We start from the raw sequence: 72,089 nt of genomic DNA on the forward strand, positions 1-72,089 counted from the left end.
CGCCGCTCAGACCGAGAGTATTGTGCTCGCGGCGGAGCGCTTCCTTAAACACCTCGTCGTCGAAGTATGATGTCTTCCACATACGAGGACTAGGCCTCGCCCCTTCTTCCGTCCGCTGAATGCTGGTCGTATAGTCGATACTGTAGCGAACCGCCAGGTGGTCGCTGTGAGTGTAGCAATCATCTACCTTCCAGTTCGAACTACTCGTTTAGCCAGGGCTCCAGAACGTAACGTCGATAATCGACTCGGTCTCGTTCCGTACCTTTGGTACCGCCATTAGCCAAGTCCACATCCAACATGGCAAGTGATTCCAGCAGGACCTGCCCCCGTTGATTCGTGGATCGGCTTCCCCATTCCACGGCCCAAGCGTTGAAGTCCCCTGCTATCACCACCGGCCTACTCCTCATCAAGTTAGCCGTCAAACAATCTAGCATTCGACCGAACTGCTCGATCGACCATCGAGGAGGCGCATAGCAGCTGCAGAAGAAGACCCCGTTGATTTTGGCAATGACGAAGCCCTCGTGTGTCGAAGACACCAACTCTTGGACTGGGTATTTCCCCGTCGTCCATATCGCCGCCATTTTAGACCCATCGGTGACCCAATTACCGTTCCTGGCGGGTACCCGGTAAGGATCTGCTATGATGGCGATATCCGTCCCCCATTCAGCAACTGTCTGACACAGTAGTTGCTGGGCTGCATCACAGTGGTTCAGGTTTAGCTGCGTTACCTGCACTGTGATTTTGCAGCACGCTTAAACGCCGGGCACTTCGAACCCCCCATGGAGTGCTTGCTGTTCGCAGCTTTGCTGGAACAGATCAAACAGTTGGGAGGATTCGTGCAACATTGTGCCTTATGTCCCTCCAATCCGCAGCGTCGACAGAGCTTGCTTCTGTCAGGGCCTTTGCAGTCCCATTGCTTGTGCCCCGGTTCCAGGCACTTGAAGCAAACTTCTGGTTGCTCATATATGCCCACAGGGCATACCGACCAATTCACCCCCACCTTGACGCTCCCTAACTTGACTACCTTGAGGCGTCCGCTGCAGGTAGCCGAACCAATGCTACCTGTGTCCCTGCCGGACCTTTCCGTAGCCGAACGGCTGCGGTGGACGCCTCCACTTCGCACTGTCGCCGCAGTGCCGTGACGAGCTCTTCGACTTCGGTGATCTCGTCCAGGTCTTTAACCCTTAGATTCACCTCCGTCGTGAGTGCCCTCACCTTGACCGTCTCGCCTAGGACTTCCTCCGCTAACTTCTTGTAAGCGGCGCCCTTTGCGAGACGCCCCGCTTTAGCTCGAGGATCATCTCGCCCATCCGAGTACGTCTTATTCGACGTACGTCGGCGCCGAGTTCACCGAGCTTGACGTCACTCCTCATCGCCTTCAAGACGTCCGAGTACTTAGCCTCGTCCGTTTTGATGACTAGGGCATCGCCCCTGGAGCGATTGGCGCCTACCCTAGACTTCTTGCTACCCTCATTCGCCTGGGCCTTCTTTTCGGCCCTTGACGTCTTCGGTTTCCGCTTGTTCTTGACCAGGGTCCAGGAGGCGTCATCCCCCTATATTTCCCTGGATTGGGGCGGCTGAGAGCTCTCAGCCTGCCGTAACCCCTTACCACCGTCTTTCCTGGGTGGACGGACCTTTCCAGGTCCTTCCTCCCCGGGTTTTGGAGGTACCTGGCCGGGGTTCAGCTTCCCAGCCCCACTACCCTTGTTCGGGGTAGTAACCCTCCGCGTTTTGGGGCGGCCCCCAGGGAGCTCATCCCCTGGAGACTGTCTCCCCCGTTTTTGTGTCTGCTCCTTTGTAGCAGCCACCCCCGACGTGCCTGCGAATACTTGAGCCTCAGTCTTGGTAGACTTTGGCACCACCGTCTTCGCTGGCACGCCCTCGGTCGATTCGACCTTGCCCAAATCCGCGAATTCTTGGGCCTCAGTCTGGGTAGACCTCGACTCCATGGATTTCACGGGTTCGAACTTGGCCGTCCCGACCGCCGTTTCCAGCTTGGCGTCCAACATCGACTTTCGAAGTTTCTGCAAGCTCCTCTTGAGGTCCTTACTGATATTATGCTTCGATGACGCAAAGTCGATGATGGCGTCCAGCTGTTCCGTCGCCACCTCGAAGGCCGAGAGCCCATCGCGTTTGCGGTTCATCGCCTCCACAAGCCATGGGCCGTCAATAACCTCTACCGGCGTTTTTTTTTAGCCGAGATTAAGGTTAAGTGACCCACGCTGGCGCTGCGCACTGAGCTGCCGACTATTGCCTCTGGCCTCCTAGGCGGAGACCTGAACAACCCACCTCTTGCGAAGGGGTTGTCGCCTACACTACTACCACTAGTTGAAGAATTGTCTTGGTTTTCCATTTTGATCCCACGAGTTGCTCGGGAAAAGAGGTCCACCACGCCAGAGCCCAGCATGACGCGGTAAGGGACAATTACTGTGGGGGTTGCCCAGGTACCCCACAGGCTCCGTTAAAGGCCTAGCTTATTATTTCCCCCCCTGGCCATGCATCCCCTCGGCACGGGTCGCTTGACGCCTTGGGATTAGGGGTTAGGGACGATGGTCCCGGTCTAACTCGCAGTGGCCATGGGGAGGGGTCGTCAAGCCCTTGGACAAAGTCCCTGCTGCCCCCCACTTACTCACTCTCTCATATACTCACACGCTCACTTACTCACTCACTCATTTACTCACTCGATTACTCACTCACTCACTTAAGCAGTCACTCATTCTCTCATACGATTATATCTTCATTTTTTGGTTTATCGCGTTCGTTTACTCATTTATTATTACTCTAATGAACGATAATCTTCCCATCACTTGTTCGCTTACTCACTTACTTGCTCACTCACTAATTCATCCGCTCACTCACTTGCTCAGTCACTTACTTACTCACTCAATTACTAACTTACTCACTGACCCACGCACGTGGAAAATCTGCACCATCATCAACTAGCATTTTGATCGGATTCTACATACAGTCATATATTTATTATACGGTGTACTGGGATTGCTTTTTACGCAATTTGTTTCTGGTTGTTTTCGGAATTTGGAACAAATAAAGCTTTACGGTTATCACTCGAAAAAATCTACACAATATCATGAAAAAATTAGGTGAAATTGAAAAAGTCGTGGATTTTCAGGTGACCGAACAATTGATGAAAATCAACCGCGTAAAAAGCAAGCTCGGTGCAAATGAAGGTCATGTTATCCTGAAAACTGTTTTATATCACAATAACCCAAAAACAAAGTAATTTGAGTGGTTTCAACAAATAAAATAGTTTATTCCGGCTAGATTGGCAAAATACCCCTATGTGCGTCGGAAGAAGAATGCGCAACGTGTCGTCCGTAAACGAAGATCGAGAAAGCTCGTCGCGGTGGAAACTCGACTTCGCAAAGAAAGTTTGTCCGGATTCGGTGCCGGTGAAGCAAGAGTCAAGCGATACTTTTGCTAACAGGGATGATATGGATCGCCCCTTTATGATGATTGAATTCTCGCTTGCTCTCCTTTCGTGTAACAATTCCGCTCCTGGGATGGATAGAATCAAGTTTAATTTACTCAAAAACCTCCTAGACGTCGCGAAGAGGCGCTTATTGAGCTTGTTCAATCAGTTGGAGACAAGTGATGGTGATAGCCATCCAGAAGCCCGGAAAACCCGCGTCGGATTGTAACTCGTATCGTCTTCGGAAGCTGTTCTCTTCCGGCTAGACAAATGGGTTGAATCGAAGAGGTTGTTGTCAGATACACAATTTGGTTTCCGCAGGGGCAAGGGAACGAACGACTGTCTTGCGTTGCTTTCTTCAGAAATTCAGCTTATTTTCGCTAAAAAAGAGCAATTGGGCTCAGTGTTTTTGGACATTAAGGGGGCTTTTGCTCGTTAAGACAGCTTGCGGATGACTGCGTTGTTCGGTAGATACCAATCGTGCTAGCTTCTTAGACTCCTTCAGTTCCTCTGTAATTTTTGATCTGTCCATGAAGCAGGAGGTTCATGGAATACCAGACTTCCTGCGTGCGGAGCTCCATTATTTGCAAGCAAATACGGGCACGCCAGTGAGGAGAAAAGCTTTTTCACAGACGGGTCAACAATTGATGACTCCACTGGTTTCGGTGTTTTCAACGTTTTTCATAGCGCCTACTTTAAGATCAAAGAGCCTTGTTCCGTGTATACTGCTGAGCTAGCAGCTATACACTACTCACTCGAGCAAATCGCATCTCTACCTCCTGACCACTTTTTCATCTTCACCGACAGTCTAAGTTCCTTGAAGGCTTTTCGGTCAATGAAACCGGCTAAGCACAAAGCGTATCTTATGAATGGAATACGGAAAGCTTTGAGTGCTTTATCACAAAGGTCTTACAGAATCACCATGGCTTGGGTACCTTCTCCTTGCTCGATCCCGGGAAATGAGAAAGCGAACTCTCTGGCTAAGGTGGGCCATATGGAAGGTGATATTTACGATCGGCAAATCACCTTCGATGAATTTTTCTCATTAGTTCGTCAGCAAACCTTGATCAGCTGGCAACAAAAATGGACAGATGGGGAGATGGGTAGATGGCTGTATTCAATTCGTCAACAGGTGTCGAAGCGGCCATGGTTCAAAAAATTGAAATTGGGACGAGACTTCATTCGAACCATATATCGTATAATGTCCAATCACTACTCTTTAAATGCACATCTTTTTCGAGTGGGGCACTCAGAAGGCAATCTCTGTGTTTGCAGCGCAGATTATCAGGACATTTACCATGTCATGTGGGCGTGCGAGGAGCATCGTGGCCCCAGATCTGCGCTAACTGAACATCTTCGAGTCCGAGGAAAGCAGCCAAAGCCTATTAGGGAGGTGTTGGCGGGTCTTGATCTCTAATACATGTCCCTTGTCCACCAGTTTTTGAAAGTTGCTGATGTTAGATTATAATCGTCGTCCATCCATCCCTTTTGCTGTCGTAATCCCTTACGAATATCTTCCTCCTGTTGTCTTCCGTTAAACCCAATTCGTATGTCTTCCTCCCGTTGCTGTCTCCCAAAAAATTGTTTGTCTCGTTACAGATGTGAAACATTGCCAAGGATTTCAACTGCCTGAACATCAGCATTGTAAATAATTAAGCACCCTAAATTCCCTTCCTTTCCTATTGTATAATTGTATTCCCTAACCTCGACCAAACCGCGAGTCTTTCGGTTACCCAAAACTAACATTATCGTATAAGAATCATGAAAAACTGTATTAAAAAACGAGCAATGGTTAATGTTTGAAACATAACCGCGAGAAGACGTAGGACTTGTATAAACGTATGCTATGTAGAATTATTAGCAATTTGTTTATTCAAAACTTTTGGAAATAAAACTAATTATTAAATACATAATCAGAATTGCTTTGTTTCTAACTATTCAGCCCTAATTTACTCTAGCAAATGTAGGGCATTTATAGATTTCTTAGTTTAAAGTTTAAAAATTCTATTATTAAAATTTTCAGGCTTGGGAAAAATGTGCTTTTTAATGGGAACTGTCCCGTTTTCCATCTCATTGAACATATATTCATCTTATCGCCAAACAAAGAAATACAGCACCAATTTCGTTGCTTCGTTTTTGCTGGGGAATCAGAACTGTTATAGTACAACCCTGTTTGAATGTACGTGTAGTTTAGTACCAACCACAACTTAACATATGGTCAGTCATATGTCATGACTCGTTCTTATCCCAGGATGATGTGGATTATGAAATCAATAACTTTCACTGGATGAACAGACCAATCTCTGGGCTAATTTTATTCTTCTTCATCCACCACCGCTGCCATCGCAGCCTCAGCCATCATCGGCCATTAGCCGTGAAATCCGAGCGATGCGATGGGCGATTGCATCGATCGCAACCATCGCAACCGACACCACTGCATCCGACCATCATCAAGCGAAGATTGACAAATAAATTCGTCCTCTTTTTTCATGCATACTTGCAGACCCACCGGCAGCTCTCCCGCTGGGGACTTCATGCTGTGTACGTAAGCATGCAAACGAACGAGAAAAATATGCGCAAACAAAAAGCTCGTCCGTACGCGCTGCTGTCACAAACTGTAATGTAATGACTAGCACACGGAAGGCACAGCTGCTTTTATACACAAAGAAAATTTTCCGGTGGATCCGAAGGCACGTGGCAATGCATTCTGATGTCCGTGTTAGGAATGCACGAGATTGATTATATATGAAATTATTATTGGCATTGACAAGAATTGAAATTTTCAATAGCTTATCGTTAAAAATCTTAAGTTTCAACGAAGTTGGCGAATTGCTGGAGTGTGTCCGAGTAGATTGATATATGAATCTTAAAAATCCATCGAAAGATAAAGGCGCTAGTAACGTTCGAAATTTTCCCTCTCAGCGTTACGCTCTCGATTTCCAAAAATCTAAATGACACCCAGTATAGTAAAGAAAGACGTAAGTCCTACATCAAAAAACATGATTCCGGCTCCGTAACGCTTTACGTCAAATGAGCCTTCCAAATAAATGATAGTTAAAAAAAGAAAAAGAACAAGTTGTCAGTCGTCATCAGGCAGCCAGACATGGCGACGGCACGAGGAGTAGTTCCTGCGAAGATGATTTTGGCAAGGAATATGCAGCTGTGGAGCAAAGACCTAAGTGTTTGTGACGAATAAGACGATGGACTCGAAGCTGTACAAGAAGGAATGTCTCAAAAACCGCGGTCTACCTTCCATAAAGTCCATAAAGGTCCCGTGAAGTTTTGGCCAGATTTGGCGAGTTGCCACTACAGCCGGGAAGTCATCCAGGGGTAAGGCGGTAATTACGAAGATTTCATCGAAAAAAAACCTCAATCCACGCAACTGCCCACAGCTCCAGCCCATCGAGACATTTTGGGCGGTAATGAAGCGGAAGCTCAAGAAAAGTGGAAGAACAGCTCGGGACGCGACTCAGATGACCAACATGTGGAACAAATGTGCCATGGAAGTTGACTCCGGAGGTGTGCAACTTTAAATGAGACGAATAAAGAAGAAGGTGCGAATTTTCACTAGAAACAAGAAGAAATGATTTGTATCAATATTTTTTCCTTTAAGTACAGTTAATTACCCTTGTTTTTAATGTATTAACCTTATTTGTACGTCAATCCGTTACCGAGATACAGTTGATTTTATTATTCCGGATTCTAAATGGACATAGCTTTAGTATTGTAGCCATTTTCGTGTGCCTTGTCACTGTAAAGCAATTGAAGAAATTTTCGGGTACTTATTCAGAAGGACGTATGTGATTTTGTAAACAAAGATTCAAACGTCGATTTGTCCAATCTGATGGCACTCCCACGCAAACCAACACCATCAACAGGTAGCCGAAGGCTTCCCCTACCTGTCTGTGGTGATGGTTTGCGTGGTAGTGCTATCAGATTGGACAAATCGACGTTTGAATCTTTGTTTACAAAATCACATACGTCCCTTTGAATAAGTACCCGAGAATTGGGCAAACATACCGGCTACAAAGACTTACTATGGCCTTATCTCTTCTTTATTGGGCATGTGTCGAATCTGTGTTTCAATATTTTTGATTTTAATTTGTCTAGGTATACTAGGGTAACCGTACCATTAGTGGAGGTACCACCAATAGTGGAGATAGTGGGGTTTTAATGAGATTTTTCATAATTATACACTTTACGATGGTTTCAGTTGATGCGTCGTGCTTTAAATATCCTGTCAAATACAATTTATCCTAAGATTCAGCTTGGAAAACTATTGAAAACAACGATTTTCCTTAATAAAATTGACTCCCTTGCACCTATAGTGGTGCAACTGCACCAATAGTGGCGAGTCTCATAAGAAATTAATGGATAGCATCACTATGAGAACCAAAATTAATTTTTACCGCCACTAAAGGAACAGTGTACTATAAGTTATACAAGCGATATTTGGAAGTTGTTGATGTTAAATGACACCAATTTTATTTTTGTAAACAAATTTATTAGTTTATCTATTGGTTAAAGTATCAAAACATTAAATGTCCCATAATTATGAATTTAAAAAAAATCTTCTTTTCTTGACCTACTAATACCTCCACTACCTCGTTACCCCATCAAGAAAAATATTTTCCGTTTACTGTTCCGTTTACGATATTTTTAGATATAAGGTAATTCTGACATGAGAAATGTATTATTTTGTTGGTAGAGAAGATGAGGAGCTTTTGCGCTCTCTGGAGTAAAAGTTTAATAAATTAAAGAGCTTCATTTTAAAACTTTAATTATTATATTATTATTTATTTAATTATTTAATTCAAAAAAAGAACTTTCCCTGCTCCTGAATAAATAAATAAATTTGTTTCACAACAGTACCAGGATGGAATAGCCGACTTCCGTGTGGACGAAAGAATGAACTTTTAGTTCATACTCCGCGTACTTTCTTTCTTGAGCCCGATCTCTTGAATGTTCCAGGGAATCGACTGGATCGATAACAATAACTCTTCTCTGGGAAATCTGGAAATGGTGGCCTACATCCACGCACTAAGTAGACACGCAGTCGGAGTATCGTCGACTTCGAAACGATGATTGTTGTCAAAGAAGATGGCCTTCCAGATGAAAGGAGATGAAACAAATATAAACTATTTAAGTGCAATTAGGCAATTTACGCAATCAAACAATGCTTAACCTGTCGTACTTTACATATCGTTCCACATAACTAATTCACGTCGCTAAAACCCACGTCTCAATCTCGATTAGGATATAAACTTGGTTCAAAAGAAAAGTGCATCAATTCGACTACTACACTTCCGCCAGTGCATAATGTCAGTTCTATTTGAACCCAGTTTCGTTATCAACTTCTTGATGAGCTACTTCTCGGTTGCGACGCGGCTCAATTATGTCACTATCTTCAACTGCTGGAGCTCGACAGGTTAATGGCATTTCAATTGAGGCTATTACATAGAGCTCTGATATGTATCAAGATGTTAAGGAACTGAACGGAATATTCATATTGTTTGGGTCTGTATGTTGCAGATAATCAATACTTGATTGCCAATTTGTCCAGTGTGGCGAAATTCGTCCAATTTGTTGATCTGAATGATGGGACGTTGGATGTGGTGCATGTAGCAAATCAGATTTACAGGAGGCAGCCAACGAATCTGGGTGTTTTCTTGGAATATGGATGTCCAATGAGTAAACCACTGATGGTTGAGGTAGTATTCTATTAATTGTTCTTAATCTTTTTTTAAATTAATTTATAAACTTTTTTTGGAAAAGTGCGCTGATAGACGATGTTTTACATCGTCGACATCTTGGATAATGCTTGATAGACATATTAATGGTTCAGTGCTACTAGAAATGGAAGATCTGAATATATTTGTGGATGCTGAAATCAAAATACTCTCGAAGGAAATCGATGATAGTTTAAGCCTGTACGACATATTCAACAACGGACGACCTCACGGAGGTAACCTCCAGATATCGTTTGATCGGAAAATTCTTGTTGGTACGGAAGGACATGTTGCCTTTGAGGATAGTATGCTTGGTAATAATACGAAGTACCAGAGACGCGGCAATCTGTCCGATATTACTTTAAAGATTGCAATAGAATCGCAGTTGTTTCCATCTACGAGTAGCATTGTTGGACAAATTGTAGAGTTCTTTGAATCGTACAAACAGCCTGAAATGGATGTCGCTGCCCGTATAGGGTACATGTTGATCAGGGCACTCGAAGCTAATCTAAACTTCCGGTACTGGATTTGTTCTTAGTATTCACTTTTCAAACTCTTGTGATTTTTTCAGACTTGAGTTCGATAACTTTGGTCAAAATCAGGGAAATGAATCAGTGAAAAGCAATTTTGAGACTGTTAGAGATAAACAAATGGATGTATTTGTTTCCGGAGTGATGAGCCTTGATGCGAATGAATTGACGTGCCTGCAGAACTTCATGGCTTATAAGTATAGACACCCTTCAAATTGTTACCACATATGAGTGTTGCATGAGAACTTATTGGCGCTCAACCCTATATCTTCCATTCTAGGGTTGAGCATGATTCGCTATTATTATTTTATCGTCGCTTTATGTTTCATGTTTATAATAGTGAGGCTCATTCTTTTGCAGATCCACCTTCATTTTCCGAACACCAGTGAGCAAAAGCCTCACGAATAATGTTTTCACGCAGCCATTTGCCATGGAAACGTGGATCACAGTTGCGTTGACCATCGTGCTGGGAGCCATTGCCGTGAAGATCAACTTCGTGGTAGAGGAACAGCTGGAGCGGGATGGCGAGTACCACGAGCATTATTCTTTGTTTACCATGTGTACGGAATCGTTGGCCAACTTTTGCCAGGAAGGATATGAATTCATCAATCGGAGCTCACCGGGTCGCCTGTCACAGATGATGCTTTTCGTTTGTTCGATTGTGGTGTTCAACTATTACAGTTCTGGCTTTTTCTCCATTCTGATGCAGGGACCACAGATGTCCAATATTAGGACCTTGACACAGCTGGCTGATAGTCAAATGATAATTGGTGTTGATGGCACCGTGGAGGCGGAGGATTTCTTCATGGTAAGTTCTTATTAATTTTTTCTACTTGGTAATGTTACAAGTTATTACAACTCCAGAGATCGAATCACTCTGACGTGCACAACTTAATGGAGAAGAAACCTCTCGCTGAAAATTTGCATATGAGTCCTATTCAAGGCATAGAAAAGGTCCGAGCTGCAACCCATGCTTACCACTGTGATAGAATGGTTGCCTACAATACCATTCGCAATTCGTATGATTTTAGCGAAATGTGTGACCTTAACGAGATTGAAGTGATGCCCCCACAGTGGGTAGGATTTCTAATTAGGAAAGACTCTCCCTTCCGCAAGTTGTTTAACATCAGGTTAGGATGAAACCACAAAATCCAATTACTAATTGATGGTCAGCAATTCTACTTTTACAGACTAGCCCGGCTACGTGAAGTGGGAGTTTTCAATCGGTTTGCCGAGTTGTGGATTACCAAGAAACCCGAGTGTCTAGTTACAAGTGTGGTCTCTAGCGTCACTCTAGAGGGAGCGTCTCCCATATTTTTGCTGCTGATGGCTGGCACCGTTGCTGCATTCTTCGCATTCGCTTTGGAGCGTGGGCTTTTCCACGCTATCGGACGTCGTCTGGGGTCGAGTGTTTCAACGGTGTGAATAAGCGCAGATGTACTGACCGATAGTTGTGAACAATATACAGATTTAACCTTTAAGGACCCAAATATTTGTATTAGTCATAAATCGATACAGGCATACCATAGTACGTACCCAAGATAATACGTACCCTCGATAATACCTACTCTTGATTGTACGTACATTTTACCTTGATAGTACGTACACCAACAAAAAAAATTCGTTCAATTTTCTGTATGATTTTAGTTAAAAATTGAATATGCTTTGATCATGGCACATGTGTGGGGCCCTTCATATGCTGCATAATAATTTCACATCTGATTTAAACACAATCGTGAGCTTATAACGAATAAAGTAACACATATTATATTATTATTTCAAACAGTTCAAGGAACACCTGAAACAGCTGATTACATATTCGAAGGGCGATGACAAATTGACGCATCGAGCGATGCGGAGCGCGTCCAAGCACTCATAAAGCAGAATATCAGTAAGAGGAATTCTCTTGTCTTGGAAGCGTTCGCACACGCACATGCGTGAGTATGTATCGGCATAAGAGTATTATTAATTTTTTTTTTTAACTCAGAACGGCTACGCAGTCTTTAAGGATTAAAACAAGATTTATATTTGTCCAACGTTTCGACACGGGGTTGGTGTCTTCATCAGGGGAAAAATATTATAAACATTAGACAAGGAACAAACATAATATTTTTCCCCTGATGAAGACACCAACCCCGTGTCGAAACGACGGACAAATATAAATCTTGTTTTAATCCTTAAAGACTGCGTAGCCGTTTTGAGTTAAAATAACAATAAACAGTCGATCATTCGAAAGAGTATTATTAACAATGATTGAATGATTTTCTATAAAGGAATTAGTTCCAGTTCTAGAACCCTTTCCCATGTATTAATTCAACTGATGTACCGGAGAATATTTCCCGGAGGAGTAAATTAACTCCATCATGGGAATTAGATTCATAAAATGGAATTTGCGACAACATCTGTTACTGTTTAATTCAGTTTACAAAAGTTTATCTCCTTTTATCCACTTGCCAGTGACAATTTTTTTTTCTTGAAAAACAAATTAGCAGCATTACTTAAATGAGGATAAATTTATTTGCTTGAAAATTTGCTCTGAGAAGTTTTACTGAGATTTTCGACGACGTTTATCTGGAGTAGTGGTTTCTCCCAAGGGCTGTACCTGGGACAACTTGGAAGTTTGGTCGAAAATTCCATACAGAATTTCCCTTGATATTCTATCTAGACCTGTGCACCGATTGAAGTTTTATCGACGGTGAAGCATGATAGATCATTTTCAGCCAGTGGCGGTGGCTTGGTGTCACGCCGCTGGTGATTCGCGGCGGCGTGGATCAATTTCGTGTATGTATTACTAATTTTCTTAAATTTATCCGGATGTTCCTCCAGGAATTCCTCCGAAAGTTTCTCCAGGAATATCTCCAAATGTTTCTCCGAGAATTCCTCTAGAAGTTTCTTCAGGAATTCCTCCGGAAGATCCTCTTGAAATTTCATTTTCTCGGTAATTTCATCAGCAATTCACTTAGGAATTCTCTTCGAAATTTCCACATCTCTTTCCAAGAACTTCCACCAGAAAACCATTTTGAAATTCCCATGTAAACTCCTCCTGACATTCTCTCTAAAGCTACTCCAGGCATTCCACCAAAATCTTTTCATTCATTATTTCGAGATCTTTCCAGAAATACCGTTTGAATTTCTTCAGAAAATCACGTGGAAGCCCTTGATAGCCACCATCACGCCCTGGGAATTATTCCGAAAATTCATCCAAAAATTCCCTCGGAAAATTGTTCCCGGATTTTTGTCTTCGGAAATTCTCCCGGAAATTTCTTGCAATATTCGTTTGCAAATTCATCTGGCAAATTCTCCAGAAATTCTTACGAAAATTTCGTCAAAACTTGAAATTCCTCTGGAATTCTCCCGGAAGATCCTGCAGCATTTCTCAAGAATTCTGCGGGTACTTTCCTTAAAATGTGGTCATCCAAAGTGACCTTCAGGATTTTCCGTAATTTTTTTTCCAGGAATTCGCAGCAATATCATAAAACAATAATCTCGGATATTATTTTAGACACTCTCCTACTTTTTCCTCCAAAAATTCCTCCAAGTATTCTCTAAAAAAATCCGCCGGAAATTACTTCAAGAACTCCTTCAGAAATCTCTTTAAAAGTTCCCCCGAAAAGTTCTTCAAGAACTATCCGGGAGTTCGTTTCAGGGTTCAGCTATTCTGCAGAAAATTCCTCTAAGAACTGCTCCGGGAAGCTCTATTTTGTGGAAGAATTTCCGAAGGAATTTTCGTAAGAGTATCCGAAAGGATTCCCTGAAGAATTTCCTAAATTAATTATTGAAGACATTCACGATGAAATTCCTGGTTTGAGTCTCAGGAGGATTTCTTGGAACAGCGGTTCTCAATCTGGAGTACATCTTGGGGGATACCCTGGGGGTACCTTTGGTAGCCGCAGGGGGTACCTCGGAAAAAATGCGTAATGTCCAATCAAGACATATTGAAAATGTTTTGATAATTATGTATTTTGTATATCAAAACTTTGTCTTGTACCTAATATGCATAGCGATCAGTAAATCAAAGCCAACTGAATCCTGACCTCCACAACCAACAACTACAACACCAAATTGTTGAAGAATATTAGCATTAGCATTAGCATTAGCATTGAGCAATTCGCACAAATTCGTAGGTGGTACACGCCAAGACTATTGTATGAGAGTGGCATCATTGTCATCCGTTACCACAGATATTGATTTGGGACTAACCCTATCTCTTAGATGGAAGCAATGCACTCTCCAATAGTCGAGATCTGTCCTGGCCACGTCTTTGCGAATGCTGAGGAATGGGAAGGATGGTTAGTTGAACACCTACTTAAGAAAGATGCAGAGAACTCTACGACTCTACGACCTCTCATAGGTGCCACGGATGGTTTTGGGATTATGTGGAAGGTTATAACAGTAGGAATCGTTTTGATAGGATGTGAAACACAGATAGAACTAAGATAGAAATTCAAAGTAGGAAAGGGACGAGCCTGGAATTGAACCCACAACCTCCTGCTTATAAGGCAGAAGTGATAGCCACTAGATCACCGAGCTCGTCTTAACACCAAATTGTTGAAGAATATGTTAAGAAAATGCTTCTTAACTAAAATCTAGAATTTGAAGGTTCGGAAGCCTTCGTTTGAGAGACATGAAGGTTTTATTTCGAAAAGCTCCGTTGTTTCGTTGCAAGAAGATTAGAAGCATATTTCTACGCTTCTCAGAAGCGTTCTTCCAAGCTGCTCGAAGGTCGCTTTTCAAAGGTTCCTTTCAAAAGGCTGTGAACCCGACCAGTTAGTCATAACAAAATTTTATCACAATTATATCAATATGTGTTACAAATAACAAAACTTGCAATAATTTTATTATAACTTTTCTGTCAAAGATGGAGGAAAGAAAACTTCATGATCGTCATAACATGATTATAACATAATGTGTTATGTTTATTTTTACCGAAAACAAAAATTGCCTACATTTTTGGTAGACAGGAATTGGAAAAAAACGAAGGTACCACCTTCAGTATAACTTGAACCTAAGCACATTCAAGTTTGAACCAGTTGGACAAAGGTAATTGCCTACATTATGGATATTCATAATCTTTTCAATAACATAATTTGTTATAGTATAAGCTATTTTCACTACTTTTTATGTAAAATATTGAGTTATATTTTTGTTCAATTGATAACATATTTAGTAATATTTTTGTTAAAACTAGAAGAGATTTTGTTACAATTTTTGTTATTTTAACTACTAATGGTACATGATTTATAACAACCGCTGTTATAAAAAACTGCTATAACAGAATAACAAGCTCTGATATAAATCTGTTACTATCTACTGGTCGGGAAGGCTTCTTTTAGGGGCTCGTGAGCCTACTTCTTAGAGCCTCCATTCAAGAGACCCGGAAACCTTTTTTTCAAGAGGCCATTAAGCCTCCTTCAAGAGGCCAGGAATCCTCCTTTCAAGAGGCCAGGAAGCATCCTTTCAAGAAACCAGGAAGCCTCCTTCCAAGCGGCCAGGAAGCCTCCTTTCAAGAGGTCAGAAAGCCTCCTTTCAAGAGGCCAGGAAGCCTCCTTTCAAGAGACCCGGAAGCCTTTTTTCAAGTGTCCCGAAAGCTTGCTTTAAAAATGCCCGAAAACCTCGTTTTAATGGGCCCGGACGCCTCCTTTAAAGAGGCCTGGAAGCCTTCTTTCAAGAGGCCCGAAAGCTTTCTTTCAAGATACCCGGAAGCCTCGCATTAAGGAGTTCGAACGCCTCCTATCAAGAGGTCTGAAAGCCTCCTATTAAGAAACTTGGAAGCCTCCTTCCAAGAGGCCCGGAAGAAGCCTTCTTTCAAGATTTTCGGATTGGCAATTTTCGGATTGGAAATTGTCTCGACTTCCCTGGGCATAAAAGTATCATCGTGCTAGTCTCATGATATACGAATGCAAAAATGGTAACCTGGCTTAGAAACCTCGCAGTTAATAACTGTGGAAGTGCTTAATGAACACTAAGCTGCGAGGCGGTTCTGTCCCAGTGTTGGGATGTAACGCCAATAATAAGAATAAGAAGATAAAAAAAATTACAATCTTTAATTATGTTTTTATTTATCAAACCAAAAAGCTTCTAGGGAAGAGTGGTCGTGATTGTTTTTCTATGTTGCAGCCCTTACCGTCATTCTCTGTGAGTTTTGATTTTCAGATTTGGCGGATGAAAGTTTCAATCTCAATTTGTTTTTTAACTGGAGAATCGTAGTGTGTCTCAAGTCAAACATGCGGCATCTGAGGATATGGTACCTTTTCGAAACAAGGGCCTTTGGAAGATGACATCAGCCAATTTGATAGCCGTAAACAATGAATGGTACGAAAAAGTGTGACTAAACTAAAAAGGCAGTGCAGTACGTGTGATCAAAATACTCACGCCCGGTACAGATGGGCATACTAAGTAAGTTGTAAGGTACCCCGGGGCAAGTGAAAATACGGGGTAAGTGGGTACTATGGCTGCCGATTAATCGGTGAACGTTTTTAATGGTAACAATGTTCTAGAAAGATGAAGCAGAACTATCAACGAATTCACCTGACACAAAAATATTTGAAATCAAAACCATTTGCGGCACCATACTAATGGTATTGCTTAATCATGACTTTAAACTACCGCGAAAAGCTATTACCTTTATTTTAATTCAATTGATTTCCAACAAAATATTCGTTTCTAAATTCATCATTGATGTAGAAAGTGAATATTTTGAGCAATTAAATAATTGTGTGACATTGTAAATTATTTAAAAGTTTGATTTAAGCCAAAATCTGCAATTATCACTTGCCTTTAAGTTATAACATACATGGGGCAAGTGGGACATATTTGAACAACATTTCCGATAGAGCCATTTTACCTGTTTTTAGATTGTTGTCTAGTAAAAAATAACATCGACACTCATATATCATATGGACTGAATCAAATGCAGTTGATATCGTTGGTTTCGATGTTAAGAAGTAATATACAGTTGATTTACCAAATACGAATTTTATTTTCTGAAACTTATCTCCCGCATGGAAAAGAGCAATGGTTTTAACTATGCGAAAATTTCCGTTTACAGTGCATCAGATTATAAATAGACTATTTATTCTACAATAGATCAAAAGGTTTTTCTTCTGTTTTGTTATTTTCTAACTTCGTATCAGATTTACAGTTTTTCAGATAAATGAAGTACTCAACACATGAATTGGCCATTTCGTTCTAAATTTACAACACTGCGCATCGCCTGAATAAAAACTTTCCTTTTGAAGTTCTAATTTGTTTAATAATTTGTGTTCTGTATATATACAGAGAAGAGAGAAACATTCATTCGGAAAGTGAACAAAGATTTGCTTATCCTTCCCATCTAACACATTTGGTAAGAAAGGAAGCTAATGGAAAGCCAGGCAACAGCTGCAATTAAACAGTAAACCGGCTGTTGTCTTGTTTTTATATCTGCTAATTGTAATCCCTTTCTTGTTGCAAAAACAAAAGTCTAACAAGCAATAAACCTCCATCCTTGATCTGCAATACTACGACTCAGAAATGACATGAACATTATATCTACATTCTTCAAATTAGTTTCGTTCGGCCATATAGAGCAGAATAGGTCCCACTTGCCCCGTTTTAAGGGGTAAGTGGGTCCACAGGTAAATTTATATCTGTCACTACCAATATTTTTTGTAACTGAATAAATGGCTTACAACACGTCTACACTTCAACAACGGACGCATATAATGTTGTATCCGTGGTTAATGTCCTGAAATACCCTGTTTTCTAAGTATGCGTTAACAATTTTGCTAAACTAACGTTTTTTTAGGTCCCACTTGCCCCGGGGTACCTTACATCAATATTTGTGGGAAAGAAAGAGAAGCCAGCTCAGTGAAAGGTCGTTTATTTACTTGCCTTCTTCTCCATTTATGTGGAAACCCAACAAATCAAGGTGAAATGTGAAAAAAATCTGTACTTTAGGTAAATCATAGATGTTTCTGAAATTCTGGTTTGTGTTTGCACGAACACTGATAAAATTGTAGGCAACATGTCTAATGATAGACAATATTTCCTAGCTCCGGTCACTTATGATGACTTAGACGGAAGTGAATCTAAAGAAGGATATAGTGATGAAGATCCGGTTGTGGATTCATGTTCCACAAAAGAAACACTTGCCCGGTTTGTATAAACAGTGTTAGTCATGCGGCCGAATCGGACACTTTGCGGTAACATTTCGTGGAAACGCCAGGTCGTTCGGGATCAACAGCGGGCGAGAGATCTGATTGGACAAAAGAATCAAAGGATGAATTATTCACATACTCTATAGCCGTATTTTAGTTAATAGTTGCGATCAGTCCAATTCGGTGGAAATCTTCCTCAAGATGCCAGAAGTAAGAGTAAAATTCAGCGTGGACAACAATGTCGGTCGAGGAATTATGATAAAACTAGCGAAAGAAACCCAGCTTTGCCCGGGTGTTGCAAATGTCTCAATGAACTATTTGCAGCACCGCACTCTAGATCAACTTCCGTGCGTTTGTTTTGTTTTCCTCAACTGCTGACTCAAAATTGTATTTTAATAATTTTTGTACATTTCCTCGTTGAATTCACCAACTTTTTGTATATACAAACCTTGCGGGTCCCAAAGACCCGTAATGCTGGGTAGACACCTTTACGTGGTGTGTTACGGGGTAAGATCTACCACGGTCACATTGCCAGCTACAGGCAAATCCTGACCCAACGAAAACCTTCCCCAATTTCCAATTCTGTAGTGCTTATGAAATTGTCGATAAGTCATTAAGTAAATACTACACTAATCCTTCCTTCCAATATCCTAGATGCTTCCCGACCGCAAATAGTAATACTCATATCCCTGTAATGTTTTTCTTTGATTGGAATCAAGGATTAAACCTTCCTTGATTTCTGATAGCAGTCTGGAAAAGCATTTCAAATATAACATGAGTATAATAAAAGTGACCAATCTTCTAATGTTGTGCTAGTACTTCTTTTATTTTCAGAATTGTCATCACATCTGTCACCGAGGAAAGAAGCTTACGTTACCGTCTACTAATGATGATATCCTTCTTTTCTAATTTATAGTGATCGTAGTTATTCTGAACACGACGTCAACCATCATTTGCCGAATGGAGCATTTCATAACTTTTAAATAGCTTCGCTCCCAACGAAAAATTCATTAATATTATATTTCATTACTATGTATACTAACAGGAAGCGTTTGGTACGGGAGGTCCACGCTTTCTTCCTTTCCCCTCGATTTCATGGTATGGATCGACTTTAAGGTTTTACAAATACTAAAGTCGCTCAGTATCTAGAAATCATCTCTGCGGTACATACTGCGTAGTTGGCCTGGCCGTATGAAGAGAAAAATTACGGAATTTAGAAAACCGTTATTTTCCAGGATGCTTTCAAGTATTGGCTGCGCAAGTATAAGATTAGAGATTAGATTAGAGATTAGATACAAACCTTGCGGGTCCCAACACGAATCGAATAGGGAAAAAATCTTGCAAATCGGTTAACATCGGTTAAAATCGGTTAACGGTATATATAAACTGAATAAGAAGGCATGTACATTGGTCATGAGTGCCAAGAGAGTTCGAAGTGTGCCATGACGTAGAACGAACGCGAAAAAAATTACGCAACGGAAAAAAGCTGTCAAGCACAACATTACTTTTTGAAAGTTGAGTTCGAAATAAATAGTGTGTAGTACCGGAAGATTACTACGGAATTTTGGAACTTGTGGAAGTGGTTGGATGTTGGAATTCGGAAGTTTGTGTTGCACAAGAGGGTGGGAAGTGAGAATATTGGAATTTGTGGTAGGGGGTGAGAGTTGGTGGTCCAAAGAAAGAGTTGCGACGGGGATGGGAAGTGTCCAGCTTGGAATTTGTGAAGGGGCGGGAGTTTTTGGAGGGCGTTCAGAAGAAAGAAGGATTGTGAACTGGATGAATGTGCTGAGTTGACGGTAAAAAGAAAGAGCAGTGGAAGGGAAAAGGTTCGAGAAATGGAAGGGTTACTGGGGGTGGCAGTAAAAGGGTTAGTGGACTGACCGAGCGCTTAAGATAGCGTGGAAAATAAAGGATATCGTAAGAGTCAGCTGATGAAGGTGAAGTGAAAAGATTTTAGGTTTTTTTTTTAAATTGAGGAAGAGACTAAGGAATCTGGTGATTATTAATCGAACAAACGAAAACAAATATACGGATCGTGTAAATGGTATAGAGGAAGAAAGAAATAAATAAGCTACAAAAGCATGAGTTGTGGGGTTGATGCAATACATCGAATGGAAATGCAAATAAATCGAATTGAATTAACCCTTTATAAGGCAGTGGCAACTATATTGCCACCGACAAATTATATGTTTTTCTATTTATGAACAAGAGCTCTACTTATTATTTCCCAGGGATCGAAGTATGCTGCGTTGGTGACAACACGCAATAATTTTTGCTCCCGTCATTTTTTTTCTTTGAACAATTTACCTACTGAAACTGAATTTTAAGCAACTTACAATTAAGCGACACCGGAAGTGAAAGTGTTTTCTTTCTGTGAGCAAAGTGTATTCTGGTTTGTGCAGTGAGATCTAATACTAGTGTGATGGAGCGATGAAGAAGGAATAACGGAAGCATGAAAGCAGCAGCGCCTCCTGCTCGTCGGATACCTTGCTTCAAATTAGGTAATCAGGTAATCGTCGGAACAAAGACGAGGACACTCGACACAGGGACGTCGATAAAATGACGAAACGGAATGGAGATTTGGTGAGGTTTTTCCGATATAATAATTGCTGATATTCGCGTACCTGAAAGTTGTAAATGCACTCCCACATATATTTATCAATAGAATAGTCGTAGAAACATGATTCATATTCAAATGGACACAGCTTGAAAGCTGAACAAATATCTGTCTTTGTGTATGTATGATGTGCTACTTTCGATGAGGGAAATATTAGAAAATATTTTTACGAGTTTTTTAGTGGAATGTTTTCACTTGTCATAAGACGAGTTAACTCTGTGCCCTTTAGTTTCACCACTTGATTGTACTCGATTGTATTGTACTTGACTCGATTCAGTCACTGTCTAGTACGAGCCACTGAAGATGTCCTGGTTGTTGGAATTTTATGACAAGGAAGAAAAAAAAATTCTAGTTTAATATTATTACTTTAATTTACCAATAATGAAAACAGTTTGGATTCGATATTTTTTAGATTTGTGAGTTGTGTTGAAAAGGATGTGTGAATGGATTTGGATTAGATCGTAATTGAATTTGGTTTGAAAGTTTTCATCGATTTTAGATTTCCTTGACATAAATACTAAAAAAACTGAATTTGACATTAGCACATGCGGGGAGGGGTTTTCCATATATGATTCTTCTCTTCTCGTTTCAGAGAGCGAGCAATGGCGCTTAAACCTAGGCTTATTAGCCAGGCAAGGATGTTATCGATCATTTAGTAATCTGCCTTCGATCATTTAGTAGTTTGTCAATAACTCATTCCAGAGGCTAAATTTCAAAATGTGTTGTATGGTGGAGTGCGAAGGTTTTTCATAACTCTCCTGAACAGGTCGATGTTCGAATTCCACTGCTAAAGGAGTTACGGTCCTAGTTGCTATACTTATACTAAAATGATAACAAAATATGCAATCATTTAGTCTAAGTTACTGCTACTAGCGCTATAGCTCCGTTATTAGTGAAATTCAAACAACGAACTGTTAGGCAGAGTTGTAGATAAACCTTCGCACTAAAAGTCCACCATACAACACATTTTGGAATTTAGCCTCTGGAATAAGTTATTGAAAAACTACTAAATGATCGAAGGCAGATTCCTAAATGATCGATAACATCCTTGTAGCCAGGGCAAGTCTAATACCTTGTCCCATCCCAGGAAGTTAAACATCTAGGAAAACGGAGTGACATAAATTTCTTAGCATGGTCACTCCCAACGTTTGAAAAAACTCATATCATTTGCTTATGATGATATTCCAAAACTAAATTCCCTACCAACCATCCAACTCCTTGACATCTATGAGGGCGTCGGTGAGTCGCTGGCCTCTCACTAAGTAGATGTCATATCATCATTTCCTTCCCTTCCCTAGTAACGGAGAAGATGGGCGTGGCCGGCAATGGTAGTTTTCATGCTTTATCATTTTGGACCTCCAATTGGGTTACTATTAATTCCCAAATAGTAATCCATAAGCAGTTGGGGTAAGAAAGTTAAAGAATATACATGACAGCTATCAGTATGCAATCTACGAAATACTCCGTTACAACGCAACGCAACGCAACGCAACGCAATCAAACCAAAAAGCTTCTAGGCATTATACACAACTCTGAATTGAGTCCTATTTCGAACCGAGAGAGAAAGTTATTGTCCAAAAAGTTCTGATTCTCCCAGTATGACGGAGACGATGGCATTGCTCTAGCTAAAGCACTCGATGCTTTTTACTTGGCCATATACATGAAAATCAGTAACTAATGATGAACAACCCGAAAGTTTTAGATACATTTCATTACAAAAATCGCAAAATTGCGTGAAGCCAGAATACTGGTTTGGAATGGTTTCTGAAGATTTTTTTTAATTTGATAGGGCTCGAAAAAAATTTCTTCTAAAAATTTTGTCTCTGTGGGTTTTTTTTATGTCTACGGGTATTTAATGGCTACGCCACTGTACCTGCGAGGTTTCTAAGCCAAGATACTATTTTTTGCATTCGTTTAACACGAGATTAACACGTTGAAACTTTCATAAAAGCCGAAAAATTTGTTTCGATAAATCTCCTAGACTGGGCCTGAAGTTGAACCCAGCCTCCTTCAGCATAGTCTTGCTTGGCAGCCACGCACCTTCCCGCACGGCGAAGGAATTGCCCTTTATACCGGGCAGATACATTCATTTAAAGAAGACGTTACCCTTTCGACTTATACCGGGAAGACGCGTTCATTTAAAGAAGGCATTATCAACTCTTTTTGCCTTATACCGGGCAGACGCATTCTTTTTAATACAGTTCTACATAAGAACCTTACAGAAACTGTATAATAAATGGGCATCTACAATTTCGGAAGATTTTAATACAATTGTTGATTTGATACAAGATTTTGAACAATAATTGTCAGATTTGTTTTTTGGGTGTAATTTGAATTATTCGGGGAAAACTTTTGTGCGGGCTTAAATAATTAAATTATGTCGGGTTCGGGTCGAGTACGGGTTTAAGAATGCAAAAATTCTCGAGTACGGGTCGGGTTCGGGTTTGCATTAAATCTAAAAAAAGCCCGTATTTCAAATTGAATTGAATTGAATTGAACGATAATTATTCTAACTGAATTCTGCCAAGTGGCATTCCGCGGAACGATTTCCGGTGAAAAGGTACATTCCGCGAAATGTCTTTCGGAAAAAAGGTGCATTCCGCGAAATGTGTTTCTGAGAGTTGTTACATTCCGCGGAATGTCGTACCGCGAAAAAAAATTCCGCGAAATGTTTTTCGGCGAAATAGTATACAATCTATAAAAATACTTCAGTACGGGTATTTTCCCAGTACTACCGGTACTGTACTTCTCAGTACCGTAGTACCGGTACTACTAAAAAGGGGTCGGTACATACTACTACTACTAAATAGGGGTCGACCAAATTATCCTTTCGGCCAAATGACCCTTTTGGCCAAATGACCCATTGAACTCAACTGCCGGTACCTCGGTCCAAGCCAGAGCCAAGCCCTGGTACATCGTTTCCGGCATGGAAACTATCTGCCGAACCTCGGTCCCGGTAGGAGACCAAGTCAAGCTCTGTAAGACAACCTTGGCTCCGACCGCCCTGGGTCAAATTCGAACCCCACACGAAACGGACATCAACAGACCCCTCGCACGGTGGATACCCGCCTAACCGCAAGGTAGCCCCTGTTTTTCCGCGTTTAGTGTCGTTGTCCTCAAATAGGCCTATAGCCGGTCCTGAGAAGTAAATCCCGTAGTGAGCTAGTTTGGGACGTGCTGACGTCCACTCCACAGACGTAAGGATGTCAAAGGAGTTGGTAACAATTTTAAAAATTTATTAAAATTTGTCTGGCAATAAATGTTAATTCTGTTTGTAAAATTTTATGAAAAAATATAATACTGAGTTAATATTGCACTATTTCAACATTTATTCAAGCATTTTTCATCCTGGTCACAAATCGGCATAAAATTCCCTCGTTTTATATCGTATTCCCCAAGCTTGTTGACCATGAATTTTTACCTTTGGGGGTGGATGGCGAAACGATTGGTCAAATTATCCATCTCGATGCCCTTCTTACGGAACCATGTGTCCATAACTCGAATTTCAATATTACTTTCAATTTACGAAACATCGGAAATAACAAATTTAATAACAATAACAAATAACAATTATCTGGAAGAATTCCCGGAGGAAGGTTTAGTGGAATTCCATGTGAATTTCGGATGGAATTCAGAAAAAATATCTGAAAAGCCCTCCTAAGCTGTGCGGTAAGATGCGCGGCTACAAAGCAAGACCATGCTGAGAGAGGCTGGGTTCGATTCCCGGTGCCGGTCTAGGCAATTTTCGGGTTGGAAATTGTCTCGACTTCCCTGGGCATAAAAGTATAATCGTGTAAGCCCCATGATATACGAATGCAGAAATGGTAATTTGGCTTAGAAACCTCGCAGTTAATAACTGTGGAAGTGCTTAATGGCCACTGCGAGGCGGCAATGTTCCAGTGGGGGATGTGATGCCAATGAAGAAGAAGATCTGAAGAGCCCTCGTGGTAATTTCTGTACACTAAATCCACACATATTCATTGGCAAAAATCTAAAAAAAATTACAAATAAATTTTATGTATGCGTTAATAATCACCCGCTATAGGAGATTCCACTTAAGGGTTATTAGTTAATAAGGGTTATGCGTGTTTCCACATATATGCTATGCGAATTTTCACATAGAAGTTATGTGGGAAATGCTATAGTCAAAAATTATGTGTGCCACACATAATGAATATGATTGGATTTTTGTTAGCGTAGAATTTGCGAAGTAACTTATCAAGTGTTCTTGGAGTAGCTTTTGAAGGAACTCCAGAAAGAATTTCAGATGAAATTCTATGAGTAATTATTTAAGAAATTACAGGACTTCTCGGAGGTTTCCTGAACAGACATCCTGAATCATTCATATAGGAACTTCCGGGGGAATTTCTGAAGAATTCTGAGGGCACTTTCGGAGAAATTCCTGGAGGAACTTCCGAATGAATTCCTGGAGAAAATTCCCGAAGAACTTCTTGAAGAATCCCTGGAGGAACTTCCCGAGGAATTCCTGGAGGAACTTGCGGAGGAACTTCCGGAGGAATTCTTGGAGGAACTTCCAGAGGAATTCCTGGAGGATCTTACGGAGGAATTCCTGGAGGAACTTCCGGAGGTATTCCTGGAGGAACTTCCGGAGGAATTCCTATAGGAAGCTCCGGAGGAATTTCTGAAGGAACTTCCGGAGGAATTCCTGGAGGAACTTCTGGAGGAGCTTCTGGAGGAACTTCTGGGGGAATACCTGAATGAACTGCCGGAGGAATTCCTGGCGGAATTTTCGGAGGAATTCTTGGAGGAACTTTCGGAGGAATTCCTGGAGTAGCTTCCTGGAGGTATTACCGGAAGTACTCATGGAGGAACAGGTTTTGCAGTATGCCAATTTCATGAATCAGCCATCTTGGATTTTTGAATGGGGCAGCCACCGAGTTTGTTTATGTTTTACATTAAAAATGAATTTTTCACCTCCGCGCCAATCTCTCCCATTTACTGTCGAAGTGAGTGAACCCTGGGCTCTACATTCCAACAAGAACTAGGCCTGCTTTTCAATTTAGTGTTCTATTAGCATTTCCACAGTTATTAAGGACAAGCCTCCCGGAATTTAAAACCAAATTCACTTGTGTTTTCGAAGGCACACCACTCAATACGGAAGTAACGTACAACTGTCATTTTTGTTATATCACGCATGCTGCGACGCAGAAAAATTGGAATAACAGTAAGTACACAGTGAGCACATGAAAACGCGAATAGATTTAAACTTGGATTTCGGGGGCCCGTCCTTAATTGCAAGCTTCTCTATGTCAGTCAATTGCATCAATATCTATTTTGTGTGGACGCTATGTCCAAGTAGCTAAGAATGCTTTCCACCTGAAAACATCATGGGCCGGGCTGAGAACCGAATTCGCCATCCCCGATTGGCAATATTACGCGTACGCCTTTGCTCGCAAGGCTTAATCAAAAAGAGAAAGTGTACATGTGTGTGAGTTGAATTTGGTTAAATTTGATTCAAACTCATATTGAATTATCATTGTCGACAATTGAGCTGAGTTTGAAATTCAACATTCAATTCAAACAATGAAAAAGCATTCAGCACAAGCCCAACAAGTCCATTGCCGCAGTTCAAACCGAAAGACACTGAAACATACAACCTCCCACTGATTTTTCAAGAGTGCTACTTTGAACAGAAGCTATAAGTAAGCTGCAAACGGTTTCGCCTCACAGCTTGAATTATGCGAATGTAAAAATCATTCCATACGATAGCTACCAATTTCAAGTGCACATTAGGAGAAAAGTCAGAAAAAGCTTCTATGAAGTATTCTAGCTGATAAGACAACTATTTCCACTTCACAAAGAACGCTAAATAAACTATAAATGGCAGCCGATTGGCCTTGGTCAGGCTAGTGTACGGTGGGTAACTGAGGAAAATGGGTCGTTCGATAGTGGGAGCTGCTGCGGTGATTTGTCTGTGTCTCGGGGTCACTCATGGAAATGAAGTCGCCCGCTACGATAACTACAGAGTTTACGAGGCGATTCCCTCGTCCGAGAATCAGCTGAAACTGTTGAATGACCTGAAACATTCGAGTGATAGTTTGATTTTTTTGGAAAGTGGTAATCATGTTGGAGCCAAGTTCAACATCGTTGTGGCCCCTCATAAGTTGGCTGATTTTACGGAAGCACTGCACAACGAAGGTGTTTACACTCGACTGTTGGAGACAAATATGCAAAAGTCGATTGATGAAGAAAAACATCGAATGGGGACTAAGCGAGCCAGAGGAACTTTCGATTTTAATGATTATTACGAGCTGGAGGACATTCATGCTTGGTTGGACAAACTTGCACTTCAATATGAGCAAGTTGAACTACTCGAGGGTGGACATTCTTACGAGAATCGTTCGATCAAAGGAGTGAAAGTGTCTTTCAAATCGGGAAATCCTGGTGTTTTCATTGAAGGAGGCATCCATGCTCGTGAATGGATCTCACCGGCAACAGTTGCATACGTTCTTAACGAATTGCTTACAAGCCAGGATCCAAAAGTGCGAAATGTTGCTGAAAACTATGATTGGTATATGTTCCCGAGTGTGAACCCTGATGGCTACGTTTATACCCATAAAAAGGATCGTCTTTGGAGAAAGACTCGCACACCTTACTCTGGAGGATGCTTCGGAGCTGACCCCAACCGTAACTGGGATTTCCACTGGGCAGAGCAAGGAACCAGCAACCGTTGTCAAGCCGATACTTACGGTGGACCTTACGCCTTTTCCGAAGTTGAAACGAAAAGTTTGTCTCAGTTTGTCGAATCGTTAAAGGGCAAGATCCAAGCCTATATCTCGTTCCATTCATACTCTCAGTTACTTCTTTTCCCTTACGGCCATACCGCCGAGCACACGTCAAATCACGACGACCTTAACGAAATTGCCAAGGCGACGGTTGCATCTTTGGCGAAGCGGTACGGTACCAAGTACAAATTCGGCAACATCTATGAGGCCATCTACCCCGCAAGTGGAGCCAGTGTGGATTGGGCTTACGGAGCCTTGGATGTTAAAATCGCCTACACCTATGAGCTGCGACCTGGTTCAAACTCGTGGAATGGATTCGTACTGCCACCGAGGCAAATTGTCCCGACCGGTGAGGAGACGCTCGATTCGTTAGTGACGCTGCTGGAGGAATCACAGAGAAGGGGTTATTATGAAAATCTGTGAAGGGTGTTAAGTGGGTGTCTTTCTAATGCAATCTAAACGAATAAAATATTGAACATCTACTTCAAACGGGACAATCATTCATGGCGGTTATCTTTGTTACACAAATAAAAAATAATGCACACTCGTAAATACCACTGCGTTTAGATTATCTGGAATTATGAAGTAGGTACTTTCGATTTTATGACATTTTGCTTCTTATCATTGCGTTGTCTCATTTAACGGTTACGTGTTCGCGGTTCTGAGTTTGCTTAGTTTGGGCTGTCTAAGGAACTGCACGTTTTTATGGCTGCTGCTCCGTGTTAGGTCAGAATGAGAAAAATTAATAAACATTGAAACTGCTGATTGGAAAACAAGAATTCGTCAAACACTCACGCAAGTTTTATTTAGTGACACTTAAATGATCAGTGACGTCGTCGATCACATCGTTGTTGCTAGGGCAATGAAATTAATGTTAGAATCTTGATCCCCGGTAATTCAATCATTTTTAATCTGAACAGGTTTCAATTCGAGCCTCTTAAGTTGATTACAGAGGGGAGATCTATGAGTTGATGAACGAGTTACAATTTAGAAATGGTTCTTTTAAAGTCTTCTTCTGACCATTGAATTTACTGCACAAGGTAGATTATACAGCGGACGTGCGCCTCAGGGAACCGTGATAGTGAAGCGAATTAAGTGATCACTTGTTTTAAGATCTGAGGTTGAAGATCAACTGTGCTCTTTATTTAGTTCAATCTTTGAATGAAAACAAGAACATATTTGCTCCTGAAGTTTAGGAAAACACTGTTGAAATTCCAGAGATGTCCATCAAACATTTTCAGAATAGACAAAATGTGAAAGAAAATGCAAAATTGACCTCTTTAAGAAGTTATGCAAACTTCTCACATTCTTAGTACTAAATATCCCTTATTTGTTGATTGCATGCAAGAATCTGAAACCCTAGGAAAGTTGAAAGCTCTTAAAGATTACGATAATGAGACCACATATACCATATTCTTCTGAATGGTAAACCATTCTTATTTGCAAAATTCGATCCTCCGACTTTTACGGTCAGACGCAGACGCAGAAAAATTGGAATAACAGTGAGTACACAGTGAGCACATGAAAACGCGAATAGATTTAAACTTGGATTTCGGGGGCCCGTCCTTAATTGCAAGCTTCTCTATGTCAGTCAATTGCATCAATATCTATTTTGTTTGGACGCTATGTCCAAGTAGCTAAGAATGCTTTCCACCTGAAAACGTCATGGGCCGGGCTGAGAACCGAATTCGCCATCCCCGATTGGCAATATTACGCGTACGCCTTTGCTCGCAAGGCTTAATCAAAAAGAGAAAGTGTACATGTGTGTGAGTTGAATTTGGTTAAATTTGATTCAAACTCATATTGAATTATCATTGTCGACAATTGAGCTGAGTTTGAAATTCAACATTCAATTCAAACAATGAAAAAGCATTCAGCACAAGCCCAACAAGTCCATTGCCGCAGTTCAAACCGAAAGACACTGAAACATACAACCTCCCACTGATTTTTCAAGTCTCAAGTTTCATCTATGAGTTGATGAACGAGTTACAATTTAGAAATGGTTCATTTAAAGTCTTTCTTCTGACCATTGAATTTACTGCACAAGGTAGATGATACCGCGGACGTGGGCCTCAGGGAACCGTGATAGTGAAGCGAATTGAGTGATCAGTTGTTTTAAGATCTGAGGTTGAAGATCAACTGTGCTCTTTATTTAGTTCAATCTTTGAATGAAAACAAGAACATATTTGCTCCTGAAGTTTAGGAAAACACTGTTGAAATTCCAGAGATGTCCATCAAACATTTTCAGAATAGACAAAATGTGAAAGAAAATGCAAAATTGACCTCTTTAAGAAGTTATGCAAACTTCTCACATTCTTAGTACTAAATATCCCTTATTTGTTGATTGCATGCAAGAATCTGAAACCCTAGGAAAGTTGAAAGCTCTTAAAGATTACGATAATGAGACCACATATACCATATTCTTCTGAATGGTAAACCATTCTTATTTGCAAAATTCGACCCTCCGACTTTTACGGTCAGGATCTCCAGTTAGCTTTACGAGTAAAGGCGTAGCCAATCCGGAGATTACGAGTACGATCCTCGGTCCCGTCTAGGGTGTTTTCGGGTTGGAAACTTTCTCGACACCCTGGGCATAGTGTATCCATTGTACTTGCCACACATACTCGTGCAATGGAGGGCATAGAAAAGGAATTGTGGGATTGCTTATAGAATACTAAGATAAAAAGCAGGCCAAGTTTCAGTCGGAATGAAAATCATTTTGCAATACTATCAATACCAACTTCCTAAAAACTAGGAAAGCACACCTTCATGCAGCCTGGATTATAAAGCCTAAAATAACAAAACCACAAAATACATGAGTACTTACAACCCTCAAAGATCCTGTATTTCAAATTGAAGACATTTGAGATTAATTTTTCTTTATTTATTTGGCACACATCTAAACACAACACTGAAACAATTTTTTAACGCCACAATACACCGTTCGAGACCACATTTCCAACCTCAATTGCGCCCCACGCTCGTCAAGCCGTTCTGACCCTAGCCATCCACCTCGTTGCTCCACGCCTTCTTGTACCTGCCGGATCGGAAATGAAAACCATCTTTGCAGGCATTCTTGCAACATGCCCTGCCCATCGTACCCTTCCAGCTTTAGTGACCGACTACGGAAGATGATCTGGGATAACACTTTGTAGGCGGCACTAAGGATGGTGATCGCTCGAAAGTTATCACACTATATCTTGTCGCCTTTCTTGTAGGTTATATGACAACTTCCTTTCTCTCATCCGGTAGCTGTTCACTTTCCCAGGTGCTGACTATCCGTTTGTGCAGGCAAGTGGCCAGCTTTTCCGGCCATATCTTGATGAGCTTAGCTCCGATGGCATCCTTACCAGCTGCTTTATTGGCCTTTAGCTTTTGGATGCCGACCGCACGCGCTGCGACTATCTCTTCCAGAAATTGTCTGCACTCTTCGTCGAACCGATCGTTCCGTCGACTATGTTCCACATTATTATTATTATTTATTCAGACTAAGGCCGAAGTGGCCTGTGCGGTATATAAGAGTCTTCTCCATTCGGCTCGGTCCATGGCTACACGTCGCCAGCCACGCAGTCTACGGAGGGTCCGCAAGTCATCTTTCACCTGATCGATCCACCTTGCCCGCTGCGCACCTCGCCTTCTTGTGCCCGTCAAATCGTTATCGGGAACCATTTTCACCGGGTTATTGTCCGACATTCTGGTTACGTGCCCGGCCCACCGCAGTCGTCCGATTTTCGCGGTGTGAACGATGGATGGTTCTCCCAACAGCTGATGCAACTCGTGGTTCATTCGCCTCATCCACGTACCGTCCGCCATCTGCACCCCACCATAGATGGTACGCAGCACTTTCCTTTCGGAAACTCCAAGTGCGCGTTGGTCCTCCACGAGCATCGCCCAGGTCTCGTGTCTGTAGAGGACTACCGGTCTAATGAGCGTTTTGTAGATTGTCAGTTTGGTACGGCGGCGAACTCTATTCGATCGGAGCGTCTTGTGGAGTCCAAAGTATGTACGATTTCCAGCCACTATACGTCTCCGAATTTCTCTGCTGGTATCATTTTCGGCAGTCACCGGTGAACCCAACTACACAAATTCTTCTACCACCTCGATTTCGTCACCACCGATGCCAACTCGCGGTGGGTGGCTCATATTGTCTTCTCTTGAACCTCTTCCTATCATGTACTTCGTCTTCGACGTGTTGATGACTAGTCCGATCCGCTTGGCTTCCCTCTTCAGTCTGATGTAGGCTTCCTCCATCTTCTCAAAGTTACGTGCCATAATATCTATGTCGTCGGCGCAGCCAAATAGCTGGACGGACTTATTGAAAATTGTACCACTCGTGTTAATCCCTGCTCTTCGTATTACCCCTTCCAAAGCGATGTTGAATAGCAGACACGAAAGACCATCACCTTGCCGTAACCCTCTGCGGGTTTCGAAGGGACTCGAGAATGCCCCTGAAACTCGAACTACGCACATCACCCGATCCATCGTCGCTTTGATCAACCGTGTCAGTTTATCCGGAAATCCGTGTTCGTGCATTAGCTGCCATAGCTGGTCCCGACCGATTGTATCATATGCGGCTTTGAAGTCGATGAATAGATGATGTGTGGGCACGTTGTATTCGCGGCATTACTGCAGTACTTGGCGAATAGCGAACACCTGGTCCGTAGTGGAGCGTTCGCCCATAAAACCCGCCTGGTGCTGCCCCACGAACTCCCTTGCAATTAGTGCTAGTCGACGGCATAAAATTTGGGAGAGTACCTTGTAGGCGGCGTTCAGCAATGTGATTGCGCGGTAGTTGCTACAATCCAGCTTATCGCCCTTTTTGTAGATGGGACACACGACACCTTCCATCCACTCCTGCGGCAAAACTTCCTCCTCCCAAATCTTAGTAATGACCCAGTGCAGCGCTCTAGCCAGTGCTTCACCACAGTGTTTGAATAGCTCTCCTGGTAGTTGGTCAACCCCAGGGGCTTTGTTGTTCTTCAGCCGGCCAATCTCCTCCTGGATTTCCTGGAGATCCGAAGCCGGTAGAATTATGTCCTGCGCGCGTTCTCCCAGGTCCATCACCATACCACCATCTTCGTCTGCCACATTGCCATTCAGGTGCTCTTCGTAGTGCTGCCGCCACCTTTGGATCACCTCACGCTCGTTCGTAAGAAGGTTCCCGTTTATGTCCTTACACATATCAGGCTGTGGCACGTGGCCCTTACGTGAACGGTTCAACTTCTCATAGAACTTTCGTGTGTTATTAGTGCGGTACAGTTGCTCCGTCTCTTCACGGTCTCGATCTTCCTGCTGACGCTTTTTCCTCCGGAAAATCGAGTTTTGTCTGTTCCGCGCTTGTTTATATCGTGCCTCGTTCGCCCTCGTGCGGTGTTGCAACAATCTCGCCCATGCTGCATTCTTCTCTTCTACTAACTGCTCACATTCGCCGTCATACCAGTCGTTTCTCTGATCCGGGGGCACCATGCCAAGTGCAGGGGTTGCGATGCTACCAATGGTGGATCGAATATCTCTCCAGCCATCTTCAAGAGACGCTGCGCCTAGCTGCTCTTCCGTTGGAAGTGCCATTTCCAGCTGTTGCGCATATTCTTGGGCTAGTCTACCGTCTTGTAGCCACCCACCGTCCATTATAGTGTCCACACATCATCTATTCATCGACTTCAAAGCCGCATATGATACAATCGATCGGGACCAGCTATGGCAGCTAATGCACGAACACGGATTTCCGGATAAACTGACACGGTTGATCAAAGCGACGAAGGATCGGGTGATGTGCGTAGTTCGAGTTTCAGGGGCATTCTCGAGTCCCTTCGAAACCCGCAGAGGGTTTTTTTTCTAATTTCCTAGAGAAATTTGTTTTTGTTTTCAATTTCGCAAACATTTTCTACCCCCCAATTGTTATCGAGAAAATCATCTGAATTTCCGTAGGAAATTCTTTTGAAGCTCTAAGGAAACTCTATCGAATTTCCACGGGAAGTCTTTTGGAAATTTTCATAAAATTCTTCTCAATATACTCGGGAAATTCTTCAGAATTTCTTTCAAATTATCAAATTTTTCCAAGATTTCTTTTGCCCCAGGTTCGTGAAATCTCAATATTTATTTCTATAAATTTACATTTATACACTCGTGATGAAGAAAATTTGATTGAACCACCGATTCTATGAATTATAATTAAAATGATTTGAATAAAAAAATTTGGATTCCCATCAAAACATTATTATTATTATCGTCTTTATTAAAGAGGTTTTCAGCCCTTGGCTGGCTCACCTCCCCATCAAAACATCATAACACATATTTCTAGAAATCTTTTAGATATCTGACAAAGATTTTTGGGTAGTTTTAAAAACTATTAGAAGTTTTTAATTTCATGAATGAAAAAAAAAACTTTCTCAAACTAATGCTGTTAACAATACGGTTGTGAGAAGAACACTCGGAAATTCTTGTTACTCAACTAATTCTTTAGCTATAAATGGTTTTGTAGATGATGCTTAACACTAGGATTCATTCGTTCAGAAAATCCAAACCCCAAATTGTCCTGGAGTTTGAATCAAATGGTCTACCGAATCAACCAAGACTTCCTTGATGTCCCATACCGCGGTATCAACCCAATTATGTCCTCCGAGTATTTGTCTTTCACTTGCGTCTCAAATCCAAACATATGATATGTTGTAAGATCTCCAAATTGTCCTGAAGTTTGAGCAAAATGGTCTATCGAATCAACCAAAGCTTCCATGATGTCCTCAGTCACAGTATAAACCCTATTATGTCCTCCGAGTAATTGTCTTTCACATGCGTCTCAAATCCAGGCATAGGCGATGTTGTAAGATCTCCAAATGGTCCTGGAGTATGAGTAAAATGGTCTATTGAATCTACCAAGGCTTTCATGATGCCGTCAGCCGCGGTATCAACCCAATTATGTCCTCCGAGTATTTATCTTTCACTTGTGTCTTATACCAGGCATTTGAGTTGTTGTGAGATCTCCAAATTGTCTTGGAGTTTGGGTAAAATGGTCTATCGAATCAGCCAAGGCTTCCCTGATATCTTATACGGCAATATCAACCCAATTATGTCCTCCGAGTAGTTGTCTTTCACTTGTGTCTCAAATCCAAACATATGAGATGTTGTAAGATCTCCAAATTGTCCTGGAGTTTGAATCAAATGGTCTACCGAATCAACCAAGGCTTCCTTGATGTCCCATACCGCGGTATCAACCCAATTATGTCCTCCAAGTATTTATCTTTCACTTGCATCTCAAATCCAGGCATTTGAAATGTTTTAAGATCTCCAAATTGTCCTGGAGTTTGAGTAAAATTGTCTATCGAATCAACCAAGACATCCATGATGCCCCCAGCCATGGTATCAACCCAATTATGTCCTGCGAGTATTTATCTTTCTCTTGCGTCTCAATCCCAGGCATTTGAGATGTTGTAAAATCTCCAAATTGCCCTGGAGTTTGAGCAAAATGGTCTATCAAATCAACCAAGGCCTCCATGATGTCTTCAGTCGCAGATTAAACCCTATCATGTCCTCCGAATAATTGTCTTCCACCTGCGTCTCAAATCCAGGCATAGGAGATGTTGTAAGATTTTCAAATGGTTCTGGAGTATGAGTAAAATGGTATATTGAATCTACCAAGACTTTCATGATGCCCCCAGCCGTGGTATCAACCCAATTATGTCCTCCGAGTATTTGTCTTTCACTTGCATCTCAAATCCAGGCATTTGAGATGTTGTAAGATCTCCAAATTGTCCTGAAGTTTGAGTAAAATGTTCTATTCAATCCACCAAGGCTTTCATGATGCCCCCAGATGCGGTATCAACCCAATTATGTCCTCCGTATGGGGCCCTCCTCAGCCGTGCGGTAAGACGCGCGGCTACAAAGCAAGACCATCAGGTATCAGGTATCAGAACGTTGGCTTCACCTCAATTCGGGAGATTTGTGCCATCGCATTCACAGCCTTTCTCATCACGCACCTGACGGAAAAGGAAGTGAACAAAAAGGAAAGGAATATGGATGGGAGAAAAATGGGAAGTTTGGGAAAGGTACCCTTGAAGAGGGCATTCAACGTATACAACACGTACAAAAGCTCATAGCTCCTTACCACAACGGGTTATGAACAACATAATACTTTGAAGGTTCAGGTTTCTGTAGTCAATTTCACTTAGTAAGTGTTTACCAAATATTTGGAAACGCAGTTGCGCATAAACTGGGCAGTTACATATCAGATGATAAGAAGTTCCATAATCGGATTCACAACCATCACAGACAAAGGATTCAACACGTTGAATATTTGCCATGTGATAGTTGAGTCGGCAGTGACCTGTCAAGGCCTTGAATAAGACACTGCAATTCTGTTTAGACAGATTAGCTAAATAGTTAGCTACTACTGGAGATGGCTCTCGGACAAACAATTTTGTTTGTCGACATGAATCCAAACTACTCCAATACCGTTTGTGCTGAGTGGAAGCCCATGAGCTAATCAAACGCTTCACCCAACACTTAGATATTGGAATAGCTGGCTCAGGACCAAAAAAGTCTTGTGATGCTCCAGTGCGAGCTAACTCATCAGCCAATTCGTTTCCAGCTATGGAAGAATGGCCAGGTACCCATATAAGGTGCAATGTATTAACTGAATTCAGTTCCTCTATTTGAGTTCGACATGCGATTACTAACTTCGACCTTGAGTTGGCCGAAGCGAGGGCTTTGATAGCTGCTTGACTATCTGAACAGAAGTATATTACTTTGCCTATTATGTGCTTCTGCAGTGCGGATTGCACTCCACACATAATGGCAAATATTTCCGCTTGAAAGACAGTGCAGTGTCTACCCAGTGAGTGGGACTGTTCCAATCTTAGCTCTCGCGAGTAGACACCTGCACCCGCTCTACCTTCGAAGAGGGAGCCGTCAGTATAACAAACAATGCTGTCCGACATACTTCTCTCCAAATAGCCAGATGTCCACTTATCCCGCGAGGGGAATTGTGTTGAAAATGACCTATAAGGAAAACTACTAGCGAGTGTGAGATCACTTGGAGCAAGGACTGTTCGGTCCCAATCAACCATGAGTTGTAACAACGAAGTGTGTGTAGAACTGCGGTTTACAGGATTCTCTTCCATGAAACCGAGAACCCATAATCGGTAAGTACAAGAAAGTGCTTCTTGTTTGAGATGTATGTGTAGTGGGACAACGTCGAGAAGAACCTCGAGAGCAGCCGTGGGAGTCGAAGAGAACGCACCAGTCATTGCCATTAGGCACATCCTTTGAAGATGGCCTAATTTAGACTGAATTGTCCTCACTTCCCTCTTTTGCCACCACACAAGACATCCATAAGCCAAAATTGGTCGTACAACTGTTGTGTAAATCCATTTGATATATTTAGGTTTAAGACCCCAAGTTTTACCAAAAGTTCGTCGGCATTGGCCGAAAGCCATACACGCCTTTTTGACTCTGAACTCAATGTTAGGAGTCCAGGAGAGCTTGGAATCAAGAGTTAGTCCCACATACTTTACCTGATCCGTTACATTGATTTCAGAGTCAAAAAGATGTAATGGGCGAATACTATTACGATTACGTTTTTCCGTGAAAAGTGCAATCGATGTTTTATTCGGATTAACCGAAAGGCCATATTGGCGACACCAACTTTCGACTGCCTGAAGAGCGTTTTGCATCAGGTCGAATAAAGTAGTAATACACAAACCGACTATCAATATTAGATAGTCGTCGGCAAATCCATAGGTAGGAAAACCGCCATTATTGAGTAATCTCAATAGCGTATCTGCAACGAGGCTCCACAAAAGTGGAGATAATACTCCCCCTTGGGGGCAGCCACAGACACTTAATTTCCTAATCGCTGCTTGACGTAATGTCGAGTAGAGATGTCGGTTTTTAAGCATCTGGTGAATCCATTTGGTAATTATATTAGGTAGCCCATGGCATCGTGCGGCTTCCAATATTGCATCGAAAGACACGTTGTCAAAAGCACCCTCAATATCTAAGAACGCACCCAAGCATGATTGCTTTTGGGCAAATGCTTTTTCGATGTCGTAGACAACCTTGTGTAGAAGAGTCACGGTGGACTTTCCAGATTGGTAAGCATGTTGATTAACATGAAGAGGCATGTTTGCCAAACAGTCATCACGAATGTGATGATCGATAATGCGTTCTAAGCATTTTAGAAGAAATGAGGTCAGACTGATAGGTCTAAAACTCTTTGCTTCTTCATACGAAGCACGTCCTCCTTTTGGGATAAACTTTACAGTGACATCCCCCAGGATATGGGAATATACCCAGTAGCAAAACTGCATACTAAAAGCTTTTTCAAAACATGTTTGATATGCTCAAAACCCTTCTGAAGAAGAACGGGATAGATCCCAACTTCCCCTGAAGATTTGTAAGCAGCAAAACTATTAAGAGCCCATTGAATCGATTCAGTAGTTATGATTCTACGAGCCTGAGCCCAAGACCCATAACTGCATGAAAAGACATCAGGAACATCCGAAGATGCTATATCTACACATCCAGGGAAGTGTGTATCAACGCTTCTTCGTCAGAAGAAGTGTAGTCCCCATTTGGCTTGCGAATTTCGCCAACTTGGAAATCCTTGGATCTCGCATAAATTTTATTCAATCGAGTGGCTTATAATAACGGCGTCCGACTTCGACGCGTATTATACACCGTCGAGAGTTTTGAGCGCAGGCATACTGCAACGATGTAGTGGTCGGATTCAATATTCGCACTGCGGTAAGTGCGGACGTTCGTGATGTCGGAGAAGAATTTACCGTCGATTAGAACGTGGTCGATTTGGTTTTCCGTTTCTTGGTTAGGTGATCTCCATGTGGCCTTGTGAATATTTTTGCGGGGAAAGAAGGTGCTTCGGACTACCATTCCGCGGGAGGCTGCGAAGCTTATGCATCGTTGGTCGTTGTCATTCGATACGGTATGCAGACTATCCGGTCCGATGACCGGTCTATACATTTCCTCTCTTCCTACCTGAGCGTTCATGTCACCGATGACGATTTTGACGTCCCGCAGTGGGCATCCATCGTATGTCTGCCCCAGCTGTGCGTAGAACGCTTCTTTCTCGTCGTCGGGTCTCCCTTCGTGTGGGAAGTGCACGTTGATGATGCTATAGTTGAAGAAACGGACTATAGCATCACATACCCGACTTTACTCTCGGATGCCTCGTAAGGTCTGAGGGAAGGGTTTTCCGTTAACAATAAGACAAATGAGACAAATAAGACAAATAAGACAAATAAGACAAATTAGACAAATAAGACAAATAAGACAGATATGACAAATAAGACAAATTAGACAAATTAGACAAATAAGACAAATTAGACAAAAAAGACATTCCTTCGGGTATTTCTTCAGGAATTCTTCCGGGATACTCTTTCAAGAATTCCTCCGGATGTTCCTCCAGTAATTTCTCCGGTCCGGATATTTCTCCAGGAATTTTTAAGGATAATCCTCCACAAGTTTCTTTGGATATTTTTCCAAGATGACTGAAGGCTATCTAGTCCGGAGGTATTTCTGGATGAATATCTGGAAGAAACTCTGGAGAAATATGTGTAGGAATTTATGAATGGTGAAATATTGGGTAAATCCGGGTGAGATGCCGCATCGGTATAGATGCCGCACTTTTTTTTCCCAAGTTCGTTTGTTTGGTAGGCTCAGGCGTGTATAACACTTTACGGAGCCATGGTACTTTGTGATATATACAATCAGTATCATTTCATTATACAGTTAATAAGAGAGGGGTAGGAGCCAGCGTACTCGTGGTGACTCGAGGTTAGTTTACAATGTTCAAGGATGGACGGGGCTTAGGATTTGGGATAAGGAAATTTCAGCTTCTCATCCGGGCATTTGGCGTCAGTGACGATGTGGCATGTCGTCGTGCTCGACACGGCGTGTTCAGTAGAACAATATTATCACAAAAAAATGAGCATGGCTAAACTTTCAACTACGTGAAAATGTAGCTTCTTATCTTTCATTTCCTGGGTATTTTGAAAAAATCTACCGGGGGGTCCCGAGCAACTTTTTTTTTCCTTTCCAAATGGAACCTGCATTCTAATCTAATACCAGCTGCCAGTCACGAGTCCCTCACGAGTTGACTCGTCATTTATTTTTTTAAACTATTTTTCATGAATTAAATGCAAGGAATGAATATTCTTCATGTTCTTTTATTTTGAACCTAATTTAAAAGACTCAAATATGGAAAAGCATGACGGAGCCAAAATTATTAAGTTCAACATTTGGCTAGCAAACATTCTGCTTCGCAAGGGTTGAACCCACTAATATTTTTAACAGTGTTTGTTTAGTTTCAATTTTATACTTTTTGGATTTAAATGAAAATTAGCGAAATTCGTAGAAATTATTCCAGATAATTGAGAAATTTCAAATTGATTGTTTGAACTCAAAAAACGACAGGATTCCGACATTCAAGACATAACGTTTTCTGAAAACCTAATGATTTTTTATAACATTTCCAAGATAATATAAAACTATTTTAACCTACCGAGATAAGCATGCCAAGACCATGCTGCAGGTGGCTGAGTTGTATTCCCGGTTCGGTCTAGGAAATGTTTAGGTTGGACATTTCCTCGGCATTTCTATGTGGGATGGTTTTATAAAGATATTTTTTGGTTTTGAAAGTAAGGAATACATTTTATTCTATGGAGTTTTTATAAATATTACCGGGGCTTAATAATTAGTAAAGCTTTTCTAAATTACGCTTCTGATAATTGTTGAGCTAGATTTTTTCCACTAGATAGATAAATAAAAGTAAAGCTCATCGATTACTTCAAAGTCTGGTGGTTGTACCAAGAGTCATGAAAATAAGTGAGTTTTTAGAAGAATATGCATTTGATGCATAGGGCAGGAGATTGATTTTCGTTTACTGGTTAACTTTTCTGAACTCTTAGGCAATTTAGATTTTATTAGAGTCATCCCTTCAGCACGATTTTTGTGTCTAAAAATTCAAATTCTTCTCCAAAAACTTCTAAAACTACCCTGGTTCTGATCGTCCAGGTTTTGTGTTTGCGATTTATGTTGGTGGTATTCGGCTTGACCAAATAATTGAACGTTATTGAAAGTGATTGCCAAAAGCAAGATAGCAATAATGCGACAACACAATGAAAAGTGGACTAATTTTTTAATTGGTAATGAATTTCGAGTGAAAATAATCGTTTCGAATGAGTATTTCTCCAAGCTCACGCATTTTTATATCATAGAAAGTTGCATGTTTGCCACAACATTTGTAGTAAAATGAATTTGCTTGTCTGGATGAATCACTCGTTCTCATCAACTATGCATCGCAGCGATATGATCTCTAGGACAAAATACAGTACATATTTTTAAGTTTTTTTTTATACCCATGTCACTTTTTGTTGAAATCAGAAGAGATTTTATTGTGCACTTAGCATGACTCATTTTTGCGCTCATCTGTTTACCGTATACCAATTGAAATCTGATTTCTATTTGAATGAGGTATTAAGGATTTCTATGAGCATGTTGGATAGTTTTTAGTGATAAATTGAAGTTACACAATCAAAAATACGACAGAAAAAAAAAGTGTAAAAAGTGAATTATGTGTATCTACATTACTTCTCCTTCTTCGTTTTGGCATTACATTCCCCACTAAGACATTGCCGCCTCACAGTTGAGTGTTCAATCAGCACTTCCACAGTTATTAACTGCGAGGTTTCTAAGCCAAGTTACCATTTTTTTACCATCAAATTTACCACCAAAGTTTCAATTTTGGTATATATTTGGGAAAGAATTGGGTGTAGCATAGCATAAGATGACGATGCAGAGCATAATCTCCATCCAAGCCTTTCTTAGCTGTCTGCAGGGGATAACCGAAATATATCGAGTTCGGCTTCGTCATGCACTTTGACGCTTGAGCTCCAATAAACTATTAATTTAAACTATAACTTGGTAATTTCGGTACCCCTAAGTTTATATACGATTATTGGAATAAAAAAATCCAGGAATCTCCTTTTAAATGGGACGTGATAAATAATAATCGTTGGTCTTCCAACTACAAAGATCCGTTTCAGGGAGAAAAAAAAAGTTGTTCGAGACCCCTCGGTAGATTTTTTTCAAATAGTCACAAAATGAAAGCTTATCCCTTAAATGCGCAATTTTGTTTTAAAACAACAAACCGAAAATATGTTCAATGTTAATAATTTCAATGGTTATTTACGTTAAAAATATTTCCGACGATTTCTAAAAAAATCGCCTTGCGCTTTTAAGGGTTAAGAGCTATATTTTCACGTAGGGAAAGTTTTAGCGATGCTCATTTTTTTGTCATAAAGGTTCCCCATACACACGCCGTGCTCGAGGAATGGTTCGACTGGGAGCATCTTCCGGATGGCAAGAGCTATGGAGCTCTACGGAACAAAAAGGCAGAGACTAAACAAAAAAAAACTTTGAAGAAAGAAAAGAAAAACAAAATGTAAAATTTTGGTGTCAGAAGCACAAAGAAAACTATTAATGGCCTGCATATAGACCACATCACGATCTCCCAAAACACCTCGAACTTCCCTGAAGGGTTGTTTACCTAGGGCCACAAGGGTATCCAATAATTGCTCTCTGGAGGCGTCATTTTCCGAGCAGGACCAAATTACGTGATCGATGTCATCATAACCGGCTCCGCACCTACATAAGTTGCTATCGACAAGGTTTATTCTGTACAGATGTGCGTTTAGTAAATAGTGATTAGACATAAGTCTCGACATCACGCGAATGAAGCCTCGACTTAAGTCCTCACCTCTGAACCACGCTCGCCCAGAAACTTTTGGAACTATGGAAAATAGCCACCGTCCAAGTTCGCTGTGTGTCCAATTTCTTTGCCAACTTTGAAGAGTACTCTGACGGACTAATGAGAAAAACTCGTTGCTCGAGTATTGTCTATCATAAACTTCACCTCCCTGTGCGCCCACCTTTGCCAACGAGTCTACCTTCTCATTGCCGTAGATTGAGCAGTGAGATGGGACCCAAGCAAAGGTAATCTTGAATGATCTTTCGACCAAAAACACCCATCTGCTCTCTTATGTTTGTAAGAAAGTAAGATGCGTGCTTAACAGGTTTCATCGACCGGAGTGCCTCGATAGATCTAAGACTATCCGAGAAGATGAAATAATGGTCTACGGGCTCATTGGAAATTATCCCCAAAGCGAAGTTAATTGCTGCCAGCTCAGCAACATAAACCGAACACGGTTCCTGAAGTTTTCGGAAGGTGGATGAAGTTACATTGAAAACACCGAAGCCAGTGGATCCGTTGATGCGAGAACCATCAGTGAAATATCTGTTGTTACAATTGACATGTTCATACTTTTCTGAAAAAAGTGAGGGAATAGATATTTGCCGAAGATGATCTGGTATTCCTTGAATAGCGTGTTTCATGGACAGATCGTATTCAATTGAGAAACTGTCGTTGGTGAAGTGAACTCGAGGCTCCAGCAAGCACCTCCAGGCTCATGTTATGCGTTGAAAGCTTACAGCCAAGCACAATACGCAAACAACGATACTGAATGCGTTCCAATTTGATCAGGTGGCAATCAGCTGCTGAGAGGAAGCAGAAAGAGCTATACTCTAAAATAGAGAGAATAGTCGTTCTATAGAGTTTGATGAGGTCTTCCGGGTGAGCACCCCACCATGTTCCGGAGATAGAACGTAGAAAATGGATCCTTTTCTGGCATTTTTGTATCAAATACTCAAAATGGAGTTTCCAGGTACATTTAGAATCAAACATGATCCCAAGGTATTTAGAAGATAAAGATTGGTTGATTTCATCATTCAACAGTTTTAGTTTCAGTGAGCAGTATACCGCTTCCTAGTAAACACAACCAACTGGGTTTTTTTGCGGTGAAACCTCGATCCCCAAATGTCTGCCCAAACAGTCAGATTATCCAGGGTACTTTGCAATGGTACTTGCAAGACATCTGCACATGGACCTCTTAGATAGACCACGGCATCATCTGCAAGTTGTCTGAGCGTGCATTGTCCTTCCAAACAATTATCAATATCTTTAACATAGAAATTATAAAGCAAGGGACTTAAACATGATCCTTGGGTAAGGCCCATGTAGCTATTTTTGGAAGTTGTCAGAGTGCCGAGTGTGAAGTTCATTTGTTTTTCTTACAATAAATTGTACAAGAAATTATTCAAAATAACGGGCAATCCATTACTGTGCAGATTGTCTGACAGTACTTCTATGGAAACTGAATCAAAATCGCCCTTAATATCCAAGAATACTGAAGCCAATTGCTCCTTGTGCGCAAAGGCCAGCTGTATATCTAAGAGAGCAACGCTAGACAATCGTTTGTTCCTTTACCTTTACGAAATCCAAGCTGAGTATTTGAGAGTAATGCATTTTGTTCGACCCAATGGTCGACTCTTGAACGGATCATTTTTTCCAATAACTTTCTCCAATAGCAATAGCATGGCAATCGGTCGGTATGAATTGTGATTAGACGCTGGTTTCCCAGGCTTTTGAATAGCTTTTACTTTGACCTGTCGCCATTCAGGTGGCACAATGTTGTACTCCATGAAACAGTTGTACTCCAGTACGTTGTAAGTCAAGTAATCGTCTTTTTGCGATATCTGGGAGGTTTTTCAGAAGATTGAATTTGATGTTATCGCATCCCGGAGCAGAGTTATTCGATGAAAGAAGAGACATAGAAAGTTCCAGCATTGAGAATGGTCCCCCCAAAGAACCGGGATCAGTGACTGATTCTCGAAATAGCGGTTCTGCTGGTACGGAATCTGGGCAGACCTTTTTTGCGAAGTTGAATATCCATCGATTGGAAGACTGATCCGCCTTGTGGTTCTGTTGGAGGTATAGCTGACCATGAAACATATTTCCTGATGGTTACTAGCAGTATAACCTTCGTGAACCCTTCATTCAGGCTCCACCGTCCATCCCGCGCTGCAGAAGGCCACATCGATGCATGACTCGCCATTCGATCAGTACTGTACGATTCAGTACCGCTAGAGACTCTAGTAGGATATGACCTCTAGCGTTAGTGAACCGAGAGGCCCCATCCATTGTCCACGCGTTGAAGTCGCCTGCTACAACTAATGGTTGCTCCATCTTGGAGGACAGTAGCAGCTGCAAAAGTAAACTTCGTTTACCTTTACTATAACAAAACCCTCATCATCAGGAGATGACACTATCTCCTGAATGGGTTACCTCCCGCAAGTCCAGATGGTCACTTTTCTGGACTTATTCGCAACCCAACTGCTATGTTTAGCAGGGATGGCAGGGATGGCAGGGATGCGGTACGGGTGGGACAGCAAGAAAACATCAGTCTTATTCAGGGCTGACAATCGTCATCGTCATAGCACGAAATGCCGCAGTAGCGACGAGTTGCATTGTCTTCGTTGCTACTCTACCCATCGTCAATGACGCGCACGACGTTAGCTTTCGTCGTGTAACCAAATCGTCCTGACGACATCGAAGAACGAAGACTTCATACCGTTATTCTTCAAGTGGCAGCTGCCATGCGAAGATTTTTACTAATTCTTTGTAATAATGAATTTGAAGCAACGTATGAAAGCGTTATGAATGTTAGCGATACATTTATGTTACCAAATTTCCTACTATTTGTTTATTTGAGACGCTATTATGTTTTTAACCAGTCCGTCTATGATGACGTGCAATCAATTGTGTGAGGAAGTGACGACGAAAATCGTCATAACTTTTTGCTGCGCGACTATCGTCGTGGTACGCATGTGGCGCGAAGAAAACGAATAGGTGTTGCGTCGTGCAATGTTATGACGAAGACTAAATTTTTTTCGCTTTCTTCATACGACGAGAATGACTATTGTCAGCCCTGGTCTTATTATCGTGTACCGACTGTTGTAGCAGCGCTTGCGCTGCCTCGCAGTGGTTGAGATTTAGCTGAGCTACTTGCATGACCGAGCTCGTTTGTAGGCCCTCCACGAGCATCGTCCAGGTCTCGTATCCGTAGAGAACTACCGGTCTAATAAGCGTTTTGTAGATTGTCAGTTTGGTACGGCAGCGAACTCAATTCGATCGAAGCGTTTTGCGGAGTCCAAAGTGCGTACGATTTGCTGTCATGATGCGTCTCCGGATTTCTCTGCTGGTATTGTTATCGGCGGTCACTATCGAGCCCAAATCCACGAATTCTTCAACCACCTCAATTTCGTCATCACCGACAGAAACTCGTGGTGGGTGGCTTACATTGACCTCTTTTGAGCCTCTTCTTGTCATGTTCTTCGTCTTCGACGTGTTGATGACTAGTCCAATCCGTTTAGCTTCGCTTTTCAGTCTGTTGTAGGCTTCCTCCATTCTCTCAAAGTTACATGCCATGATATCAATGTCATCGGCGAAACCAAATAACAGGACGGATTTCGTGAAAATCGTACCACTCGTGTTAATCCCTGCCCTTCGTATTACTCCCTCTAAAGCGATGTTGAATAGCAGACACGAAAGACCATCACCCTGTCGTAACCCTCTGCTCGTTTCGAAGAGACTCGAGAATGCCTCTGAAACTCGAACTACGCCCATCACCCGATCCATCGTCGCCTTGATCAACCGTATCAGTTTATCCGGAAATCCGTTTTCGTGCATTATCTGCCATAACTGGTCCCAATCGATTGTATCATATGCGGCTTTGAAGTCGATAAATAGATGATGTGTGGATTCGCAGCATTCCTGCAATACCTGACGTACGGCGAACACCTGGTCTGTGGTAGAGCGTTCACCCAAAAATCCCGCCTGGCACTGCCCAACAAACTCTCTTGCAATTGGTGTTAGTCGGCGGCATAAAATTTGGGACAGTACCTTGTAGGCGGCGTTCAGCAATGTGATTGCGGGGTAGTTGCTACGATCCAGCTTATCGCCCTTTTTGTAGATGGGACACACGACACCTTCCATCCATTCCTGCGGCAGAACCTCATCCTCCCAAACCTTGTTAATCACCCAGTGCATCGCTCTAGCCAGTGCCTCACCACCGTGTTTAAACAGCTCTCCTGGTAGTTGGTCAACTCCAGGGGCTTTGTTGTTTTTCAGCCAGCCGATATTCTCCTGGATTTCCTGGAGATTCGGAGCCGGAAGCCGAATGTCCTGCGCGCGTGCTCCTAGGTTCATTACCATACCGCCACCGTTGTCTGCCATATCACCATTCAGGTGCTCTTCGTAGTGCTGTCGCCAGCTTTGGATCACCTCACGCTCATTTGTAAGAAGGTTCCCGTTTATGTCCTTACACATGTTGGGCTGTGGCACGTGGTCCTTATGTGAACGATTTAACTTTTCATAGAACTTTGATGCGTTATTAGCGCGGTACAGTTCCTCCGTCTCTTCAGGGTCTCGATCTTCCTGTTGGCGATTTTTCCTCCGAAAAATCGAGTTTTGTCTGTTCCGCGCCAGTTTGTATCGTGCTTCGTTCGCCCTCGTGCGGTGTTGCAGCAATCTCGCCCATGCTGCATTCTTCTCCTCAACTAACTGCTCACATTCGCCGTCATACCAGTCGTTTCTCTGGTTCGGGGCCACCGTGCCTAGTGCAGCGGTTGCGGTGCTTCCAATGGCGAATCGGATGTCTCTCCAGCCATCTTCAAGAGATGCTGCGCCTAGCTGCTCTTCCGTTGGGAGTGCCACTTCCTGCACAACTTTTCCGCAACCAAATCGCGGTATCCTGGATTTCAACGCCACACTGATCTCTCAGTGCAGCTACCAGCTCACCGGCTTCGGTAACTTCGTTCAGGCCTGGGCATTGGATTACCTCTACTGGGTGTAAGGTTCTCACCTGAACCGCATCACCCAGCACCTCTCTGCCAATTTTTTATACGCGGAACTTTTCCGTGCAGCATCCCGCTTCAGGACGAGGATAATCTCGCCCTTCTGCATTCTGCGGATGCAGTTGACATCATTTCTTAGGCCAGTGAGCTTTTTATCGCCCGCAAAGCCTTTAGAACGTTAGCATAGCTCTTACCATCAGCCTTGACGATAATTGCTTCGCTTCTGTCCTTTCTGCCATGACCATTGGGAGGTGTGCCCTTTCCTCTACGGGCACTCCCCTTCTTGGCCAATGGCGCCTTCGCCTCCACTACCGCTTTTCGCTCCTTCCTCGTCTTTTTGGGATTCACTACTCCCCTCCAGGGCAGGCTTTCCTCCCGGCGAACTTCGGTAGTCCTCGTAGAAGGAGGAACTGGTTTCCGTCGTTCCTTAGGGTCGGCATCCTGCTCAACCTTCTCTCGACGGATCTTAGTAGCATTCTTCTCGTGCAATACCGGCTTGGTGCTTGCTCCCTCCAGGTCGGGTGCCATACTGAGCTTTGTAGTTGCTCTGACTTTCTGCCAGCTGCTTTGCTTTCGTAAGGACTCGAATCTTCGACTCGGCTTCCTTCCTGGCCTCCACCGCTTGGCTCACTGCGAACTCTTTCTCTTCGGTAAGTTGGCGGATCTTTCGTTCCGCCTCCTTACTTGCCTGCAGCGTGGACTTCCACTCCTGCTTTGCCTCTACAACCATATTGCAGAGGGTCAGCACGCACTTCTTAAGGTCCTTGCTGTACTTCCCGCCGTTGTCCATAACGGACATGATTACGTCCGTTACGTCTGTAATCATCTCCATTTTCTGACCTCCACTCCCCTTAAGACTGGTCAGAATAGCTCCGTCCATCTTGATCTACAATGGGCGGCTCCACGGACCTGCCACGTTCTTCTGTATCGCCTGCCCCTGGCGATCGGTGGGGCGACCTGTTAAGGCTACTTCGTCTGGTTAATAAAGAATTAAAAAAAAAAAAAAAAAATCCTTCGTCTGGCGAAGGGATCCACCCTTTCGTCAGACGCTTCTCCCTCTCCACTCGAATTTGTTATTTTTGTTTGGTCGACATTTTGGTCCCACGAGTTGCGCGAGAAAATAGGTCCACCACGTCAGAGCTCTGCAATAACGTGGTAAGGCTCCGTTAGCGGCCTGCTGTTTATTTCACCCCTCAGACCATACATCCCTGTCGTAACCAAGAATCGTAAACACCGATTGCCTGTGTGCAATCTGCTCAAGGTTCGCCAACAGAATGACAACTTTTTCTCCGCCGCCAAATCACCTCAGCCTAATCCTTTCAATAACCGTCTCTTTCTACCATACGGAGCAGTCACAGACTCGAACGATGCATTGCCCGCGAAGTGCTTGCGCTCGAAAAATAACACACACACAGTTACCTCTGTACCGCCTTTCATTTCGTAAACAATCATCATCACTGATTCAAAATGAGCTCAACATACGAATAGATCCAGAATTCAAACTGAAATCAACCATCCCATTTTCATCTTCATCTATGACTCATTGCTTGCTAACTATATCTACCACATTATCCTTTACCTCTACTCTTACAAGTGAAATAGCAGTCAATACTAAACAAATGTTTCAATAATTTGCAACTCAGTTATTTTATGTGTCTCCGAAATTCAATCCAAATCCATTCCAAACCCAATCCAAACTTTATTGAAATACAATTCAATCCAAATTCAAGCCAAATCCAATCTAAATCCAATCAAAATTTAATCCAAATCCAATCCAAATAAAATCCAAATCCAAATGCAATATCAATCGAAATCTAATCTAAATCCAATCCAAATCCAAACCAAATTCAATTCAAATCTTATTCAAATCCAATTCAAATCCAATCAAAGCTAATTCAAATCCAATCAAAACTAATTCAAATCTTATCTTTATCCGATCCAAATCCAATTCAAATCCAATCCAAGTCCAATCCAAATCAATTCCAAAGCCATTCTAAATCCAGATCCAAATTTAATCCAATGACAATCCAAATCCAATCCAAACCTTATCCAAATCCAATCAAAACTAATCCAAATCAAATCTGAATCCAATCCAAGTTTAATCCAGATTCAATCTTGATACAATCCAAATCCAATTCGAATTCAATCCAAATCCAATCCAGATTCAAAACAGATCCAATCCAAAACCAATTCAAATCCAATACAAATCCAAATCCAAACAAAATCTAAGCCAAATCCAATCCAATTCCAATCCAAATCCAATTTAAATCCAACCCAAAACAATCCAAATCCAAATTAAAATCGAATACAAATCTTATCCAAATTCAATTCAAATCCAATCTAAATCTAATCGAAATCCAAATATGATTCTACTCAAATCCATTCCGAAAATCTAATCTTAACCAAAATGCATTTCAAATCCAAATGCAATCGAAATCCAATTCAAATCCAGTCCAAATCCAATCCACATTGAATTTGAATTATTCATATCATGTCATTTTTCTTTTATTGTTATTTTTATCTTCTATTCTCTTATCACATACTCTGATTCTTTTTTCTTTATTCGTCATTGAGCCTACTCATCACGAGAAAATGTGTCATGATGAGCCTATTGATGGAACTCCTTCGCTTTGGTTTTTTATTGCATTTTTTTTTGCTTTGGCCTCGGATCATTCACAGCCTACTCATCACCGCAACTGCGTCATGATGAGCCTACTGGAACTCCTTTACTGTTTTTTTAACTTCAATTTTTTTTTTGCTTTGGCCTCGGATCATTCACAGCCTACTCACCACCGCAATTGCGTCATGATGAGCCTACTGGAACTCCTTAATTTTGTTTTTCTTTATTCCAGCGCAAACTTTTTTTTTTTTTGCTTTGGCCTCGGAACATTTACAGCCTACTCACCTCACATCTACCACAATCCCCTTGGTACGGGTCGCTTGATACCGCAGGATTAGGGGTTAGGGGACGTCATATTCAACCGTCTAAGACAAATTAAGTACCCTCCATTTAATTCCACCAATTATTTTCGATATCTTTGCAGATACCTATTTCGACCACAACTGTGTGGTCGTCTTCAGTGGTCGAAATACGTATCTGAGAAAGATATCGAAAATAATTGGTGGAATTAAATGGAGAGTACTTAATTCGTCTTAGACGGTTGAATACATTCCACTAAAAGAACTTAATATATTTTTCTGAAGACGTCATATTATTAGCTGCACTAAAGTGCTCCTGATAATATGACCAGATTTACATCGCTACAAACTGCTCAAAAGTATCTATATCCCGTATCAGTGTAGCGGGATCCGTATTTCTGTTGTCTCTTGGAATGTCGCCATCTTCTTGGAATTTCCTCTTCAGTTCCTTTCATTGCCGACTCTTTGAGTTTTTCATTGCCCCTTCAAATGAGAATGCAGTGCCCGTTTCCTGTAATCTTTCAGCATTCGATGAATTTAATCGAAATATGCTTAATGAAATTCATCGAATGCTGAATGATTACAGGAAACGGGCACTGCATTCTCATTTGAAGGGGCAATGAAAAACTCAAAGAGTCGGCAATGAAAGGAACTGAAGAGGAAATTCCAAGAAGATGGCATTGAGCATTGCTCATTTTCCCAGTGAGCTGGTCTGTTGATGGGTGTTGGAGAATCTCCCTGAGGAAACCAGGGACTCAAGACTTCTGATATCAGACTCAATGATTAGGCACATCAACATTGATGGACAATGCAGCTCTGTTTTTCCAAAGCGAGTTGGATATTATTCAAATTCATCAAATTCGTTTTTCAAAATAATTTTTCAGAAACACATTGAATTCGGTTTCAATCCCACTGAAGAATAAGCAAAATGTATGTTCCATGAATAGAAATAATCTTAAACTTACACTGAATATGGAAAGAATTAAGTCATAATACCTGATCAGAATCGTTAATGTGCCAAGGTCAATGACAGTAACCGCCTCTCCCCAAACATAAATAAAAATCGTGTGTACAGCAAAAAAAAACTGTTCGGGCAGTGAAACTTCTATGGTAATTCATATTCTGTCACAACCTGCCCATTCATTAATATCCCCAGGGAACGAGTTGTACTTCACCAATAGGCTAACTGTTTATGCAGCTTCGAGACTCATTAGCAATTCTATATTGATCCGCTTCTGCTGTTGGGAGCCAATGCACGCACATACCAAAGACTTCTTCCATCAGATGTGACCACCTTTCACAGGTGATCAACCGGGACCAGCAAGAAGTAATATTCATATAAAATGCGTCCCATATGCTGGCCAAAACTTAGTTCGGAGGGAACGGCTCTCCAGAATGGATCTCGTCAAGAAAACAGGGCCATTGGTGATATTATTGGCTCTGCAACTAGTGCTCGGTGAAGAAGTGGCCCGATATGATAACTATAAAGTGTATCAAGTGACCGCTAGGACCAAACAACAACTGGAAACGTTAAATGATATCCAAATGAACAGTGATGCCTACATATTCCTGGAAAGTGGCCACAAGGCTGGCGATAAATTCACCATCGTTGTGCCGCCCCACAAGTTGGCTGATTTTGCTGAGACCTTGGAAAACGAGAAAATTTGTGGGTGGGTCATCAATTCGAACGTGCAACAATCTATTGACGACGAACGAAATCGGATGCAATCGAAGCGGTTGAAGGGTGTGTTCGATTGGACGGAGTATCACGATCTGGGGGAAATCCACGCGTGGTTGGATAAGTTAGCTGCGGAATATAAGGAAGTGGAATTAGTTGAAGGAGGGCGATCGTATGAAAATCGATCGATAAAAGGAGTGAAATTGTCATACAAACCCGGAAATCCTGGAATTTTCATTGAGGGGGGCATTCATGCTCGCGAATGGATTTCTCCCGCAACGGTCACTTACATTTTGAACGAGTTACTCACCAGCCAGGACAGCAGTGTGAGAAAAACAGCGGAAAGTTATGATTGGTATATTTTCCCCAGTGTGAACCCCGACGGCTATGTTTACACTCACCGGAGAAATCGGTACTGGCGAAAAACTAGAACTCGTTATCCTGCCGGATGCTTCGGGGCGGATCCTAATCGAAATTGGGACTTCTATTGGGCAGTAGCAGGAGCGAGCAAGCGTTGTTATGCCGAATCGTATGCAGGACCAAAACCGTTCTCGGAAATCGAAACGAAAAGCCTTTCAGAGTACATAAATTCCCTCAGTGGAAAAATCCAAGCTTACATCGCATTCCATTCATATTCGCAACTTCTTCTGTTCCCGTACGGCCATACAAGCGAACATACACCGAATCATGACGACTTGAATGACATTGCGAATGCGACCGTCACGTCACTTGCAAAGCGGTATGGAACCGAATATCGTTATGGGAACATCTACGATGCTATCTACCCGGCCAGCGGAAGCAGTAGTGAGTGGGCCTACGGAGCTCAGAATGTGCGATTGTCCTATACTTATGAATTACGACCCATGGGTGGATACAACGGTTTTGTGCTCCCCCCAGAGCAGATTATACCGACCGGTGAAGAGACTCTTGATTCCTTGGTGACTTTACTCGAGGAATCAGAAAAACGAAACTATTTTAAGATGTAAGAGTTAAAACATAAGAAACTGTTATGGTTCAAAAGTACAATTAACAATAAAGAGAATTATGAATAAACTATTTTCTTACAATTTACAATTTCTTACAAACGTACTAGGTATGATCACTTACGCAGGCAGGTCGGTGATGTTTGCGTCAACACACAAGTAAAAAATGCAATGAATAGTTCCTTTCCTTATCTAACGTTAAAGTTCTCCATCCTGCCAAATCCCGCCAAATTTCATATTTCAAAACATTTCGAATACCTAAATTAAATATGTTAGAATATTTCCACTAACTCAAATTGTTTTGAGTTGTGACTGTTTTGAACCGGCTGCTTGTCAGATTGATTGCATCAGTATCTGCATCAGTGACTGCAAATTAATCACCAGAAGACATAATCAGCTCATGCAAATAAGAACGTAATAAACACTAAAATATGACTTTGCACTTCCTGAGAAAAGCACCCATCAAATGTCACAACAAATATCCCCGGATCGGATTCACTAGGTCATGTAAATTAATAAGCTGTAAATAGATCACATTTCGCTAGCGCCAAGAATCTGTCCAAAGCCGGATAGTTTGCATCGATGAAGGTGGCTGTTATTCAAATAATGACCATTAAGCTACCGTTCACGATGGCTTGAAAGTCGAACAACCGGTTAAATCTTGGATCAGCTGAGGCTTCGGTCTTGTCCAACTGATCAATTACTGTTCACTGGATGCTGTCTTTACATCACTGATAAAGTGGCAGGCAGTATAGTGCCATGTCTGTTTCACGAGCCATTGAACTGATTTTGATTGCAAGCGGTTGGCTCCCTCCATCCAACGAGAAGGGATTTTCTTTTAGGTTCGGGCCAGCGCTTAGCGGAGGGGGAGTTTGTTATGATGGTGGTAGCAGTATGAGGGTGACGTTTGATTGCTATAATCACTCAGCAATTCTCTCGAACTGGTTGAATCCGGACAAGAAAGCTGGATTTACTTATCAGGCAAACTCAGAGGTCAGTTTCATCATCTAAAACTAGGTGATGGGTTACTTTCTACGCGATAGGTTGGCCATAAATAGACAAAGGATGAGATAGGAAAAAGTTTTCTAAAAGATACCCTAAATTTCAATACCATAGTTTTAATTCGAGCCGCGTTTAATGAAACATTATCGAACGGCGTCATTTCTTACACAATTTCACTCCGACAAGGTTGTAAGTGTTATCAATACAAATTTGCGATTCAAAATTTGTTGATGTCTGGCATTATTATAGAACAACGGAGATTAAAGAAAATTGAAATGGAGACGGATTTCGCACAAACTCGTCTTTAGGGTTCACAGCACCCTTTCAGGATTTGACTTAAAGTACCTACATTGAAAAAACTTACAGACAAAATTTTCAAGTGATTATCATTCGTAATATTTGTTCAAATAAGACAAATGAGAAGTTACGTTACGGAACAAAAGAGTAGCTTTAATGCTATAGGATAAATAGAAATTCTCGGAGAAATTCCTGAGAGGATACCCTGAAGAAATTCTGGCAGAGGAATTTTTGGAGAAATAACTGCTGGACTTTGCAAAAAGTAGAAGGTTGTATTCGAGATACGACCGGCAATAAGACGTAGTAGAGACACGGCAGGTATTTCCGTCCATCGTCATAGGTGCTAAAATCAATGAAAGCAACGTAATTTTACTAGAACTCCACTATAGCAGAACGTTTCGCCTAAGCTTACGATTGGGTACGGATGAATTTGGCAAAAAAGCTTCTATTTTTTTTGATATTTGAGACTATGACGATAAGACGAAAATTCCTGCCTTAACCCTATTACGTAAAGTGTAAAATATTTAATTATGAAATTCTAAATACCGTTCCGAACATGACTCATATTTTGAAACAAAAAAAATCCGTTTCAGCGTCCAAAGACTAAAATTTCTATCGGTTTTAACCGGAGGATTAAGATTACAAATGAATTCAATATCCTATGGAAGGAATGACTCGAATAAAGTTCAAATGATCATTTGAAATCGAATGTTCGGAATAGGAGTCATGTTCGGAATTTGAGTCAAAATGTTATGACTGTTGAGGCTTATGTCGTTTTTGGTTTTAAACCTGGGTCAGGTCCGACCCCGACTCTGAATAACCGAACGAAAAACGAATCGGGATCGAGTCAGTATGATGGTATTAGTGAGAACTCAATCCCTATCATCCGTTTTGTTTTCAATTCGCATTTTTATCAGCTGGCAGAAACAGACATATTTTATCTATTGAATTTTGTTATTAGTGTTATTTTTTTCTTGTTTTATGAATTATGGGGGAAATCAGACGTTTCTTCTGTTAATTGTTTAATGACTAAAATGACTATTATTTCATCAATAAATTAATGTGATTAAGAGCTTGTGATGAATGACGACGGCAATGTGGATTGCCGTGAAAAAAATTATGCCAATCCGAAAATAACATTTATTGAGATTTGGGGCCTTTTATTTTAAAACAAAGAATCAAATCGTACAAGAGTTGAACAGCATTATTTTTTGCTATTTGCATTTTTTTTGCTATTTTTCTCCCAAGAAAAGGGGGCCTTTTGGGATAAATTGCGATTTTGTCAAAACTGCAAAAACCAAATATACAAGGGAGGCAAATAATTTTTCACTACATAATCTAAACAGGAGATTCAACATAATCAATATCAATAGGATTAAATATATGTCTTTGTCGGTTTTTAACGAATTACAACTAGAACCCTTTCTTCCACTAAAAAATTATGCTCAATTCGTATGAAAACTGTTCCTAAATAAACATTTGAATTTATTTAAAAATAATCATTTATAAATAAATACAATAAATTTGTTGATGGCAATATAGTTGCCAAAGTCTTATAAATGGTTAATGCCAGGGTTAATACATTATGTTTATATTCTTCAAATCCGTAACCTTGAACAAATTATGCACAGACTGCAATAATGAATAAAATAATGGTATGAACATTTTGGTATAAATAACTTCATAGCGGCAGATATTCTGGTACGCTATTTTCCCATTGATAGAGCAATTATACCTAAAGCATATGTTCGAATACACAACGTAATAGTGAATAAATAGCAGCTACCTTCTAGTCACTGCATTTTATACATTTTCAACCAAATTTTCAACCCTGCTATTGTAATCAGCGAAAAATATGTCGATATCTGAATCCGCGATTCACCATCAGAGAAACTTGAAGACAGCACAAAATTAAAATAATCCATTTTTGCGTGTAAGAGCAACAAAATTGATAAATTTAACAATAGAGGTAATAAACTAAAGAGGACGATTGTCGCTGCGGTTCCTTTTGTTATCGTCCCCAAACATGTTGGGTACCTATCTGTCAAAACGTACTGATTTTTCCTTAGTTGACATTTAGTGCCCTATCCTCGCCAGCAAAACATGTTTCGCCAGTGACGACAGCGACAACCTTCCTCTATAGTTTATTACCTCTATTAATTTAACAAATGAAACAAACAAAATCAAATACCCATCCGTGTCTTTTACGTTTTCATTTTCCTTTAGCGTAAACATAAACACCAGTTTGACAGTTTGTGTTTGAATGTACTGGTGAACCTAGGTTGGATCTCGATAAATCGGCAGAGCGAACCTCATTCATTTTGGGTCGGATCTGGTGCGGATCGCGATCCAACCTGAACGAATAACCGAACGTTTTGACAGCTGTTAGAGCGGATCCGGTGCAGAACTAGGTTCGACCCAGCAATAACCGAAAACGACATTGATCATCAGGAGTTCCATGGGGCATTTCTATATATATATATATATATATATATATATATATATATATATATATATATATATATTATTATTATTATTATTATTATTTATTATTATATAGAATAAAAATGTGTGATTTTTTAGACGTCATAAATTTTCTGCGGTTGTGCTTTATAATTTGGAAACAATCCAACCGATTATGTTTTGCACTTTGAAGAAAGCTCGTCTTGACTGCAATTCTCTGGTTTAAAATGGTGATCCTGAAAAGAACCGACATATTTTCAATAATGCGGTTTTCCAATCATTTATAGCAACAAAAACCAGAATCTTGGGAGAAAATTTCAAATTAAATTGTCAAATTCTTTCTTTTTATGATAATCAACTCTTTGTTTCCATAAAATGCTGGTCCCGAAAAGATCCTATTTTCTTTTCGCAATGGGGCTTTTTAATCACTAATAGCATCCAAACGTTAGTCCGTAGCATCCAAACCTTGCGTAGAAATTTCACTTTAGTGCTGCTGCTGTCAATGATTTACTTTCTGCTGGGACCGCTACTAGGCTGCTAACGACGTCATCCTTAATCGGTTGTAGGACAAAAGGTCGAAGGTCAAAAGGTCGATGGACAAAAGGTCGAAGGTCAAAAGGTCGAAAGGACAAAAAGATCGAAGAGTCAAAAGGTCGAAGGGACAAAAGGTCGAAACGAAAATTTGAGTCAAAAGGTCGAAACGACAAATAGTCGAAGGGTCAAAAGGTCGAAGGGACAAAGGGTCGAAACAAAACATCTAAGTCTAAAAGACGAAGGACAAAAGGTCGAAGTTCGAAAGGTCGAAGGGACAAAAGGTCGAAACCAAAAATCTAAATCAAAAGGTCGAAAATAAAAAGGTTAATGGACAAAAGGTCGAAAGATCAAAAGATAGAAACTACGGTTGTAGGACAAAAAGTCGAAGGTCAAAAGGTCAAAGATCAAATTTTTGTTTTTAACTAACTATAAACGAATATAATAAATTTATTTTTATCATTAGGAACCGTAACGTAACTCTGTAAAGTCGGGAGGGGTATGGAATTGCCCAAATTTGCGTGACGTGATTTGTGAACGTTTGTGGTTCATTTTGAAGTCAACTAATAACCTTCTAGCACCCAAGACCGCCTTTAATGGGATACTTTGATTTTTTTTGAAATTTTTAATTTTTCATATTTCAAAAAGTGTTTGATTTCAATCAATAATATAAACGTCAATGCTTGTTCAAATCTGGTTAAAAATTAATTGACCTTTCCCGTCAAAAACTGTATCTTGTTTTATTGTCTAAGTCGATTCTTTAGCTCAACTTTCCCAAAGAACCCATATTTTTTTAACGGGCCTGAAAAAATCACCCGATGTTCGTTCAAAGTCGAGCAAATGTTGGGCAATCTTGAAACAGTGAACTTTCTTGATTTTTTATTTAAAAATTCAAAAATATTCAAAAATAAATATAAATTCTTTGGGAAAGTTGACCTCAAATAAAATAAAGAATCGATTGAGCGAATACAAAATTTTGACGGGAAAGGTCATTTGTGGTGCAATAATACTCTACCCGAAAACAAAATGGCGGCAAAAACTCCGCGTTTGGTGGGTGGCGATTTGTTTTTGATTTTTGTTGTTTTAATTTCAAAGCCTTCTTTCAATTTCTATGTCCTAAAAGCTTACTATCAAGTATCTGACCAGGACAAGATAAATTATTTCTATATTAATTACCTTTAACCCCCTTTAATTTATTGATACCTCATGAGGTGGACGGATTTCGGTGCTGTACGGATTTTGGTCCCGCACGGTATTAGTCCCATCTTCCCGATGGACGTAATCTTACGTCAAAGTATAAATTTTTACCAAAGTTTCCGAGCAGTATTTTGTACTCTATTTCTTTAGTAAAAAAAACTCTATTTCTTTAGTAAATTTCGTGTATCATATCGGAGATTCGAAGTTGGTCTCGCCCATTCCAAATGGATTTTTTCGAAATTTTATAGGCACAGTGACTTCTAATCGAAAATTGAACCACAGGAATAGTTTACGACTGGTAGTGCTTGAACAATGTGATTAGTTTGAAACAAAAAAGCGGAAACCGATTATGTTTAGGTTTGAAGTGCCAAATACTTAAGTTAACATTTCTCGTGATTAATTATTTTAGAGTGTCTTAGGGGAAATGCTACAAGGTTAAAAGACTATTATTCTTCCATTTACTTCCACTATTAACTTTTTTATGTATCAACAAGCAGATACGTATTTCGTTTCCTACTTGGAAACTTCTTCAGTGTTTGTTATCGACTCGATAACAAACACTGAAGAAGTTTCCAAGTAGGAAACGAAATACGTATCTGCTTGTTGATACATAAAAAAGTTAATAGTGGAAGTAAATGGAAGATTAATAGTCTTTTAACCTTGTAACATTTCTCTCTTCGGTCAGTTTCCATACGGAGTTTTTTTTTTTTTTTTTTTTTTTTTTTTTTTTTTTAACTAATTTTATTTGCTAATTATCTAATACATGCATTCATCTCTTAGACTAGGTGTTCCGTGTTTTCTTAACACTATCATCCTTATTTGCTATGTTACGCTTTTAGTTATTATTAATACATTTCAATTGCCTCTGGCAGTTAGAATTTTTTCCTCTGGTTGAATTGAACCATGTAGGAATTACAATGTTTTCAACTTAAACTAAACTTAACCTTCAATTAATTGCATATTATTCGGCAACTCGGCCGTACGAAAACCATTTTTTTGTTAAATATCTTGGCTGTGCATATGCACAGCATATGTTTCGAAATGGACAAATTGATATGAAATTTGCGAAAAAGAATCCACGTGTCTTGGAGGGACTCGAACCCTCAACCTCCTACTCTCTAGATAGGCGTGATAACCCCTACACAACAAGACCACTCAAAGGTCCCGTTTGCCGCAAAGCCATCAGAATCCGAGTACCAAACTCCACCGCAGTTAGCTCCTTTTTTGCAAATTGTATATCTTTCGGATGCTTGATTTGCCCAATCCCCACATTTGCTTTACTGTTATATATCCACAGCCAAGCGAGTGCACATTGTTTATTAAACGAGAGGATCGTGACTCCATGCCCCCAGCAACGGACTGGGCGGGACGGTATAGAATGCGAATTCAATCGCACTCTGCTGTGCCAAAGGCTTGCTTGGCTAAAGCATTTGATGAGTTTGATTGCCTTTACGTAAACGGTCGCGTGTACTCAGACGACTAATGACGGTGAAAGACCGACACTTGATTACAATTAATTGCATATTATTCGGCAACTCGGCCGTACGAAAACCATTTTTTTGTTAAATATCTTGGCTGTGCATATGCACAGCATATGTTTGTATATGTAAACTTAACCTATTTTATACTAAGGGTACAAGGAGTTAATCGTTGCAATAGAAGATTGCAACGATTTTTGTCTAAAATTGGAAATTATTTTGTTGGACATTTGTTGCAATGTCTCAGTATTAGAAATTCTATGAAGTTCATTGGTACTATACCACGGAGGCAACTTCAGAATCATTTTCAAAATTTTATTTTGAATCCTCTGGAGTGCCTTCTTTCTGGTATTGCAGCAACTAGCCCATATTGGCACAGCATACAACATGGCAGGTCTAAAAATTTGTTTGTAAATCAAAGTTTGTTCTTAAGACAAAGTTTTGATTTTCTGTTTATAAGTGGATATAGGCACTTAATATATTTGTTACATTTGGCTTGAAGGCCTTCAATGTGATTTTTAAAAGTTAATTTTTGATCTAGCAGAAGTCCTAAATATTTAGCTTCGCTAGACCAATTAATTGGAACCCCATTCATAGTGACAATATGTCTGCTAGAAGGTTTCAAATAAGAAGCTCTCGGCTTATGCTCTCGGCTATAAGCTGAGTTTTGGAAGCATTCGGGGAAATTTTCCATTATTGCAAGTAAGTGGAGAAAATATCCAAACTTTTTTGCAATCTACTACAAATGACACGAAGGCTACGCCCTTTGGCTGAGAGACCTGTGTCATCTGCAAACAAAGATTTTTGACACCCTGGTGGTAAATCAGGTAAGTCAGAAGTAAAAATGTTATACAAAATGGGCCCCAGTATGCTGCCTTGGGGGACACCAGCCCTTACAGGTAATCTATCACATTTAGTATTCTGCAGTGAGCGATCTGATAAATAATTTTGGATCAGTTTAATGATGTACAGAGGAAAATTAAAATTCATCAATTTTACAATCAAACCTTCATGCCAAACACTGTCAAATGCTTTCTCTATATCAAGAAGAGCAACTCCAGTTGAATATCCTTCAGATTTGTTGAGCCGAATTAAGTTCGTAACTCCTAATAACTGATGAATGGATGAATGCCCATGGCGAAAACCAAATTGGTCGTCAGCAAAAATAGAATTGTCATTAATATGAACCATCATTCTATTTAAAATAATCTTATTGAAGAAAGCAAACTGATTGGGCGATAACTAGAAGCCTCAGCTGGATTTTTGTCCATCTTCAAAATTGGAACAACTTTGGCGTTTTTCCATTTATCGGGAAAGTATGCCAATTGAAAACATTTGTTAAATAAATTAACCAAAAAGGATAAAGAGCTCTCAGGAAGTTTTTTGATAAGTATGTAGAAAATACCATCATCACCCGGGGCTTTCATATTTTTAAATTTTCTAGTAATAGATCTCACTTCATCCAAATTGGTTCCCAACGAAGGGTCAAAAATATTCTCTTGATTGAGAATGTCTTCGAAGCTTTGTGTAACCTGATCCTCAATTGGACTAGTGAGACCTAGACTAAAATTATGGGCACTCTCGAACTGCTGAGCAAGTTTTTGAGCCTTTTCGCCATTTGTTAATAAAATTTTATTTTCCTCTTTAAGCGCTGGAATTGACTTTTGAGGCTTTTTAAGAATTTTCATTAATTTCCAAAAGGGTTTCGAACTGGGATCCAACTTCGAGACATTATTCTCAAAGTTGGCATTTCTCAGAATAGCGAAAAAAAAATTAATTTGATTTTGCAAATCTCGCCAAATAACTTTCAACGCGGGATCGCGAGTTCTTTGGTATTGCCTTCGCCTCACATTTTTAAGACGGATCAGTAGCTGAAGATCGTCGTCAATAATAATGGAGTTGAATTTAATTTCACATTTAGGAATTGCAATGCCTCTGGCTTCGACAATTAAATTTGTCAAAGATACGAGCGCATTGTCAATATCACTTTTGGTATCCAAAGGAATATTAACATCAAAATTTCTCTCGATATACAGTGGACGATCTATCAAAAAGCGAGATTCAAATGACCCCTTTGACAAGTATCGATCCGAACCGATTTTAAAGAAATGGTCATATCTCACTTGATTCTGGTCCGATTCTAAATCTCAATATATGGTTCCAATCAGCAAGAGCCCTACTTCATTTGTGGTTACTAATATTATTCAATTTTTAACCACAACTTCTCCTAATATCCACCTCAAATTTACGGTTTTGAACCTACCTCAGAAAAACCCGGAATATCTCCGAAATCCGGTGGCCATAGTCGGTTCCATGGACATACCGTCAAACTGCATTAATTTTCTAGTTCAGGCATGCCTGAATTGTCAAAATCGGATGATAACTAAGATAGTTACAACACATCTAATTTTACCCAAAATTTGCCTATCCTAATTATTTTGTCCATCCCCTGTATGTTTTATATAAATCCCAATCAGCTCTATGATAATTAAAAGTAGAGCTGATTAGATTATAAATGGCTTCTTGTGAGATTTCAAATGTCACAGGAAGGTGATCAGAGTCAAAGTCAGCATGAGTTATCAATTGGCCACACAGCTGACTTGAATCCGTTAAAACTAAATCAATTGCAGAAGGATTTCGACTGGAAGAAAAACAAGTAGGGCCATTGGGATATTGAATAGTATAATATCCCGCAGAACAATCTTCAAATAAAATTTTGCCGTTGGAATTGCTTTGAGCATTATTCCATGAACGGTGTTTGGCATTGAAGTCACCAATTACGAAGAATTTTGATTTGTTGCGAGTCAGAATTTGAAGATCAGCTTTCAACAAATTCTTTTGCTGCCCATTGCATTGAAAAGGCAATGAAGGAAAATTGACCAAAATTTGTTTCAACAGAAACTCCCAAGGTTTCAAAAACTTTGGTTTCAAACGAAGAAAATAATTTATGTTCGAAACGTCTATTAATGACGATGGCGACCCCACCACAGGCGCTCTCAAGACGATCATTTCTGTAGATAAAATAATTTGGATCTCTTTTAATGGAGAGTCCGGGCTTTAAATAAGTTTCTGTTATAATGGCAATATGCACATTATGAACTGTTAGGAAGTTGAATAATTCATCTTCCTTACCCTTTAGAGAGCGGGCATTCCAATTTAGTACTTTCACAAAATTATTTAGATCCATTAAAACGGAGTCCGATAACAATTTTTTGTGTGTACTTTATACCAACCTGAACAGCTTCTGGTATGGTATTTGCTTTGAACATTGCATCAATCATGTGATGCAATTGTTCAGTTAAAAAATCAAAATCGGAAGCAGTCATGCTACCTGAATCGGCAACATGAACGTTATTTTCCGTTGGGACATGGGTATAAACCTCATTTTGAGAAGAGAAATTTTGTCTACCAGCAGCGATGTTTGCATACGTGGGTACATTCGAAAAATGAGAATTTACTAAAGTACTTGCTACCCGTTGACGAGCGGCAAAATTTGTTTGTGAATTGTGGTGGGTATGAATTGCTCGACCGGTAACTGGTTTCGAAATTTGAGCGTTTGAAAAAAATCTACTCGTCGAATCTGGGATCCGATTGGAATTTCCCGTCATCAATTTTGCACGGGAATTCAAAACTTTTTTGCGTGAAGGGCATTCCCAGAAATTGGATTTATGATTGCCCCCACAATTTGCACATTTAAATTTATTGGAATCTTCTCTCACCAGGACATGCGTCCTTGGCGTGAGAGGTTCCACCACAAATCATGCATTTAGCATCCATGTGACAATGTTAGGTTCCATGACCCCACTTTTGGCACTTACGGCACTGGGTGGGGTTTTGGAAATTTCCCCCAGGCCTGCGGAAATGTTCCCATGTAACACGGAAATGAGACATAATACAGGCCTATTCCAAACTTTTCATATTATTTAGTTCACTTTTGTTAAAATGAACTAAATAAAATTCTTGAGAAATGCCCCTCTGGGAAGTACCAGAATGGGATTTCTTTTTCATCTTAATTACTTGGACTGGTGAAAATCCAAGTAATTGAGAAATTTCAATTTTAATCTCATCCAGTGATGTATCATCACTGGGGAGACCTTTCAAGACGACTTTGAACAATCGCTCAGTTTTGTCGTCATATGTTAAGAATGTATGGCGCTTCTCAGTTAAATACTGAAGAAGACGTTTGCGATCGTCAAAGGATCCCGGCAAAACGCGGCAGCCACCCTTCCTGGCAATCTGAAATGAAACCTTGATCCCCTGAAGGTTACTCAAAATCTCATTCCTAAAGCCAGAAAACTCGGCAACAGATACCACAATTGGCGGAATCCTTTGCTTTTTCGCATGAATCGAATCACCTGGGCTAGAGGTATATTCGATTTGCTCAATTTCATCATTAATCAAATCGAACTGATTGCTCAGTTCGATTGGAGAAGAATTATTTCCGATATTAGAGTTAGAAGGAATATCTGAATTCTCCAGCTTCCTTCTATTTTTTCCGCGCTTTGGCAGGACGGTTTGTTTGTTTCTTTGAAGGAAGTGGAGAATTCAGAGACTCCCCCTTCCTCTTGTTTTTATTAATGCTCATGGCTGAGCGTGGAGACGTGACCTTCTAAGAGGTTTTTTCCCAGAACGGTGTCCCTGCAGGATTACCACCGCTTGTCGGAATTTTACTTCCGCAAACGGGTCCAACGTAAAACGAAGGCACGGGTCCTTGCAAAGATCGTAACGGGATCAGTGGGTACAAATAGCGCTAAGAAGCACCGTTGAAATTAAAATAGCACCGTTGAAATTAAAAAAACTTCCTTCCGCAAAGAGAGAAAGAACCGCACAGCCCGAAAGCACGATGCGGTCTCTTCAGTACCAAGATCATTTCACCGTTCTTGGTACGTCTAACGCTGCGCACATCCTGGCCCAGGGCCGATAGGCTATCGGCCGCTCGCAGCAATTTCAGGACATCGGCGTATTTGTTCTTGTCGGTTTTTACCAACAAGGCCTCGCCTCTGTCCCTCACCTTCTTCGCAGGTCGAGGGGTGTTCGACTTTCACACCCTACTGACCAGCTGCCAAGGATTTGCATCCCCTTTGGCGGAAACCAATAGCTGGCTGGGGCCAGCTTGTGGCTCAGCAACTTGTGCCTGTCTAGTGCCTTTCACCTTCTACTAGGAGTAGCAGGGCTACTCCCCACCACCACTGAAGACTCTTCGGTACTGCCAGTTGCAGCAACCGTCACTCCGCTCTCCCCCTCTCTAATAGGGGACCTCGCTAGACCCCTTTTGGCAAAGGGGTCCATCACCTCCATCTCCAAAGATGTTTGTCCTTTAAGGCTCATTGCTATATGGATCCCCCTTGCGACTGCCGCCGAATCCTACTGGAGTAGTCGCCTCTAGTGATACCATGGTTATCTATGCCTGCCTTGCGGCAAGCAGGGAGGCCATGCGAGGGTTGACACTTGCGTGTCCAGAGCCAGATCAGCGCAAGTCAGGAAAGGGCATCTGAGCCTACTTCCACCCAGTAGGCAAAACTGGATGGCAGGATTGGGCAGCGTGCTACAAGGCCCGCCACGGTTTTATGGGACGGAAGACAGCCTAGCCATTAGCCCACTCACCGTTTTGAGTCGGTGTCACCTGGCCCTACTAAGAGAGTAGAATGTCAGACTGCCAGCCCTCGCTTCACAATATTACAATATACCATACACATAGCCATGACGTGCCTGCCAGAACCATAATTGAGACCTTACTGGCGTCAGCCTCAATGCGCTACCGGTCCTTTGCACCACCGGAGGTGTACAGGATCCATAAATAATAATAAATAAGGTACTACTAAGTAAGCCGACTTTTAGTTTGAAGGAGCCATTAAAGAAGAAAAGAAGATTAGGAATAAGAAGAAGAAGAATACTATGGGTTTGTTGCAGTGTGACAACCCTTACAAAATTTTCAGATCATTCATGTGTGACATAGGGCGTTTTTTGCGTTACGTAATTAATGGATCTTCCCTTACGTAATTTTCCAATAAGCTACAGGAGAGATGTCCTACTTTCCACATGATCAAATAAGGTGGTGATGTGGTGGATAGGAAATCAGTCGCTTTTCGATTCATTAATAAAGCCATTATCGGCAAAAGGTACGTACCTCTTATTGCATAATACAAGGTTTTACTCCAAGCGCGAAATTCATTGAACAATCTCTCACTTCACTCCGTCACGCATTTGGGGGTTTCTGCTCGTGTATGTAACTACCAATATGGATATTTGCGTCACGACAACGGTTTACCTTCGTTGGCGCAATAAAGGAAAGGCCTTCCTCTTCGAGAGGCTAAATATCAGCGCGTTCACTCTTCAACCAACGCACCGTTAGCCTAAAATTCAATGCGAAAATTAATTATATCCATGCGAAGTGTAAGCAACGATTGGGTCATGCACCTTTGAGCGCAAACGATTAGTTAGTTAATCAATTTGTAGTGCCGAAAATGGGGAGACTCCAGTGACGCATTTGCGCGCAACTCCACGAATAGCAATCGAATTTGGTAAAAGCGGAGTGCATTAAATACATAGCTATGAAAGCCGAATCCAAAAGCCGCCGACGTCAGCCAGCGTAGAGACCTCTCTCAAGGCACTTCTAATAGCTTTTCTAGGTTTAAGGTAAGTAGTTCTTCGTTGCATCTATTATGGACGTACGTACCTACTGACGTCAATATATTGGATCATAACTGAGGGGAATGAGCCCATGGTCCAAATTGTTCGAAGCTTCAATGCCAGTTTAGACATTGTTTTAAGAACACGTTCAGATTATGAACTTATCGCTTGGTATAGAGTAACTTGGCATTCGTATATCTAGTTGTCTCTGCAAGTAATGTATTCGATGTCTCATTTCAGGATTCTCTATATTAAGTAATACATATAGCTCAAAATCTTAACCAGCAAGAAAGAGGAGCGCGAACTTGAAATTAAATAATTAAGTCATAATGTCGTGCAAATATAGGCCATTAAATGTGAAATGTGACTCATTCTTAATAACTATAAAACCGCATAAAAAGCGACCTAAGTGTGTTCAACCAGATGTCTAATAGACTGTTAGTGCATCTCAGATAACTACATGTTCTAGAATCTACATGACGCACGATTTTCAATGGTATTTTGATTGTATACATAGTTTAATAGGATTATTATGTACTTTCAATGGTAGTGTAGCTTCTAATCATACTGCAATCAAACCATAATAAAACTTTAATAAATCCAAATATGCATTGAATACTTTGCTGCCTATTTTAAGTCTTCGTGGTTAGCTTCGGAGGTCGTGTTGCACTGAGTCACCATCAATGGGTTATGAATCCCCGAAAAGAGAAGAGATGCCGCTGCTGGGCTTGAGTACCTATCAGCTGGGTATAGATCGCTTTCATAGCTTCGCCTTTTATTTTCCGCCTCAGAGGTAATCAGTCACCTTCACCGAACCCGCGGGGAGCTACTCAAGCCGAATGACGTCAATGTTTGAAATTGGCACTCCAACAGCAGCAGTTCTGTGGCTACTGACCGACTGATTGCAGAGTCGTTACTGGCATGAATGGCACCAACACGATCGGCTGAGTTTTCTGCGGTAATCCAAATTGATTCCGCTGTGCTACGCGTATGTATGTATAAGCAAGTGATGGCCATTGATCAGTTATCCGGTCTGTGCGTTCAATTCACCGATGACTCAGACCCTTATGGAATGCAGTAATGTGTAGCAATGGGATTGCTCCATTGATGTTGTTCCATGTATAGGCTGTTTATAATGACCTTACGGTATCGCTTTTGGAATTGAACGCACTTTACTTGGAGGTTATGGTAGTAATGGTGGAAAGATTCAAAACGTTTGACGATTGCTGGCAAATCCCGCCACAAGTGAGTCAGTAAATGGAAAAAATTAATAATTTTTATCTGACAGCGGCGTGAATCTGCGTGGCATGTCTACCTTACACGTGCAACGTACCGAGGTAGCCTTATTAGTTACTTACTAGCGGATTTTATAATTATACTCTCGTAAAAATCGCGGAATAAATTTTCCTAAATTTTTTCAAGATAATTCGACATATATTTTTACCCTTCTTACACCCTAAGAATGGAATAACTATCACTTGAAAAATCGACTTTTTATACAGTAATCGGACGTTTAGTTTCAGAGATAATTGTGAAATACGAACATAAAGTTTATTTTCAGGAAACTAACACAATAATGTCACATCAAGGTCTCAGCCGTCTGTGAACCGATTTGCACACTTTCATTTTTAAGCAACGAAAGCTTTGATTTCAATCGGGTATTGGGTTCCGGAGATATCTTTGAAATACTAATATAAAGCATTAGACAAATTTCGTTCTCAACACGAGCAAAATAATGTCTCATCAAGATCTCAGCTGTCTGTGGACCGATTTGCACAATTTTCTCTTCAAACGTTTGCAATCGGATATTCGGTTTCAGAGATATCTGTGAAGTACGAACATGAGATTTATTTTTAGAAAAGTTCCCATCTTGCTAATTTTTCAGGCACTTATACTAATGACACACTGGTGGGATTCGTACCATGGTACAATAATCTTGAAATTAGTGCCATAACGTCACGAAAATATGATAGACTTTGAGCTTATATCTCAGCCGTTTCTCGTTGGATTTCTAATTGTTTTTGGAGCATTCGAACGTTTCTTTGTTTTTATCTGAAAATATTAATTTTAAACTACATATTATCGATAATTGATAAAAGGTTTAGAAATAGGTCAATTAACCAATCACGTACATGCATCGCAAGCACAGACATCAAAATCTAACAACTTGCAGGTTTTGATCTAATCCTCAGTTGTCATTCCAGTTCGAGACAACAGCACGTGCGGACATGTTTTTTGCTCGCGCATTTTTCCAAGTGTTTTTTCTCGTTCGTTCGCTGTTTACGTTTTCGGTTCGTCGCGTTGGTGTTATTTTCTCCCGGACCCGTCATGGGAGATTCGGTGGCTGATTCGGTCGCGGGAAAAGTGCCTAAGCGCACTGCTCTTGGAGGCGCGGGTATCCCCTCAAAGCAGCTTTTGCAGAGCAACGTGTTCTTACCGTTGCCGCTTGATGACGCCGGCATTCAGCGAAAAAGAGGAAGAAGCAGCAATCGCAGCTGCCACAGGTGCAACCTGAGCGTAAGGAGAAGTGTCCGCCTGAGCTTGCGAAGGGCGATCCTCCGGATTTGTGCCCGGAAATTCGCCAATTAATCGCTAAAGGGTTGAAGTGTACATTTCGGCTCTGCAGCGAGGGTGTAAAAGTGATGCCGGTCAATAAAGACCACTACAAATCTGTCGTGGAGTTTTTCGAGGTCCACAAGTATGAGTACAACACTCATGACCAACCCGGAACAAAGCCGCTCGAGGCTTTCCTGCGAGGACTCCACGACATGAAGGAGGAAGAGCTCCAAGCAGAGCATGAAAGTTGCGGTCTGAAGCCAGTAGCCGTGCACAAGATCGCTCGTCACGACAAGACGAGGATATATCGCGACCAGCTTTACCTGGTCCATCTGGAGCACGACTCCACCTCGTGGAAGGACCTGAAGCTGGTCGGCGTTATAAATTACACCGTCGTTGACTGGGAGCGATATCGACCAGTGCACCGCGACGTCACACAGTGCAGGAACTGCTTCAACTTTGGGCACGGCACCAGAAACTGCCGTATGAAGCCACGCTGCAACAAATGTGGCGAACTCCATCTTATCGAAAAGTGAGACAAGATGGAGGTTGCTAATTCCAAATGCGCCAACTGCGGCGACAAACATCGGGCTTCAACCAAGGACTGCCCAAAGCGGGCGGCGTTTTTGGAAATCAGGAAGAAGGCCTCCAACAGGTCCCTGCCGAAAAAGAACCGTGATCCTGCTCTCAACGAGGTGAACTTTCCGGCCATCAAGGCTCCCCGACGAGCGATACCAATTCTACCAGCGATACCACCAGCGAATGGCCCCCGCTTCCTCCCCTTGGATTCCGTCGTCAGGATAATGAGCCCTTTCTGGCCGAGGGCGACCCACAGCTCTACACATCGGAGCAGCTAGTTCCGATTTTCACCCAACTGGCAACGCGAATACGCAGTTGAAAAACTCGCTTCGATCAGATCTTCACCCTGGGCATGTTCGTCATTGAAAATGGCTGCTAGGGTGGTTCTGGTCAATTGGAACGCTTGCTCACTTAAGAGCAATATCATCGAGCTGGCTGGTTTCCTCGACGAGAGGGAGATCGACGTGGCTTTCATCACGGAAACACACCTGCAGCCCGAGGTAAGCGTATATGTATATTCCTGACTTCCGTGTGGTGAGACTCGATCGGCCAAACTCCAGGAGAGGAGGTGTGGCCATCGCGCTGAGAAGCAACATCAATTGTCGTCTGGGATCGATGGGACATCGGCCGCCCTCCGCAGAGACATCGTCAAACTAACGCGGCGCCAAGGCCAGTACATCATCGCCGGCGATCTGAATGCAAGACATCAAGCCTGGGGAAACTCACAAGGAGCAATCGAAACGGCATTATATGGAGTAGCGATCTAGTAGAAGGCCATTACACCATCTTGAACCCGGACTCACCCACCCGGTTGAGCAGATCCGGGGTTCATTCGACGCTCGATCTGTTCATCACGGACATGGATAACCGAATATCGCAGCCGGTTGTCTATCAGGAGCTGAGCTCCGATCACTATCCGGTGGTGGCCGAAATCGGCTCTTCGATCAACCGACACCAACTCTCCAGAAAAAACTATCATCGAGTGAACTGGCAGCGGTTCCAGCAGTGCGTCGACAACACCATCGGTTACGAGGTGCGTCCGGAGACGCCAGAAAGTATCGACCGCCAGCTGTGCGCCATCGAAGAGGCAATCTCGGTGGCCAGAGGGCATCATGTCCCGACGGCTCGGCAGGTAAGCAACTCCTTAAACATTGATACACTCACCAAAGATTTGATTCAATTGCGGAATGTCACTCGCAGGCAGTTTCAGCGTACTGGACTGCCTAAGCTTAAGGCACGCTGCAATCGAATCACAAAAATTATCTAGGCCAGAATGGTGGACCTAAAAAATAACGACTTCTCGAATAAGATCCGCACTCTCCCAGATTATGCTAAGCCGTTCTGGAAAATGACCAAAATACTAAAATCCAAGCCTCGGCTCAATCCACCTTCGATCCCACTAGACAATAATGGCTCTAATGATCGCTCGATAACTCCTGCAGAGAAGGTCGCTGAAATAGGTCGTCACTTCGTCAGCTCACATAATCTTGGGCGGAACATCGTCAGTCCATTCGAAGCAGCCGTCAACGAGCATGCTAACAGCATCCATTTGATTCCCAACGACTTCTCGTAGGAGTTGGAGATCTCAGCTGGCGAATTGACGCCCTATATCAAATCGTCGAAGAACATGAAGGCCCCAGGCTTCGACAGGATCCTGAATCTCGAGCTCAAACACATGAGTGCTCCGTTCTTTGAGCACCTCTCGCTGATCTTTAATCAGTGTCTCCGGCTCAGCTACTTCCCATCGTCCTGGAAGTCAGCGAAAGTCATCCCCATCCGGAAGCCTGGGAAGGATCCTTCCTCCCCCAAAAGCTCCCATCAGCCTTTTTTCAGGATTATCCAAGGTATTCGAAAAAGCTATTCATCACCGGTTACTTGAGTCTGCCGAAAATCTCAACATCTTGCTCGAGGAACAGTTTGGTTTCCGACGCGGTCGGTCAACTGTACATCAACTGACTCGAGTTACCAACGTCCTCAGACGGAACAAGTTTGTCTCAAAAACGTCCGCCATGGCCTTACTCGATGTGTACAAACTACAACGCTACAATCTTCCCAGCTACCTGGTGAAAATCATCAACAATTACCTGTCGGCAAGGACATTCCGGGTCTCAATCAGCGGAGCGAGTTCCAATACGCACAACATCGTCGCAGGCGTCCCCCAGGGCAGTAACCTCGGGCCCCTATTTTCAATCTGTTCACCTCCGAAATGCCAGAACCTCCAGAAGGCGGCATTCTGTCTCTGTTCGCAGATGACACCCCAATCGTCTACAACGGTAGAGTGATCAGAGCGCTAGTGGCAAAACTCCAACGAGGCCTGGATGCCCTGACAGAGTATCTCACCAGCTGTAGAATCTGTATCAACGCGGCGAAGACCCAGGTCATCATTTTCCCCCACTCTAAATCCCCTAAACATGTTCCGCCTAGGGACTGTAAAATCACCCTCAATGGCACGACTGTGGAATGGGCCAATGAGGCCGACTACCTTGGCTTGACCCTCGACAGCAAGCTTATTTTCAGGCAACAGGTTGACAAGACGGTGACAAAGTGTAACGTTTTCTTGAAACTACTGTACCATTTGATCAACCGCCGGTCGTCATTGTCCCTGAAAAATAAGTTTGCTGTCTACAAGCAAATCATCCTCCCTGTGATCGAATACGGCATGCCGGTCTGGGAGTGCTGCGCTAAAACCCACCACCTCAAACTTCAACAGGTCCAAAACAAATTCCTGAGGATGATCCTCAACACCCCTCCCAGGACAAGAACATCCGAGGTTCACCGTCTGGCCGGGATAAAAACCTTACATGAACGCTTTGGTGAGTGTA

At 41.5% G+C, this 72,089-nt stretch overlaps 3 protein-coding genes across 3 annotated transcripts; all 3 read left to right on the top strand.

Annotated features, from left to right (window-relative positions):
- The first annotated feature begins 9,286 nt into the window (after positions 1 to 9,286).
- Positions 9,287 to 11,114, top strand: LOC134209830 (ionotropic receptor 75a-like). The gene is made up of 4 exons (XM_062685855.1): positions 9,287 to 9,636; positions 10,050 to 10,497; positions 10,554 to 10,819; positions 10,880 to 11,114. Exons 1-4 carry the CDS (start codon positions 9,287 to 9,289, stop codon positions 11,112 to 11,114), a joined length of 1,299 nt encoding a protein of 432 aa, XP_062541839.1.
- Positions 11,115 to 26,302: 15,188 nt separating this feature from the next.
- Positions 26,303 to 27,742, top strand: LOC134216635 (zinc carboxypeptidase A 1-like). Its single transcript, XM_062695493.1, has one exon. It carries the CDS (start codon positions 26,339 to 26,341, stop codon positions 27,611 to 27,613), a length of 1,275 nt encoding a protein of 424 aa, XP_062551477.1. The 5' UTR covers positions 26,303 to 26,338; the 3' UTR covers positions 27,614 to 27,742.
- A 23,507-nt stretch (positions 27,743 to 51,249) lies between these two features.
- Positions 51,250 to 52,950, top strand: LOC134216636 (zinc carboxypeptidase A 1-like). Its single transcript, XM_062695494.1, has one exon. It carries the CDS (start codon positions 51,269 to 51,271, stop codon positions 52,535 to 52,537), a length of 1,269 nt encoding a protein of 422 aa, XP_062551478.1. The 5' UTR covers positions 51,250 to 51,268; the 3' UTR covers positions 52,538 to 52,950.
- The last annotated feature ends 19,139 nt before the right edge of the window (positions 52,951 to 72,089 follow it).

Source organism: Armigeres subalbatus, chromosome 2, assembly GCF_024139115.2.
Source record: "Armigeres subalbatus isolate Guangzhou_Male chromosome 2, GZ_Asu_2, whole genome shotgun sequence".
Taxonomy (NCBI): Eukaryota; Metazoa; Arthropoda; class Insecta; order Diptera; family Culicidae; genus Armigeres; species Armigeres subalbatus.

Bases quoted from the DNA above. Each gene is read 5' to 3' on its own strand.
- LOC134209830 (XM_062685855.1), top strand. From the start codon at position 9,287: ATGGAAGATCTGAATATATTTGTGGATGCTGAAATCAAAATACTCTCG. The intron at 9,637-10,049 runs GTACATGTTGAT...ATTCTTTTGCAG, and splicing joins GATGTCGCTGCCCGTATAGG to ATCCACCTTCATTTTCCGAA. The intron at 10,820-10,879 runs GTTAGGATGAAA...CTACTTTTACAG, and splicing joins CGCAAGTTGTTTAACATCAG to ACTAGCCCGGCTACGTGAAG.
- LOC134216635 (XM_062695493.1), top strand. From the start codon at position 26,339: ATGGGTCGTTCGATAGTGGGAGCTGCTGCGGTGATTTGTCTGTGTCTC.
- LOC134216636 (XM_062695494.1), top strand. From the start codon at position 51,269: ATGGATCTCGTCAAGAAAACAGGGCCATTGGTGATATTATTGGCTCTG.